This window comes from Pleurodeles waltl, chromosome 7, assembly GCF_031143425.1.
Source record: "Pleurodeles waltl isolate 20211129_DDA chromosome 7, aPleWal1.hap1.20221129, whole genome shotgun sequence".
Classification (NCBI taxonomy): domain Eukaryota; kingdom Metazoa; phylum Chordata; class Amphibia; order Caudata; family Salamandridae; genus Pleurodeles; species Pleurodeles waltl.
The window spans coordinates 667,289,379-667,361,467 of NC_090446.1; positions in this window are offsets into that span (position 1 = coordinate 667,289,379).

The window sequence follows — 72,089 nt, forward strand, 5'->3', positions numbered from 1 at the left end:
TATATCAGACCGGATAACAGAGAGACAGTTCCTCTGGGAGCGTATCCAATGAGTGACTTTATTAATTAGAGAGTCACTCGACTCTCTATTGCCCTGAGGTAGCTTTGGCACCCTAGTCAAATATATAATGGCGTCTTCCCTCCTCCTTCTTGACCTTCCCTTGAGGTCACGGGTCTGCAAGAGTGTCAAGTAATCAGGGTGAGAGGCTGAACTGGGACTAACACAACAACTTGCTGCAGAGGGCGTTCCTCCTAGGTTTAACCGAGAAGTTTTTGGGCGAGGATTACCTTTGTCCCCCCGTCCAGAGGTGGATCCACACTTGTTTGCACCTAATTTTGGAACTCGCTCATGGATGTAAGACATGGTCTGACAGGCAGACCTACCATGCCTTGGAGAGCTACCGTTACTTCCCCTAGCGATGTTATGTGTAGGAGAAGATGTCAATTTGTCACCTAAGGTAAGAAGACTAGGTTTTTTAGTTTCCATCAATGAATCAGAGGAGGGAACAGACTCATACGGCACAATGCAATTACAACCAGACTTTTGATCATAGAGTCCAGAGATTTTGTTTGTCAAAGATACCAACAGACACTTAACATCATCTAGTTTCTGAGAAATGATAGCCAACTGAGAAGCTTTGTTGTTGCCCATCTTTCCATCCAGAGAGTCTTTGTCAGTTCCTTCTACAAATAAGGTTTGTGAATGTCCAGAACTTACAGAATTAGAGGACAAAACCGAAAACCTATTTGAACAAGGAATGACAATAGGAGGCGGAGACGTGCACCTCAAGTAAGGTGCACCTTCTACAGGTAAACATCCATTTGTTTCCACCGAGGATGGTGAAATCTCCAAGAGAGAAGGAATTACACCCTGGGAGTGAGGAGGAGGGTGTAAATCAGCCTTAACCTCTACTCTATGCATCTGTGTTTTTTTCTTAAAGAGATCAGGAATCTTTTTGGAAGAAATGGTATCCGGTATAGAAGGGCCAGCAACAGAAGGACTCCTCTGTATAGCCTCAACCTCTTCAAACAATGAATCAATTGTTTTGAATTGCTGTAGGTTTGTAGTAGAACATCCCTCCACTTTCCCAACAGAACGTTTCTTGGGTTTTTTAACCCGAGAATGGGGTACTGATACATCGTCGGCCTTCCTCTTCCCCATATCGTCTATCCAGTGGCCCAGCTGGATAATTTCAAACACCTCTGAAAAAAAAGAATGTCCCAGCCCTGGTTCCTACTGTCAGGTACGAATGGTATCAGGGAGAAAAGAAGCCCCTAGAAGCAAGAGGTAATAGAGACTTACTCCACTGGCCCTTTTGATGCCGAATGAAGCTCGTGATCAAGTGAAACTAGACAGACTGAGCAAAGAAAATTCCTGAGACCTCTATACCAGGACCAAGTAACAGAAAAATAAAACTTTGGGGGGGGTGGCCCAGCCCAGTCTCCTCCTGGCGATGACGGGCGCAAGACGGGCCCGCCCTTGGCCCGGGCTTTGCCCGGGTCCCGCCCGCGCGCATCCCGCGCGGCGGGAGCGCTGATCTAAGTTTAAAGGGCTCCTGCCCTGGATGCTCCTCGCACGAGTGTCGCGCTTCCCGCGGCGGCGGGAGCGCTGATCTAAGTTTAAAGGGCTCCTGCCCTGGATGCTCCTCCCACGAGTGTCGCGCTTCCCGCGGCGGCGGGAGCGCTGATCTAAGTTTAAAGGGCTCCTGCCCTGGATGCTCCTCCCACGAGTGTCGCGCTTCAGAGAGTCATTGTCACAGATTGGAAATGTGTTGGTCCATTCATGCCTAACGAGTTTGTTCTTCAGAAGTCACAGAGGAGTGTTTTGTCTCATAGTGGCTCATCTCAGCTAGGTTGCTAGAACATGTCCCACATGATGTCAGTAAGCTTTCTTAGTCAGCTTAGTCATTGTAGGGCCTGAGCAAGGTGGTAGGTTGGTCTACAGATTGGGAAATGTATGTCTGTAGTAATGTCACTGTACTTATCAGCCTGTATGTGCCTCACTTGGGGAGTATTGACAGATAGGAAAGTTCAACCTTGATGTTACTGACATGTATGCGACTCAATCATTTGTGATGAGACTTGTGAACATGATCTCTTGATCTGTCTTTTGCATCCATGCAGGTCAACGGCCATCAAAAGAAAGGAATATGTAGAGCCATCACCAAGAAGGTGCGGACCCTGAGGGTCCACAGCCGGCGGTGCGCCCACTCCAGGAAAAGGTGGGAAGACCTGAGACACTGGGCCCTGAAGATCATGGAGGCCCAGGTGAGGCTGCCCCCCAATGTGGGCGGGGTGCCCGTCGGACCATGACCCCTCAATCACCCGTATCCTGGTGGTGGCCTAACCGGAGCTTGTTGGGCAGTTGAGGGCAGCATAGCAGCCACAAGGGGGTGAGTACATGGCATATTCCTGCTTGTCCCATTGCCAAGTGATTGAGAGAGGTTCTGACAGCTCCCCTTGACAATTAGGGGTGAGCCATGTGTCACACAATAGATGAGTGATTCTGTTGACATATCATGTCTTGCATACTGAAGTGTCTTGCCTATTGTTCCAGGGACTTAGGACACAACTGGGTGGAATCCACAAACCACTTTCTCTGCAAGGACCACATATGGCTGTATACATTGATCAATCATGTACTGTTCGATGTTGTAATGGGTGTAATTTCTATGCAACTGACCACTTATCCTAAATGTCCCAGTCCAAAGGTAAGTAGGTGAGGGGTCACTGTCCTCTGCCATGTGTCAGGGCAAATGTGGACTTACGCATCTGCCACCCAGAAGCTAATTGCCTTCAGCGTATGATGAGTGATGGTGCCTGATTGCAGTCTATAATGTAAAGATTTCCAACATACATGTGACAGGGATTACGTTGGTCTTTAGATGCAGCAATGGATTACTACTTTCCCTTGGTAAGTGGGGAATGCCTATTGACATGATTTATGTTCCATCATTGTTGCCAACATTCCTTATGCCTACATGTCAGCATGTGTCCCTTTCACTATATAAAAACTTTTGTCTACTTATTTTAATAGGATGATGTCTATATTCCTTCACGTACGTGTGCATGCCAATCTGTGTGTGGGGTACATTTCATGTGGTATCACAGACAGGAGTGTGTCACCATTGTTTATTGGCTGACACATACCATCAGCCATCATAGCATGCCAATTTGGCATATACAACTGTAGTAGCAATGAGAGAAATGACAGGGAAGCCACTGTGTCAATATCTATGCACTTGCTGTGGCTTCATGCGGAAAAGTGCACTGCATTTCTGTAATGTGTAAGGTATGTGCTTCATGGAGTGACCTGTAGCTATGTAGAAATCACATTTTTGGGTACTCATTCATTCACAGGTAGACATCTAAGTTTTCTTGAACAAATGTGGAGAGTGATGCTGCTTCCAATTAGTGAACATGTTCACGGCCTCTCCAAAATTCAAGGGACAAATGGCTTCTGCTGATGCACTCATAGTATGTCATGGTAAGGGGTGGCAGGCATAAGTGGTGATTACCATGGGGCTTGCTCATTCAATGTGTTGTGTATTTTGGGGACATCTCTCCCTGACATTTTGCACATGATGACTACAGTGTCCATTCCATGCCAAATGCGAAGCCTATCGGAGCAACATTAATACTACCTCCATGACTCTTTCGGAATAAATTTAACTTGGTTAAGTGTACATTGTTGATATGTTTCCATAGTAATCTGGGTATTTCCATATCACCTTTTCCACATTATTGCACTGTTGTCATCAATATGGCATGATTTTGTATCATCATTTCTCATTATTGAGTCATCATGTATGTGACAAAGAGGTGTATGCATGACCTTGAGAGGGTTCTGTGGAAATGTATTATGTATTGGCCTACATTGGCATGCCAACAGGTGATTGTGGGTAGGTCCATGGGCCATAGCTTCCAGGGTGTTGGTGTCTCCTAATGTTTGAGTGGCCATTGTGATTGCACAACTTCAGTCATGCAATAGTAATTGTGTGAGATACTGATTTTCCTGTGGGCAACTATTGCCATTTCAGTTGGCATACATGCATATGGTATGGCACATGTATGGGCCACTTAGGTGGAGTTTGTTGCTGGGGTCTACTTGACATTATGGTAGTGAGCTGTTGTTCAAGTATGATCATGGACATATGATGACCCTATTTCTCTTTGTATTTGCAGCATCGGCACCAGCAAACAAAGAAGACAGGGCACAGCCAAGTACGGAAGCATCTGGCCACAGGACCTTGGGTCAAGACACCACTGACACCAAGGAACTCAGTGGCCCAGAGGGTGAGGTGAGTGCCATCATCATCATCATCAGATTCTACCTCCAGTAGACACTCACTAGTGGTGGCAGACCCATCTGGGCATCACCCTGTACCATCCTTGACCTCCACCCTGATTCTATCACCGCCCTCCCTGTTGCTCCCCCACCAAGTTGGCTGTGCTCACTCACCCAAGAGGGTGGACGTCTCCCTCACCGCAGTCACCTCTGCCCCAGCATCTGTTACCCCTGCTGCCCTCAGTGAGGATGCTATTGACCCTCTGAAAAGTATCTCTATGGGTCAGACAGCCATTGTGAATGCCATCCAGGGATTGGCAAGTCAGCTACAATAGACTAATGCATTCATGCAATGTCTGGCCTACAGAGTTCTTTTCAGGCTCTGGCCTCCACATTGATGGCAGCCAGTCACCCCCCCACCTTCAGTCCCCCCTCCACCTCCCTCTTCACAATCCATATACCCCATTCCCCTAGCTACTCAAAGCACACATCCACATCAACACACAAGATGAACACACACAAACACAAGCACCACAAAACGCACCAGCATGCAAGTAAACAACAGCTACACACAGACAAAACAACAGTCACAACTTCCCTAGACACCCCTACCATCACAAACACCATATCCAGCATACCCACAGGCACCACACCAACAGTCAGTGACACACCCACCACAACGATCATACCTGAAGACATCACCCCAGCAGACATCAAGACATCCACCACAAGAACCACACCCACAGACACCACAACTACGGACACACAGACATCCAACACATCCAGGATACCCAAAGTCACCACCCCGGCAGCCAAACACACATCCACCAATCCATTCCCCAGCACCTTCAACTACCAGTCCCCCAAGACACACAAATGCACTCACTCATCCACACAACAGACAACACACACAAGCATACCTCCCAGAAGCACACAACCGCAACATGCACGTCAACATAGACATCCACCACAAGCACTACACCCACAGATACCACAACTACAGAAACACAGATATCCACCACATCCAGCATACCTGCAGTCACCACTCCAACAGCCACACACACATCCACCACTCCAACCCTAGAATCTCCACCTTCCAGTCCCCAAGACACCCAACATGAACACACCATACACAAATATACCTCCTAGAAGCATGCATAGAAGAATGCACCCATGACATCCACAACAAAACAGCCGATGGCTACTTCCTAGTCCTCCAAATCCCAACCCCCTTCTGCTGACCATCCCTGTGTCCCTAAGTTGGTTTTATTTTTTACCTGGACCTTTCCGCTTATCCCTCCACCCCCTGTCTCAAACCCAAGAGGCCCCACCCACCTCCCAGCCCCTCCCTTCTATCTCCCAGGCCTCCTCTTCCCCCCACAAGTACCCATCCCTTTGCCCTCCAAAAAAGAAGCCCACACTTCCCAAGCCAAAGCCAAAACACCCACTCCTAAATTCAACCCCCACCCAGATAATCCCTGCGGTGCCTGTTTGCTCCCTTCCTGTGGAGGTTACATGGCATTTGGGAGTTACGTGTAGGCACAACACTGTGATAATAATGAACTTTATATGGACTGCCTAATGGCCTTTACAACTTTTCAAGTTAATAAACCCAAACATGGGTATATATTTGTCCTGCAATTCCTTTTATACCTTAATGTTGTCCCTTAGTTACTTGTGTTGTCTGCCTACAGTTGTGCGTGTTTCAGCTTGTTTTCTGATTCATTTGTTGCAGTGTGTAGTATCTGAGTTTGTGGGCAGTGCTGGTGACCTCCAAGAGAAGGGTATGTGTTGACTGTATGGATATGTGGGTTTAAATGCAACTGTGGTGTCATGGTATTGTGTATTGTTTGTTATGGTAAGAATTTCAGGTTGTGTTGTCCAATGTAAGAATGTATGGTGTTAGACTGGTCCCCCTGATATGGCTTATAGACTCATCTAAAGTGTTTCAACATGAATTTTATTTGTGCATATATGTAGTGTGTTCAGTGGTGCTAGCATAGTTTGCATTTGACTCTGCATGTGTTCATTTAGCTGTGTTTATCCTGACGCTACTTCATGTAGAGGTATGTCCCATGCAGTTGGAGTTGTATGTGCTTTGTTGACTCGCACTTCCACATTTTGCAGATGGGCATGTCATTTGGGTCTAGTACTGTTTGCCCCCGTGACATATGTAGTGCCATTTCTTGTGTACATGTTCTTTAAGGGGCATGTGCAAAGTGTAATGTGTGTCAGTACAGCTTCCATCCCTGAGTATTCCTGATGCCCTGATCCCTATTGTACAGGTTTTGTTAGCATAATGCTCTTAGTTTATTTGTCTCCCTGTCTATTGTACATGCATTGTCAATCCATTGTGCTGTGATGTGTGTTTCCATTGCAGAAATGTTTACTGAGAGTGGTGTTTGTGTTCCATGCCACATCGATACATAAGTGTGTTGTATGTGACGACAGGCCATGGCCTGTGTGGAACGTCAGTGTGTGAGGTTTATTTGTAGATGTGTTGTTTGTGTGTTATTGGTGATGTGGGAGACAATGTTGTGCAGCCTTTACTATCAATGTGCCTGAGATGTTTGGATGAGTGTTTCTGTATAGTGTTGCCATGCAGTGTGAGTGACCTGCCCAAAGTGGGCGCATGGTGACTGTGAATGGGTCCACCTTTCTGCATGATTTGAGATGTGAACATGATGAGACGTGTACTTGGTGCCCATAGCATGACCCCCATTTGATGTGGAGGACGGCACTTTGATCTGTTGTTACAGGAAATTAGAAAAGGAGGTGTGAGTACTTACGGACAGTTGTGCCCATGACAGTGTGGATTTTATACTACACCGATGATCAATAATAGCAACGGGACGTGTGTGATGGGTTCAATGCTGGCATTAGACGTTTAAACCTGTCTGCTGGTTAGTGTCTACCTTTATACTGTCCGTTTCTGCCTTCTGAAACGTGGTGGTTGGACCGCCACCATCACATTGGCAGTGTGCAGCCTTCTAATGTGTCCGGCAGACACACTTTGTCCACCGGCTTGTTTGTGCTGCCTTTTGATCACCGCTGTCTGTGCTGCCTGATGGTGCCATTGGAACAGCAGCAGTCTTTGCTCCATAGGCCAGCATGGCTCGTATTATGGCGGTCTGACTGCCATCCTGATGGCAGTCATACCGCCACCACAACCATGGCGATCAACGGATTGCCGAGCTCGTGAGGAGGCCCTTAGTGCAGTGTGCTCAAGGTGTTAAATTACACAGTGCTGTTGACAGTAATGAGATGTGTGTCAAACACACATAACCAATAGGCACAGATTGTTGGTGTTCATTATTTCATTAGAACACAAGGGAGTTGATCTAATCACAGATTTGGTTTCTGCTATACACGTAAATTAGTTGATGAAGCTTCAACCCTATGAAATAGCAGGGTTGAAATCAAGAGACAAGGATTGTAACTACTCTAATCTAGATCTGAAACAATATAGGGAATTGTTCATATGCAGGACATAACCAGAGCTGTAGACTGGCAAATGGAAAATTGTAAAGCATTTACATTAAGAATCCTATAAAGCCCTTAGCTACTGAAAAGACGAAAAACATAGGAAGAAATTGCAAATGTCCTTTTAATAAACGGATGTAAGAGCTAAAAATGTTTATAAAGAGACCACTAAAGTATTTATCTTTATTGGTGGAAAACTTGATATTTATGGGAAGCGAAAGATACAAAGTTACTTAAAACTACATTTGATTAGACAACAGACTAATTTAGGAATAAACTAACAGCCTAAAGTGCTACAGGGCAGAGGGCCATTGAACAATTTCCAAAGACCAAGGGTTTCAATCTTATTCACCTTAAGATTATTAGCCGTCTTCACTGCATGTGAAGAGCCACTGCAAAACTGGCAGGCACACAGGCAGTAGCAAAGCCGGTATCATAGGCCCTAGTGCAAGGAAGGAAATGGGCCTCTGGCTGTTGTTTGGACTCTAAGACACATCATAATCATATAATCATCATTCAGTGGGCCCCCCAGGGCTCTGGCTCAGGTGACACTGCACCTGCTACACCAATGAAAAGCTACATCCCTGCACATGATTGTGGAAGTCTGGGTTAGATAATGGCCTTGTCTGAGACTGAAAGAAGACAATGACAGAAAAAAAAAAAAGGAAAAAAAAGAATATAGTAAAAAGAAGGAGGTCTTTCTCCTATAGGTACTAGAATAGGTATTAGGAGGCAGGGGACGTGTAAAATAAGGTTCAACAATGTGCAGCTTATTATTTGAAATAGTAGTCTTGCAGCATAGAAACCAGACATGTTTATCATAACATAAAGTCAGCATGGACAGGATAACAAGCCATCATACCTAAAAGTACAATTAAAATTGAAATACGTTGGTTTCAAACTTCAAATAAGTTAAGTCATTTACCAATGGAGTCACATCGTAATTAACACTTAAGGCCTCCTTTGGCAGTCTTTTGGGAAGACCGCTGTGGTGGCGGCCGTCAATAGACCACCATGTTGGTGGTAATCCGAATGCTATATTAAGACTCACAATGTGAAGTCTACCAAAAAAAGCCAAATTCCTGAACCCGCCAGGACATTGGAGGATGGAAAAGAGGTGATTCCACCACCAGCACCACCAGTGCAACACAATTCCACCCACCAAATTGCGATCCACAAATCACCACAGGGGTTCTTCCATGGCGAAAAACCATTGGCAGTCCAAAACACAGCGGTCACAATTCACTTCTTTCAGAACACATCACAACATAGGATAGTTTGAATCCCCCACACCTGACACACATCCACACACCCAACACAGTTACTCACAGCTCCATATAACACACCTCTACACAAACCACAATCCTTTGCATCCAGAACACTGTATGTATTCCTCAAGAAGTGTAAAAGAGAAGATTTCCTACTTGTACACTTTAGGCACACATACACATATCATTCAGCGCACACCCCACATCAGCACAACTATCAAAACGCACACATTACTAGCACAGACAAGCAATCCGCTACAACTGTCTCCAACTCACCGTGTTGCTCCCACATCACACCAATTATCCAACACTGCACCCTTACTCTCACAAGACCCCACACACCGTCTACACAACCACAACCATGTCCCCACAAAAACACCCATGTTTCACAGATGATGAGTTGAGGGTCATGGTGGATGAAATTGTTAGGGTAGAGCCACACCTGTTTGGAGAACAGGTCCAGCAAACATCTGTTGCCAGGAAAATGGAGATGTGGCAAAGGATAGTCGACAGGGTCAATTCAGTAGGCAGTCATCCTTGTACAAAGGAGGATATCAGGAAGAGGAGGAACGACCCACAGAGGAAGGTGAATCCATGGCTTCCAGGAACCAGATAGCCATACAGAAAACTGGCGGTTGGCCCCCACCTCCTCCCGCTACCTTTACATCATGGAAGGAGAATGTCTTGGACAATCTTCACCCAGAGGGCCTCCCAGGCATACTGGGGGGACTGGAGTCCGGTAAGTGCCTACAACATTTATGTCACACAATTGTCTTGTCCTGCATGCCCCCACACTACCCAATCCCACCCTATCTCATTTTCTAAGCAATTACACCTCTCACCAAATCACCTAATAACCCTCTCTGGCATGCCACCTCTCCACTGAGCCCAACTGCCCTTCCATGTCCTTGAAAATGGCAACTGAACTAAAGGCCAATGATATCACAACGACTCCCAGAATGCACTAACCCATCATTGTGAAAACCAGGAATATGCACAACACATCACATGTAATGCAAGTACAACTCAGTTACAAGCTATACCATGTATATTGTTCCATTGAGTCCCAGTACATGGCAATACCAGCAATGCAATGGCACACTCACAATAGCAAACAAAGTAAAACACAGTTACACCTGAATAATCATTCCTACTGGCCTCATATAACATTTCCAAAATCAAGAATAGACTGATCTGGTTTGGAGTGGAAGAAGGCTAAGTTGATGCACATGCACAACATCTACATACAGGACAATTTCCCTTGCATACCTACATATTATGTTCCCAATCTGAAACCTTTGTCCATTGTGCAGTTATGATGTGTGACATCTAACAAGCGTGACTATTCACCAGGTAACAGAGGTGAACAGTCATGTCAAAATTGAAATTAACATATTACATCTGCAGTGCAATATATACCATCCTAGTATAACAACTCAAAACATGGAGCATGGAAATCTAGTCATAGAGTTCTATGTAAACTGAAGGCATGCAATGCAGCAGCTGTTAATGTCCTTGCAGAAAATCATGTTAGACCACTGTCTGCATAACATACAAATGTAAGTAAATACATTATGAACTCAACTCTCTGTCTCACTCCCTCCAGACGTAACCTTGCCATTGCCACCATGGAGAGGATACCTGAGACTGCCAGTCCCCCTAAGGATGAGGGTGTCAGTGAGGACAGAAGCTTTGGATGTCTGGACACTGATGAACAACCTGGCCCACCCGGGACACCTGGTCAGTCGACAACTCTCTGCCTCATCCTGCCCACAGCAACTCCTACCAACCCTGTTGCATCAACATCACGGCCAACCATTCACCCCCCAAACCTGTGTTTCAAGGGCAGTATCTTCCATTGTATGCCCCCAGTACAGGTACCTGAGTCTCTTGTTGTGTTCCCAGACAATGAATGACCGGAAACCACTGGGAGTGGCCACACTGTGCAAGTTGCAAATGCATGTGAGGGCAGGGTGCATGGAAGAGATGCTACGGGCCAAAGGATAGGCCTTGTAGGGACACCAATGACCAGGAAACCATCTCCCAAGTCATGGGAGCATAACAAAGAACTCAGGACAGGATCATCACAATGTTGGTGCAAAATCAAAGGCTGAAGAGAGACCACCACCAGGAAATCATGCAGCAGTAGAAGTTTCAAATGCCAACATGGCTACCATTGCAGGGGTGCTGAGGTACATCAATACCACGCTGATTAGTTTCTCCAACCAACATCAGGCACCTTCCACTAGCAATGTAACTTCTGCCACTTCAACATCAGTGACTGCAAGTGGAATGGAGACCCTGCCGGGGGAACCTGATGCCTCAGACACCCCTCCCTCTGTAGCTGAAGAAACCCCCCTCCCACAAATGTGGATGTCCACCCAGACATCCAGCAGGAACAGATGCCAAGACCAAACCAGCTGCCAGGAAGTGAACCTCTCCTGATTAGACCCCCTTGTGTGCCACACCCTGTTGACTGTTCGGAAACCTAACTCTATTTTCCCAGGGTACAAGGACACTGGACTTGTGTTACCAACTGGTGTAGCAGCTACCCTGATAAAACGATCCACCAAGATTTCACCCATCACTGTTATGTACATATCTGTCAGTATTATGTTTACACTTTACTCTTTATATGCACAATAAAACACACTTAACCACAGATACTGTGTTTGTGTCCTTTATAATCCATTTAAAATAGTAATGCATGCCTATTTGTTTGTTGTAATAGCCACCTGTATCGAACAGACATTGTAATGGATATCAAATAGAGACACCTTCAGCAGGAAGCTCTTTACAACAGAAATGTCTCAGGACAGACGTTAAACAGTTTGAAATCCAGGTCAATATAAATGTACAGTCAATATTGCAATCAACACATACAGCATGACAGCGAGTGCCATCATGATGCATGCAATGGTGTCATAAAATGCATAGACATAGGATACAGAAATCAGGTTCAGGGTAATCTAACTACATAGCAGGGCCTAACTGAGAGGTCGTCTGACTCATCTGGTATAGGCTCTTCACAGATCCATACCATAGTTCCTAATTCACATCTCCCATGGAACATAAAAAGATCAGAACAGAGGAATCCAGTAGCAAAAGCATACATAAACATTGGTCCATTACCTGCAGGTTAGTCACTCACCTGTCAGTCTACAGTGACATGCACCTTGGACAACAAAGTCAGAACAATATGAAAACTATGTACAATGAGGATCACAATTTACTCCACCTCTAGTGAAGCGGAAGGCTATGATCCAACCTCAACACATGTGCCAGACACTCCTCCAGACACATGATACACCATTTGACATCCTGCTCTACCCCACAGGTGAAAGAAGAGGAGAAACCATTTATCACCCCAGTCTTATGATGGTTAAACCATTAACCTTACACCACACTTACAGTTAACCTATACCACAAGGTATCTGTCATGTACACCTCTCATGTCTGTCAGCAATCCCCAAAAACTACCCATGCCTTTCCAAAGCCTTAACCTAAGCACTGCCTCCCAAAAATAAACCCAAAGGTCCCCCTCCCAATCCTAAGCCCAAACCCCTCTACCCCCCAGTTCCTGGTGTGCCTGCCTGCTCCCTTGATGCCCCTACCCAGGAGGTTACATGGCAGCCAGGAGTGAAGTTGGGGGCACTAATATGTGCTTTTTGTGCATGTTGCACACACTATTGTTGGACTGGCCTCTGGCCTTGGACATAGATATTATTTAAATCATAATAATATACATTAAGGACCAAACTGCTGTTGGTTTCTACTTCGTATCTTTGTCCTGTATTTCTGAACTTTGGGCGGTTTTGGTATTGGCCGACATTGTTTGTGTGTGTGCATTTGTTTGCCTGTGGTAGTTGTGCTACCTTTTATGCTTGGGTGGTATGTGTGGTTGTGTAAATTGCATTTGTCCATCAGTGATGGCCATGTGTATGTTGTGGACATGTTGTAGTGCTGGTATTATGTTGTGTTTGTGTTGACATGTGTTAATAGCAGTGTTGTATTCCTTTGTGTGCTTGGACTATGTGCGTGAGTATGTGTGGAGAATGGTATGTCAGGTACATTGTGTAGTGTGTTTGTGGGATATGTTGTGTGCTGACATTTTTGGATGTGTAGTTGTATGTGTTTGTTCCCTGGTGGTGGTACTGGGTGTTGTATATATGATTTGGCTCGGGGTATTATCTATTGTGTGTCCTTGCCAATGTTTTGATGATGTAGTGATTGGGGTGTAGTTGTGTTGTTTGTTGGTGTTGTGTGTTGTTGTGTGAGACTGTGCCAGTGTTGTGTATCTGCGGGTTGGTGTGTGTTTTAGACGTGTGTGTATGAGATGGCCATGGGCTGTGTACTGTGTATGTGCGGGTGTTCATGTTGCTGTGTGTGAGTGTGCGTGTTGAAATGGGATTACATGTGAGTGTTGCCCTCGCCACCCATACCCGATTGTTATCTTGTGTGTGCGCGTATGTTCTTTGATAAATTACAACTGTGACAGGTAAGTGTGTGTACTCACGTTTCGGTCGTTGTTGCTGGTTCCGAAGTCTTTGGGTGACCAGGAGCAGCGGGAGGATATGTAGTTCTGGTTCCTTGGTAGCTCCAGACAAGTATTGCTTCCTGAAGTTGAGTGTCTCCTTTTATACAGTTGGTTTACGCCTGGGTTTCCGTGTTGGTGCCACCACGGCAGAAACCTTGCATGTGTGTGCAACCTCGCAATCTGTCCGGCAGAGAAATGGTCGCCGCCGGCCTGCAGGTGGCTACCATTATCCATAGTCAGCATGACCGCAGTGGCAGTGCCGGCGCTGGTTTGACTGTATTCTGTTGGAAGTACAGCCATAGTCATAATTTGGTGGTCCTCTCTACCAGCCGGTTGGCAGTTTGACCCCCACTGCCAACATGGCAGTCCTGCTACCGCCAAACTCATAATGACCCTCTTAATTTCATGTTTAGTAAGTGTAGCAAAAATATTTCAGAGAGGGAGGCAGTACTTCAATGACCTGCTCTTTAAGGTCATTCTCAGTGCTCATGAACTCAAACATGTGGAACAATGAGTGTCTCACTTCAGATCTAATGTTGGATAATGTTTACTTTCTGTGATGTCTTTGTTACTCTATGATGTAGACCACATTGACAGAAGTACAGTTAACAAAGTGGGTCAATGAAAGATTGACTTTATTGTGTTAAAAGGACCAAATGTATTGGTTACAAAATACTAGTCTCAATTTGCAACCAGTATCAAATTTACAAAACCTACCAAAGTAAATTAAAGAGTGGGTTGTAATCCCCCTACCACAAAAATTATAATGAGGTTGGTCTCACATTGTATCTCACTTTGTTTGTTAGCCATTACAGGGATGCTGGCCTAGTAAGCAAACCCTCATTCTGTAATGTATAAATAAAGTTACATTTTTTTAAAATGCAATCTGTTTTCCTTAAACAAAATGGTCGGTGTTTAAAAATACATATTTCATTTTTTTGAGAAGTTTGTTTTAGAGTTGGCAGTGGTCCCTTGGAACACTTCCTTCTTATTAACAGGTGTTTTTTAAACATGTGTTGCTTTTGTGAATAGTTTACCACCACAACTCTGGAGTCAGTAAATTTTCAATGTTTTGTGACTGGATGTTGGGAGTAAACATTGATACATATCATACTTATTTGATATTTAGAAGGAATGCCTACAACATGCTCCTTCCAAATACCGAATTGGTATGTGGTCATAATATTATTTTGGAGTCAATAAGTGTTTACTGACTCCTAAAGTGGTTTTAATATAGTAAAACAATATTTTTGCAGTTGTAAAGTCCAAATGGGAGTTTTTGCGGCTGTAAAAATGCTTTGTACAACTGGCCCCAGGTTCTTTATGTCAAAGTGGTCAAGCCGCCTACCAATGGGATTTCCCCATTTGAAATGCCCAATCAGGGTAGGGAGATCCCAAAGGATGGTCAGGGTGTTAGGTTTTCATTTCAGCCTCATGAACAAGGTGACCCATTGGGTTCTGAACCCTTTCGAAAGTAAACAATGGAATATAGGTATGGTCCACATCTTTAAAAAAAATTATAATGTTCATTGAATATTTTTTTTGTATTGTAAGTTATTTATTATTAAAATACAATCTCGTCGAAATACAGTTCAACACAAAAATATGTAATTAAATATATTATACCACAAGCTAGCCAATGCCAATAGCATGATGGATCCTGCCACATGTTAACAAAATTAAAATGCATCACATTGCTTTCTCATAAAAAATACAGACCAGGAATAGTAAAGTGCATCAACAGTAGTAGGTATTCAATGCAATTTCAATAAACTGTATTAGTGGTGGAAGATAATATAGCTAGTTATATTACTGTTAACACCCAACATGTGTCAGCATTGTTAAAATACACACCCTTGCTTTCAAATGGATTGAAAGAAGCAGGTATTCAAGGCACTTAGGATAAAGTGCATTGGTAATAAAAGATAAGGCATCAAATTATATTGATCCCTATATGTAAACATCTTTAAAATACACAATTTTGTTTTCACATAGAACTACGGACCAGAAAAAGTGCATCAACAAAAACAAGTATTCCAGGCAATGACAATAAAAATGCATTAGTAATAAGAAATATGATGACTAATTATATTACAAGCAACATAACGAGATGAAGATTAAGAAAATGTGTACTATGTTACCCAACTACTTCCTCTGTCAGCATCAACATTCATCAGATGAAAATTAAAAAATCTTAAAGAAACACAATTTATGTAAGTAAACTGTTTCTCTTATCAAAGGAGTTTGAAAGAGGACTATGGATGGACATGCAAACTGGTTCGTAATTGGATTATTTAGGTTTGGGCGGGAGACAGTCTCTCTGGGTTAACACATGCCCATTTAATAGTGTGACATATCAGATTTTGCAGGATACCATCTAGCTTTTGGGTTGCAATTTAAAATGTTAATTTTCTTCCAATAGTCATTACAATGTTTTGTAAAACAAAGGGAGATTACCCTTAAAAGCTCTTTTGTGATACGTTTTTAAAGAAAATAACATTGGGCCTAATTAGGTCTTTGGCAGTCTAACCATCAGACCACCAATATGGTGGTGGGGAGGCAGTAGCGAAGCCGGTAGCCACCCCACCACCATATTATGACTTCCCCCTGGTCTGATTGACACTGTCAGTCCAGTGGCATTGGCTCTCCCGGAGAGACGAGGCCAAAGCTGTCGCACTCTTGGTACCTGCAGACAGTGCGCATTCCGGATGTGCTGACAGACGGGGCCCTGCACTACCCATGACATGGTCATGGGCAGTTCAGGGCCCCCGTGGCTCCATTCTTGCCTTACCACCAGCCTTTTCATGGTGGTGACCCTGCATAAAAAGGCTGGGGGAAAGCCAAGTCATTATCAGCACAGCAGTGCCAACATTGGCACCACTCTGCTTGAGCATGACATTTGCACCCCTCCCAACCCTTTGGGATCCATGATCCTAGAGATGGTGGTGGTCTCCTGGCAGTCCAGCCACCAGGATCATAATCTGGTGATCAGACCAGCACCATGAGTACTTGTAATTAGGCCCTTAGTTTGTTCTACAGAGTACCTGTTTTGTATAGGGTCCTATCATTCACATTGACCCTGAAGCTGAAAAATAGATACACTAAGCGGGCCTCATGTAAGAGCAGCAGAGGCACACATTTCCTGCAATCATGCTTTTTGTGAGGTTCGGGCCTTATGAAGTCACAGGAACATGGACTTCTTCCCATATCACAATCAATTTTGGGAATTGACAGCTGATGTAAATTTTTGGATGGCAAACACAATTTATGACACTAGTTTGATTGAAGTTTGGTGCCATGTCTCTGTTGAGGATGGTAATTTGCTCCATATTCCATGAGAAGCTTGACTAATTATGTCCAGCTGGTATTCAAGGACATGGCATATGGAGGAAGAACATCAAAACAGACTACAGTGGTACTTTAATAGGCCATTGTCTCATTAGAGTCTTTCAATAAAGTGATATCTTCAAGGATGGTATAGGCCATTGTGTCATTAGAGTCTTTCAATAAAGTGATATCTTCAAGGATGGTGTCAGTCGTGCAGAGGTAGTCCTAATCAGCTGTAAAGGAAACCTTGCTCTGCCCTTACATTTTAGAGTCGGGATGGGGTACAGGGAGGAGACTGAAAAACATATAATGCTAGGTTCTAAGAGCAAAGAAAGTGTTACCATGATGTAAGGCTCTCTGGACCATCAAAATGGATATACAAAAGCTTGACGAAAAATAAAAAAGTTCCACAATGGTCAAAGACTGGATTCCAACTGACACCCTATTTCATAAACACCCTCAAAGATTCCAATGGCAGTGAATTGGAACCCCTCAGGACTTCACAAAGACTGATAAAATGAAAGGATATAAAAAGGACATGAGAGAAAACAAAACACACATCTCCCCCTTTAACAATATAATTTAATAGAACATGTGATAAACAACTGAATAACAAGCACTGTACCTCAAAAAAGAAAACTTATTAGATTGCATAATCCTTTAATAACCAGGTGATCTTACCACTCTACTTGTCCTTTGGAAGCAGTAATTGCAACAAAATCTACTATTATATGTTTGTCTGATTCTACTCTCCATATGATTGACATCAGAAACAGAATGAGAAAACTGTGGAGATGAATCAACAGATTCATCAGACATCTTCAAATTCTAGAGATATCCAAAGCAATCATCAGGCAGATTTTCATAAAAGGTTTGACCCTGGTGTACGTTGCCATGAATATTTTGATCCTGATTTGATAGTGGATAGCTTAACTCGTCATGGACAGTTGCACAAACATAATTAAAATCCTGCTTGTTTAGGGCATTCTTACAATATCCATATTCATATGATAAAACCAGAAAACCACTCTTCATAGAATTTCAGTTTTCCACAGGCCTCAAACTAGTTCTACACATGGCCACACTCTTCTTAATCCACCATGATCCATTTTGAATCTGCATAGAAGTCTTGTTTATTTTAATAACACAGGTTTTTGGGAAACACTTAAATTGTGTTTTATTGACACAAAGAGGTTTGCAGACCCTGATTGTATCATGTCAACTATAAGGTCAGTTTTCACAATGATTCCTGTCACAATTCCCCATACTCTTCCTGTGCAAATCATGCACTCTATAATAAACAACTTGTACATCAACAATATTTCTGTTTCTCACTCTTCTTGCACATTTAGGGCCATATTTATATTCCGTTTGCGCCGAAATTGCGTCGTTTTTTTTGACGCAATTTCGACGCAAAACTAACGCCAACTAACGCCATATTTATACTATGGCGTTAGAGGCGAATAGCGCCAAAGTTCCCGGAATGTGCGTCATTTTTTAGCGTGAACCCCTTCCTTGCGTTAATGATATGCAAGGGAGGCGTTCCCGTCTAAAAAATGACTCCCAGGCCTTTACGTGGTATTTATACTCCCGGGCAAAAGAGACGCCCGGGAGTTGGCGTGGCTAAAAACGGCGCATTTGCGCCACTTTTTAACGCCTGCTCAGGGCAGGCGTTAAGGGGCCTGTGGGCTCAAAATGAGCCCACAGGTGCCCTCCCATGCCCCCAGGGACCCCCCCTGCCACCCTTGCCCACCCCAGGAGGACCCCCAAGGATGGAGGGACCCACCCCAGGGACATTCAGGTAAGTTCAGGTAAGTATAATTTTTTATTTTTTATATTTGTTTTTGGTGGCATAGGGGGGCCTTATTTGTGCCCCCCTACATGCCACTATGCCCAATGACCATGCCCAGGGGACAGAAGTCCCCTGGGCATGGCCATTGGGCAAGGGGGCATGACTCCTATCTTTACAATGATAGGAGTCATGTTGATGGGGGATGGGCGTCGTTAAAAAATGGCGCAAGTCGGGTTAAGACGATTTTTTCGACGTAACCTGACTTGCCCCATTTTAAGACGCCCATGCGCCATTTTCCCCCTACGCCGGCGCTGTCTGGTCTACGTGGTTTTTTCCCACGCAAACCAGGCAGCGCCGGTCTGATTGCGCCGTCTAACGCCATTCCATAAATACGGCGCCCGCTTGGCGCTTCAGAATGGCGTTAGACGGCGCAAAACTTTTTGACGCTAAACTGCGTTAGCGCAGTTTAGCGTCAAAAAGTATAAATATGGGCCTTAATTTTAAAAGAAGATCCTTAATGTGCAATAACTTGAACAGACACACACCAGTAGCACAGTTCAGAGTAAGATAAATGTTCCAAAATCGTGTCCCTCAGTGCCACTTCAACAACAACCCTTACCTTACAGGCCAATTGAATCATATCATTTACAGTTCTATTTTCTCTCTTCATAAGCCATTGCATTGCAGACTATACAAAGCCATGTAATTTGTATGACAGCAATGTGAGCTGCATAGTCTTTCATGGCATGAAAAAATTGCATCTTGGTATCGTAAACTAAATACTTGGGATAACTTTCAACTAAGAATATGATTTCAAATAAATGAATGAGAGAACTTGTTAGGTTCACTGATAAAAGAATGATAAGCCAATTTTGAATGATAATCAATGTGTAATAATGCTTTCTTTGCTCTAGGAAGACCATGGATGACCAACAAAATTAATAGCAGTTTTTTCTGAAACTCTTCCTAGAAACTCAAAGGTTATGAGTGGAGTTTTAGTTGTGAAATACATTTGTATGCTGGGGGAGCAAAAGGGTACACCAAAACCAAGACAACCCAAAGTTTATCGGAATCAGATCTTCCAAAATGTACTCGATCCAAGACCATTGTAAACTTCAGTTTCATGAGGCAATTTGTCCCTGCATTAAGGCTCCTGCCAAAATATCAAAATCAAGCAAAAAACAATTTGGTAGTAACCCCTTTGCAGCCAAGGACGTAAATGTTACGTCCTTGGCTGGGGCGCTGAGGTGCAAAGGACGTCACCGTAACGTCCCTGGACTGGCTCAGGGGGGGAGCGCTAGGACTCCCCCCATGAGCCCCGCATCAGCACCCCCACTACAGGGATGGAAGGGGAATTGCTTCCCCTTCCACCCCAACCCACCCTGCCCCTGTGGCGTCTGATGACATCAGCACGCGAGCGCCTGCTGACCTCATCAGAGGCCTGCCCCTCCGCAGCACTGATCGGAGGAGAAATGCTTCTGCATTTCTCCTCTGATCATGTGGAGGGGCCAAGAAAGGCATCAAAGGAAAGGAAAGGCCTTTCCTTTCCTTTGATGTCTTTCTCAGCATTTCTGATGCCCGATCGTTGTATTTTGTAAGTTTGCGCCGCTTTTGCGTCACAAAACGGTGCAAATGCACTGATAAAAAGGTATAAATACGGGCCAAAACATCTGGGTGAGTCCAGGGTGGTGTGCTTCACATGCACCCCTCACAAGTTTTCTTACCCTGCAAACCTCCAACTTTGCTGGAAATCACTCATTTTTTCCCCATTTTTGTGATGGAACCTTCCAGAATCTGCAGGAATCCACAAAATTCCTACAACTCAGCATTGTCTCATCTATAGAGATAAAAATTCTGCCCCATTTGTCAGCCTAAAAATATGTTTTTTTCCAACTGCCCTTTTGGACCCGCTTTGGTTCCCCCTCAGTTTTGACATGTTTTGGGCTCTTCCCTGTCACAGGCACTTGGCCCAGCTACACAAGTGACGTGTCATTTTTACCGGGAGACTGACGGGAACGTTGGGTGGTAGGATATTTGACCCAGGGCGGTGATCCCACACAGAAATGTGTGAAAAATGAAATAATTTTTTTAGCTAATTTGAGCTTTGCTGAGGATTCTGTGTAACAAAGCACAGGGGTATCCACGCAAGTCACACCTTCCTGGACTCCCTCGGGTGTCTAGTTTTCAGAAATGTCTGGGTTTTTGGGTTTCCCTGTATGGATGCTGAGCCTAGGACCAAAAACGCAGGTGCCCCCCCCAGCAAAAAAAGTTAGTTTTGTATTTGATAATTTTGATATGTGAAGATAGTGTTTTGGGTCATTTCCTTTCACGAGCGCTAGGCCTACCCACACGTGAGGTACCATTTTTATCAGGAGACTTAACAGAACGCTGGGTGGAAGGAAATTTGTGGCTCCTCTCATATTCCCGAACTTTCTGCCACCGAAATATGAGGAAAAAGTGTTTTTTTTTGGCTGGCCAAATCTTGAGGTTTGCAAAGGATTCTGGGTAACAGAACCTGGTGAGAGCCCCACAAGTCATCCCATCCTGTATTCCCATAGGTGTCTAGTTTAAAAAAATGAACAGGTTTGGTAGGTTTCCGTAGGTGCCGGCTGAGCTAGAGGCCAAAATCCACAGCTAGGGAGTTTGCAAAAAAAACACATCAGATTTCAATGTAAAAATGTGATGTGTCCATGTTGTATTTCCTGTCGCGAACATTAGGCCTACCCCCGCAAGTGAGGTACCATTTTTATCGGGAGACTTAGGGGAACACAGAATAGCATAACAAGCGTTATTGCCCCTTGTCTTTCTCCACATTTGTTCCTTCCAAATGTAAGACAGTGTGTAAAAAAGATGTCTATTTGAGAAATGCCCTGTAGTTCACATGCTAGTATGGGAACCACGGAATTCAGAGATGTGCAAATAACCACTGCTTCTCAACACCTTATCTTGTGCCCATTTTGGAAATACAAAGGTTTTCTTGATACCTATTTTTCACTCTTTATATTTCAGCAAAAGAATTGCTGTATACCCGGTAAAGAATGAAAACCCATTGCAAGGTGCAACTCATTTATTGGTTCTTGATGAACCTACAAGCCCTATATATCTCCTCAACCAGAAGAGTCCAGCAGACGTAACGGTATATTGCTTTAAGAAATCTGACATCACAGGAAAATGTTATAGAGTAAAACGTGGAGGAAAACGGCTGGTTTTTTTTACCTCAATTTCAATATTTTTTAAATTAATCTGTTATTTTCTGTAGGGAACCCTTGTAGGATCTACACAACTTACCCTTTACCGAATTCAGAATTTTGTCTACTTTTCAGAAACGGTTATCTCTCTGGGATCCAGCATTGTTTTCACCCCCATTTCTGTCACTAACTGGAGGGAGGCTGAAAGCACAAAAAATAGCAAAAATGGGGGATGTCCAAGTAAAATGGCAACATTTTGTTGAAAAATTGGGTTTTCTGATTTAGGTCTGCCTGTTCCGGAAAGCTGGGATGATGGTGATTTTAGAAACATGAACCCTTTGTTGATACCATTCTCAGGGGGAAAACCACTTGCAAATGTGGTGAGATTAGCCTGCCCCAGGCACGATTTCCCATGGATCCTTCCACTGCCATTTTGTAACGCTGGTAGTTGCGAGCAGTCGGGTCTTCTTATCGAGTAGATTATCTACTTTAGAAGCAGCTAAATCAATTTGAAAATACCTTTTTGAGTAAATATTCCACTTGAATGGATGGTTCGGTAGTTTTTTAGTGTGAAAAGCATTTTTTATTTGACTTTTTTTTAACAGGAAGGATGTGAGAAGAAGACTCTAACTTCCTTTTTCTATTCAGAAGGCTCTTCCCAGTGCTTTGGCCATTTCCTGATTGCATTTCATTTGGATTTTGAAATGAAGGGGTTACTCTCTTTGTCTGCAATTCCTGCTGCCACTTAATTTTAGGAGTTGGTTTTTGTGACATCAACAAGTAGGTTAGAAACATTTGCATAAGGCTGTTGTTTGGTAGAGGACATGCGCACGTATATATTTGTGTATTTGATTCAATTTTTTAATTTGATTCTGGTTGTGGTGGGTGGCCACGAATTGCAGTAGCAGTCTATTTTTTGCTTTCAATGTTTGAGCTGTTATAAGGGAAAAAGGTTGCACAGACAAGTATATTTTCTCCATGTTTGTGAAATTTACAATAGTAATCTATTTTACTCTGCGGTCTAGTCTGCCCACATACCATGCAGCCAAAACTAGGTATTGGGTACAAGAAACAACTGTATCTGTCATTTTAAAACATCTGTGATTTAGGCCTGGGGTGGCATTGAATTAAGGACAAAATGTATATCTTTGGTATTTTACGTTTTTTGTTCAAAAAGTGTATTTTGGGTGGGGGGCAATAATGTGTTAATGCTTTGGGAGGATGTGTGTTGTTTTTTATCTTACTTCATTTTCTTTTATGACACTGCTGAATTACGGTAGTGTTTTTTTTCAATGCTTACTATGCCTCCTTTGTCTGGCCAGTGTGTGTGTGTGTGTGTGTTTGAGTGTGTGTGTGTGTGTGTGAGTGTGTGTGGGTGTGAATGGGTGTGTATGTGTGTTTGCCGTAGGCCTTCATTTTGCCTTTGTTCTCCATGGTGACCATTTTGTGTAGTCAGTGTCCATAGGCTTACATATGTTCTTTTTTGTCCATGCTCCTTGATTGTTTTTCTTTGAACATGTGGCCAGCAGCCATTTTTGGTAGTAGTTGGTGTGCTTTTACCATGAGCCTGAAACTGTTTTTTGTTGTCCATGCTTTCTTGCTTGCTTGTGTGTTTCTGCCATAGGTATGCATGTGTTAGTCAACACCTTCTTGCTTGTTGTTTTTGAACATTTGGACAGTGGCCATTTTGTGTAGTCACCAGTGTGATTTTGCCATAGGCCCACATCTGTTCTTTTTTGTCTATTCTTCCTTATTTGTTGTTGTTTGAACATGTGCCTGGTGGACATTTTAGGTAGTAATCAGTGTGCTTTTGCTATAGGCCTGCATGTGTATTTTATTGTCCATGCCTTCTTGTTGGTTGTTATTTGAACATTTGGTTGAAGGCCCTTTTGAGTAATCAGCCAGTGTGATTTTTCGATAAGCCTCTATGTGTTCTTTGTGGTCCCTGCTTTCTTGCTTGTTGTTGTTTGAACATGTGCCTGGTAGCCATTTTAGGTAGTAGTCAATGGGCCAGATGTAACAAAAAAGGCATTTGCCATTTGGAAATAACGATTTTTAAGAAATCGCTATTTCTGCTACGCAAAATGCAATGTATCAAATTTGCGATTTGGTAATAACGATTTCTTAAAAATCGCAAATGCTATTACCGAATTGCAAATTGCGGTATCAGCCCCATTCGCACCTATGGGCCTGGAGGCCCATATTTGCGAATATTTTGCATTTCCCAAATTCCTAACTGGAATTCGCAAATTTGGCAAATGAAAACCCCAGGGTGCTGGGGGCCTAAGGCCCCCTCTGCTGCACCCCAACAAAGAACACATGCAGGCCTATGGCAAAACATATTGGGCCAGATGTATCACCTGCAAAAGAATCTGCACTCATTTCAGACATTTTTTAAAAGCCAGGAAGCAGATGAAGATCATTCAGAATGTTGACAGAGTACTGGTTAAAGCCTTCCTACAGAAGGTGGCAACACCTAGGAACTCAATTTTCTAAATGTTGCAACATCTGTTTCAGCAGTACAAACCGATCACCGACTATGTCCTTCAAATAGGAGAGGATGCAACTGGAAAAAGAATGACCACAAAGATGGACAAATGTGGGCTAGCCAAATACCTGACACAAATGCACCTTCCTTTTGAGAGTTTCACACAGGAAGGCAGCAAGGAGGACAGTACCAGGCGCCAAGCAATCCAATGGTTGCATCTGCTACAGGACTAGTTAAAAACGGTGTTCCTAAGTTTTGCTGTTGTGAACAAAAAAGTGTTTGAGTTGGTTCAGAGCTTAATCCTTTGCTTAGCTGTGAATACAAGGCTGCAAAGAAAGATCATGTCCTCCAAAGTGTACAGCTGTACCACAATATTTGATCCACTGTACAAAATAATAATGGCCACTTTCCTACTATTTTCAAAAGGGGATGTTTCACAACACAAGACGTGCATTGTTGAGCATGTAAGAAACCTGGTAGAGGAACGGCTGGAAGTTAGACTCCCAGGCAAAACTTTTGTAGGGGTGTAGCTCGAAGAGGGGTGTTTTGGGAGTTACTTTCCCTTAAAAATGTATTCTGTAGTAAATAGATGGGTATAAGTGCCTTAAATGCGGCAATGTGAAGTGTCTGTCGGATTTCACCAGAGATTTGTACATGCTTACACTGACAAAAATACATGCACTCTCTTTCATCTATGTTTTCAAGGCCTCGAAGAGTGTTGATTAGTTTGAAAGATATTGAGTTTTGCATACCCCTAACAATCTGCACACCTCTCTCTTTTTCGCTGCCCTTTAAGCCCCCTCTCATGTCCTGCTTATCGTAATATGTTTTTTATAAAATGTCAACGTGTGATTGTGAGGCAATCTGAAGCTCACACTCCCTGAATCATAATGACCAAGCTATGCCCCTTAAGTTATGGTGTGCAGACTTCAACCTCCAGCGAGGGCAGTTCGGTTGTCTCACTGCAGCCAAGACCAGCAAAAGCACAGGCAACAATATCATCAACAGAAGAATCAGAATCAACCTCTGCTGTGGCTTGGTTTCAAGTGGCAGGGACTAAGTCAAGTGTAGATGCAAAGGCAACAGAGGACAAGCCAGCGCTAGCACCAATGACCATTCAGAGGATGGCCCAAGACTATCTGGATGACCCAAATGAGGTCTACCTTGATCAAAACAAATTGGGCTATTGGTTTTGGAAGATGCACCAATGGCCAGAGCTCGGCAGGCTGGCAATAAAGTATCTGGCTTGTCCAGTAGCCAGTGTGTCTACTGAGCATGCGTTCATTGTATCTTGTGCAGTTGTCACAGTCAGAATGTCTAGTTGCTCACCTCAACATGTTGAAAGATTGACCATGATTAAACCAACACTTCATACTACAAGATTACAATGTTCCTGAAACAGCACAGGAGGAGGATGTGGGCAATTGGTCAGACTCAAGTGCACTACCTGAGCAACGTCTGGGTAAACCCCTGAGCTTTAGGACAAACTCTACTTCCCTGACTGAGTAGGTCACATTATTGTTAGTGTGCTTTGCAAAAGAAATGGCTATAGAGGAATATTTAAATATTTGGAATTATACTTATACTTTTGTTGCACCGCATTTGCGTCATTTTTTTACAAAGAAAGTGGCACAAACTTACAAAATATGATTGTATTTTGTAAGTTTGGGCCGCTTTTCCATCAAAAAGTGACGCAAATGCAGTGCAAAAAAAGTATAAATATTGACCTTATTGTCTGATTTATGCAGCCCCCATTTATTCACATGTATGGGCTCGACTGGAGTTGAAGTATTATGCATAGAAGAAGACTCCCACTCACGTAAAGGACATGAAAGCAATTCTTCCAATCCCTATACTTATTTTCATTACTTAGCTTAGTTGGCACAGTAAAGATCATTAATTTACAAGACTGCCATTGTTTGTTGCTTCCATGGGAAAACAGGAGACACTAGGGGTATGCAGAATAATTTTGCTGGGGAAATTAAATCAGCACTGTAATTGAACTTAAACAGGGCTGAGAGGGATCAGTTCCTCTACTTTGAAAAAAACACTGCAGATTAAACTTAAATGTACAGTGATTTTTAAACATAGAGGGGCTACTCCCTCTTTCAGCCCTGTTGAAGTATCACTGCAATGAAGGGCAAACCCCTTGGTGCCCTTGCATACTTATGAAATGGCATTAAGTGGTATGCACTGCACTGTAGTGCACTACACACCCTTCCTATCCCCTTACGTAAGTATATAAAGGCATTGAGGGGTATGCATTGCAATGTAGTACACTATGTAACCCTTGGTGTCCTTAAATTCTGATATAAGGACACTGAGGGGTATATACTGCACTGTAGTGCATTGTATAGCACTCAGTCCCCTTACAAACGTATGAAAGGGCACTGAGGGGTATGCTCTGTATCTTGTAGTGCCCACTCTGCCCCTTGGTGGAATTCAGTTGACTGTTGACAAATTTAAATGTAATTCAAAGGGATTCCACAGAATGAAACTCCACCAGTTCCTCCCACTCCTAGGAGATACAATAGAAAAATAGGTACCACCATGCTTGGAGCAGGTAACGATTGCACAAATGAGTGATATATCTTTAGTGAGCATGAGTAATGATGATTCATGTGGTGGCAGACAGTGAGGGTGTTGGTCACCTAATTTGTAAACCTTCAAAGATTTGCAGTGTTAGGGGGGCCTCATGGATGATTCTGCCTGAAAGTGATTGCCCCTTTCACTCTTACCTAGATTTACTTGCATGGTCCACTTGTTGCCGTACTTTTTTCAGGTTCTTTAGAGACCAGACCAGTCAGTTTAGTTAATAAATCTACACAAAATGCTCAAACTATTTTCCTCTTCTTCTTCATTAACAGCAGTGCACTACAGATCTATCTTTCTCAATCTCATTTGGAACAGGACAAAATCAGAATTCAGAGTTAGGACTCAGCTTAACAGCCACAGGAAGAAAGATGTGAACAATCTACTTCAAAGAGAAACCAACATAACTCAAAGAGCCCTACTCAGGCCTGTGCACTGAAGAGAGGTACATTGATTTTGGAAATGCTGAGTGGTGTGCTGGCTCAAATGCCAATCTCCTCTAATTCAGTGGTTCTGGTGGATGGGACTGTAACAGGAGACATATCACATGATGGATGCACTCAGTTAAATGTTACATGCAGCTACTTGCCTGGGATTGGTTGTAAAAGTATTCGCACTTCTCAGTTAATTGCACATGAGTCATGATTGCAGGAGCCTTTGCTCTTTCTTTGCCTCTTCGTACTCAGGAAGTTTATCTTCTCCTTGACTCTACAATATCGAAATTTACTGTTTTGAAGTCCACAGGCTGTCTCTTCTCTTCTTCTGCATGAAACCTCAATAACACCCCTGATTACCTTACCCGACTGGTTCAGCCATGCACCCAAGATGGTCATTCAGAGAAGAAGACAGCAGATACACCGCCGGCTGGGGAACTTATATACAATATCATTTACCTTTTATCAATCATCATTTTTAGAACTGTGTGGATTCACTCCTCCCTAATTTATATTTTTTCAAACAAAGGTGACAGAACAATTTGAATATAACTTGGGCCTCTAGGGCTGAAGGAGAGTGTAGTGTATTTATTAACTGAACTATGCTATTCCTTCATTTCCTCCTACAACAGATTTGATGATGATGACGTGCTGCTCATCGACCTGATGTATATTGTTGTTGAGCTAGTTTTTGTCACAACTTTCCCCAGCTTCCTTTTCCTATCCATTCATCAAACCTCTAAACATCTTTTCAAAGGCTGTGTAATATACTGAGGTGTGACTTACGAATTTATGCCATAAGTGGATCATACATTTGGATGAGGCCGATGCGGTGATAAACAACAACAAAAAAACAACATCAACAATAGCCCACTCTAGCCCTTCTTACCCACCTAGCTAAGTGTTAAAGGGGCAATCTTATTCTAATTCACGTCCCAAACATTGAAAATTGTTGAAATCAAGTATACAAATTTAGTGACCATTGTAGCATCCTCTCCAGCCTGAGAACATGCAAAGAACAAGCCATATTTGGTGCTTTCTATTAATATAAAATCGCAACAGTTTAAGATCATTTGCATGTTATATTCACATCTGAGAGAATAGCCAAATATGGTGGAAATTTCGGCACAAATAAAATTACCTGCCATAATTGTGGTTGCTTTGCAGCTGGTATTCTTCACATGTTCATTACTAGCCCAGCCCCTGGGGGTGAGGAGACCGGTGTACTTACCTCATGCCTTGGGGATGTTCAATTCTTTACCCCTAAGGAGATAATGACAGGATGGTGAATGGGATACAACTAGGGGAAGGAAAAGTTGCTGACTAAAATCATTGTCTTGGCCAGGCTCTGTTTTTCCAGAATATGGGTGTCTCCAGCTCCGCCGCAAGTCATTGAATGGTGGGGGGGCATACAACAACTCTATGAGTCTCAAACTGCTTTGGTTAAAGTCAGGGGTGCCCCTTCAATAAGAAACTAGACAGGATCAGGGAGGGATTTACTTGGGAATTGCAGAATAATGTTTTGTCACTGTTGCCAATTCATAGCCCATGGGTTGAAACTTGCTATGGTTGTCCGCAGCTTGGGTACTGTGATCTCTGCTGAGTGTTCTTTTTTTATTGCTGTTCATATTTGCATTTATATTCATGCTGGCATATAGGGTTTTTTCCCAGAACTGTTTTTGAACAGTGATTCTATGTATGTTGACACTTACTGATAATTTCTTTGAAAAAATACCTTTATCATATCAGTGTGTGTGTTTGTGTATTTTAAATTTTTTCCTTTTTCTGTGACTCGTCCTTTTTTGTTTTCACTTTACTTCCTTATTTCTACCCTTCTATTCCATCCATTTCCTATTTATTTTTTTTCTCACCCAGTGCCACGTCAGTGCAGGAGGTGCTAACCGGATACCTTGCAGTCGTCAGCGCGCCAAAGAATCAGCCCTGCATCATTTTCTCTGATGTGGAGGTGGATGTAATATATTTTTCTGTAGCATCATCTCCTCTCAATGCTGACAGCAGGCTCCAGGCCCAAGAGTGGGTACAGCCAGCACGAGTGTCAGCTGCTGTGAGGGAAGGTGTGCTGGTGTGTAAGGAGGCGTACTGGAGTTGGGCACACCCAGCAGCAGTTGACATAACACTGAGCTGGACAATCTGGGTGTCTAGGTCACAGGGCTTGGTGACATTTAGGTATTTTTTGTGCCCTACAATGCTAATTTTTTCAAATAGCATGCTGCTTACACTCTTAGGTAAGTTAAGCTTGCATAATTTTTATGAATATTATGTGATCTGATTTGAGCAAGCAAGGTGCCCGGTGCTACCTCATTGTACTTGTCACTGAATGCGCTCACTTGGGCTGAATATTTAAGAAATCATGCAGACACCCATGTCCTGTCACTAAGATGAGAAATATTTTGATAGTGTACCACTTATTTAAATATATCATGAAAGTCCAGTGAACATATGACGTCACTTTGTTGTCTTCTTTTTATTCAACTTTTTCTTGGAACATATTCATAAAAACATCAGCCAACGCGTTTCGTCCTCAACATAGGACTTCTTCAGGGCTGTAATACAATAAGAATAATGTCCTCAATATAATAAAAAGTATGTTAAATAAATACTGAAAGAAAAAGGTGTTCTTTTTCTAAAAATGTAAAGAAAAAAACATCCTTAACAGTGCAAAAAACAACATAAATCAACATAATCCACAATAACAGAAAAAAGGAGAAAGAGAAAGCAAGAGACACATCACATTCAATATTAAACACCAGAACAAACATATGTACAAACTAAATCTATGGCAAGGGAAAAAGCAATTGTTACTTCCCCTCACATCGAATTATAAATATATACATAAATATGTACCCAAAAATAAAGAAAATATAAACACAAAACACACTAACCATGCCAAAAACATAAAATATATATGCATACATATGACATCAAACATATAAAATGCATTATAAACTAACTGCATGATAGACAATAAAAAAGTTAATTTCAAAATTGTCAATAATTAAATATGAAAATAACACCAATATTTATTCCCATAACAGTCTGTTCCATCCATAATAATACTAGTTGCATAATATTAGGTGAACCCACCAACATGTGTGTAAGTCCATGCTGATGACTTATAAATATATTGACACTCAAATTGGCATGGATAAGAATACCCTAACTAAAGACATAGAAAATTCATACCTTGTATATGTATAACTTTCATGCTTGTCACCAAAATGAATGTCAGGGTCAACATTGTTCATACAATATGGCCTAAGTGTGGGCCAACGTGCCAAAAGGGTAATAAAAAAAGAGATAACAACTAGTACCAAGGCCAAGCGCTGGAAAAATAATAGTAACAGAAATAACTCATAGTAACCAAACCACCCGCACAATAATCACCGCCATTAAACACCAACGGTGTATATGGTTTCTATATTTTGACCACTAGGGGCAACAACATAGGAGTAACAAGTCATTTTGCCCATATTTGTTAGTGTTAATAACCTCACCACAAATGCCATATTTCACCTGCTTACCTCTACAGGTTCTATTGTATCTGCACAAGAGCACAACCGTAGAGTTCCACACCGTAAAGATAGAGCGAAGGTGCCAGCCAGACCTAACAAAACAACAAAGCAAAAAAATAACACCACAACCAAATGCACAAAACCTAATGACAAATAATATATCACAAAAGTTCCTAATACTGTAGAAAAACGCGGAGCGAACACCGTCATCGCACACCTTAGGTATATGTGGTTTCTGTATTACAAGCACTACGGGCAACAGAGCACAATTTACTGGTCCTTTTGCCCATGTGTCTGTATCGATAATCTCACCCCAAATGTCCATTAGCAACTGCTTACCTCAGCACCTCTACGTCTGCAGGTAGGCACGACCATAGTGTTCCATGCTGTAACGGCAAGTGAAACTGAGCAGACCTCAATGCTACGGTTATAAGCAGAGTCTGGCTCCCCGATAGGTCCAGCGTATATGCATGTTACCATAGCAACCAAAATACCTACAGACGCGCGAACAAAGAAACAACAAAGTGGCGGCAATTTTGTAATGGCAAATAATAACCGCTTAACTAATGTGACTAGAGTACAGGGATAGCGCTTCCCATTAAAACTTAATGAAGTATAGCGCTACTTATTATTATATGTCAATAAACCCATGAATTTAAGAGCTAAAATACAAGAAAAAACTAGAAAAAAAGCAAATATAATAAAGAGAAAAAATCAAAAAAGTCCACTAATCCTATACTCAAAATCAAAAAAAGATGTACCTACTGTGCCAAAAGGATAAATATTATACACATAACAACAAAATATACCAACAGCCAAATATATGTTTTGGAAACCTTAAATACCTTTAAAACCAAAAACTACAAGTACGATCATGTCAACACACAAGAACCAGTGTATACAGATATCCACCATATCAATATGGAATCACCAAGGAAAAGACCACCATAGTTCCCAAACCCCAAACAATTGTTTTACCATCAACTACAGAAAATAATGGAATTTCTCATCAGTATTATGACCCATATCCACGGCCTTTAGGTGGCAAATACATGCCGCCTCTGAGCCGTAGGGCCAATTCTCTATCACCCCCTCTCAAATTGGGTGGTGCCTGGTCCACCCCATGAAACCAGATTGTGCAATTAGCAGGGTGTAATTCCATCATGTGAAGTGCCAATGGATATCTAATATCCTTGTTTTTTATAGGCTGAATATGCTCCTGTATCCGAAGTTTGAGGGGCCTGATTGTACTGCCCACATAGATTTTGCCACAATTGCAGCCAACAATATAGACAGAATACTTTGTTTTGCTATTAATAAAATATCTAGTGTCATACCTTTTGCCAGTATTATAACAAAGGTTTTTTAGCTTGTCCAAAACTACAGATGTTGCATTCATGACATACAAAAAATCCCTTCGGACCTGTTGGTAGCCAAGTCAGTATTCTGCTTGTGGTGATATAACTGGGACACAGATTATCTCTGAGCGTATGACCTCTCCGGTAAGTAATCCTTTGTTCCCTGGTCAAAAACTTGCCAATACTAGGGACTTCCATCAACAAGTGCCAGTGCCTATAAAGAATCTTATAAATCTCATTGCTCAATGTGAAGTATTGAGTGACAAATGACAAATGCCTAGGCTTGTCATTCCTCTGTCCTGTCACTAAGATGTTGGAAAGTGGATTATTGGTAAGGGCAGGAAGGTACCTACACTAAGCAATAGGCCACAAATCCCTACTAGGTCCAGTCAAAGTCTCAGTAAATTAATCCTTGCTCACCTCTTAGTAGCTTAGCCACAAGCAGTTAGGCTTAACATAGGAGAAAGATGCGTAAAGCATTTAATGTGAACAAAGCTGTAAATAAGTAAAACACAAAACATCATAAAAATCCAACACCAATTTATAAAATCAGATTATATTTTTAACCTTTAAATGATAACAAGATGACAAAAATCCAATGTAGGGAAACGGAGATGTGAATTTTTAAAGATTAAGGAACTCATTTTGACCTTGGTGGTAAAAACTGCCTACCGCCGCGGCGACGGTCGCCAAAAGACCATCGCCGCAGCTACCAGACATCCGCCGGATTATGACAACAGCAGGATTTCTGCCAAAAGGATGGCAGAAATCCAGCTGTGGCCATGCCGGTGGATGGCGGTAAGGTGGAGCTACTGCCAGCAGCAGCACCACGGCAGTAGATGGCCCCCAGCCGTATTATGAGAATAATACGGCCTGGCTGTGTTCTGCTGGTGGATGCTGCTGCTGGCAACAGCACCCCGTCCTGTCTCCTGCCGGAGGACCACCTTGACACAGGTAAGTGGGTGCTCCAAAAGGGGCAGGGGTGTGGAAGACCCCCATCAGTGACAGGGAAGGGGTTTACTGTCACTGATAATGCCTACCGCCATGGTTTTCGTGGCAGTAAGGAAGCCACGAAAACCTTGGTGGTAGGCGGGGTCATGATCCTGCAGGCAGTACAGTCGCCAGGCTGGAGATTGACATCCTCCTTTCCTCCATAATACTGCCGACCGCCATGGTCATAATGACCCCCTAAATGTTTTCTAGTGCCTAAAAGCAAAAAGCGCCACTCTGTACATCTGGCCTCGGTTAAAGTTTTACTGTTAGATCTGGCATCCTTGGCATGGTCTCCTCTATCTTTTTGCCTGTTTCCTATGTTTTGACTGTGTGCTGGACTCTGTTTTTGCTGGTTTTGGTAATCCGGGCACTTTACCACTCCTGACCGGAGCTAAAGTGCAAGTGTTCCCTGTGTACATTGCAAGTGTATTTGGCTTTTCCATGATTGCCATATTTGATTTACTGGTAAGACCTTAGTAAAGTGTGCTGGAGGTGCCCAGCGCCTGTGAATCAAATGCTACTAGTGGACCTGCAGCACTGGTTGAGCCACCCACATGAGTGGCCCTGTAACATGGCTCAAACCTGCCACTGCAGTGTCTGTGTCTGCAGTTTTAAATGGCCAATTCGACCTGGAACGTGTACCCACTTGTCGGGCCCATATTATTCCTTGTGTACATGTAAGTCATCCTTTAGGTAGGCCCTAGGTAGTCCCATGGGCAGGGTGCAGTGTATGTTAAAGGTGGAATTTGTAGTTATGTGTGTTACATGTATTAACAGTGAAATACTGCCAAATTCAGTTTTCACTGTTGCAAGGCCTGTCTCTCTCATAGGTTAACATGGGGGCTGCCTTTAAATATTTTTTAAGTGCAGTTTCTCTTTGGGGCGATAGAGATTCGGAGTTTGGTGTCTCTGAACTCATAATATAAAAATACAACCTTTGGTAAAGTTGCTTTTTAAATTATCAGTTTCAAAACACCACTTTTATAAAGTGGGCATTTCCTTGTTTAAGCCATTCTGTGACTCTTCCTGCTTGTGTATTCCCTGTCTGGGTCAGATTGACGGTTGGGCTGTTTGTGAATCTCCACTAGACAGTGACACAAAGGGAGCTGGGCTGTAGCCTGCATATCTTGATGGGCCATCTGGGCTGGAGGGAGGAGTGGTCACTTACACCTGAAAGGGCTGTGCCTGCCCTCACACAATGCAGTCGACAACCTCCTGTTGTGACTCTGGAGCCAGGCCTGGGTAAGGCAGGATCTTGTGAACAACAGAGACTTTCCTCAGAAATTTACCTACTTCAAAGGCAGAAAAGGGTATAAGTAGTGGACCCAAAACTACAGATTTTTTTATTACTTCTGGATTCAAGAGGAACTTATGCCAAGGAGAAGAACTGAAGCTGGAGGGGGAGTACTGCCCCTTTGCCTGTGACTCTGCTTTGCTGAGTTGGCCTGCAGTTGCTGCTTCTGCCAGAAAGAGGACAAAGACTGGACTTTGTAGTATATTCCTGCTTGTGAAGTGTCTCCATGGGCTTGGACTAAGCTTGCCTCCTGTTTTTTTTGTTGTTTTTTTTTTTGTTAAATCTGTTTTATTGGTATTTTAATTTGGATAAAACACATAGTAAAACATCTCTGTATAAGTGATCTGTTACATATCGTTATCGGGCTGTTATACAATCACGCACAACAAACAAAGATTACAATTATGGAGAAGGAAAACATATCTATACCAGCCGGGCATCACCCATTATCAATAATAGGGCATAAGTAGGGCGGTGCATCGTGCGTGAATCAAATGTTGAGAGATATTGTATTACATTCATACAGAATAGAGAAAGTCAGAAATACATGAGCTAATAATTGAGTATACACAATTCTATAAAATAGAGACATTATGGTGCATAATGTAATCCAAGACAGTAAAAATATAGTAAGCTACAGGAACCAATAAGGTCTAAAAAACAGTGAAAACAACAATAAAGAGCTACCTGGTGAAGAGGAGGTGCATCGACGAACGATTTGGATAGGCACATCATCGAGGGGGGGCGCAATAGTTTGATGTGAAATAATTACGATCGGAGAGGGTGAGTGGGGGAGAGGGAAGCAATAAGTGATGCGACACAGTAATTGTAAAGTCGGGGTGTAACGATGTGAGGAGGCAGGGAGTTCAGAGCGCGAGAGCTGCTGGTGGGTCGATACCATGGAGCTGACACATACGATTAGTTTAGCTAGGGTTGGATGAGGTGTCCGCACAAGGTGAAGCGATAGGGGCAGGAGCGGCCAATTTATCTTTTACTTTTACTTTCACTAGATACGTGTCCCATAATGTAATCCCACCTTCACCCCCACGCTTGCGGCTGTCATATTCAAGTGCTTGTGCTTCAATCGTAGCCCAGTGTAGCACCCCTCGAAGCCATTGCGATATATCAGGAGGTTTCGGGGCCTTCCAGTTCATATCAATCAGGTGTTTAAAGAGGATAAGAGCGAGATCCACAAACTTTAAATAATACTTGGACAATTTAGATCTGCGAGTTATCCCCAAGAGGCATAGCAGTGGGTCTAATAGGATGGGAATGTCTACAATATCGGAAATATGTTGCACAACGTGTGCCCAGGTGAGGGATATGTCAGCGCATTCCCATGTCATATGTAGGAACGTGGCATTGTTTTAGCCGCATCTTGGGCATACCGAGAGAGCTCCCGGAAATATTCGATGCAGTCTATGAGGGGACAGGTAAGTTTGATGAATGTAATGGAAGTGTGTAAATTTCAGTCTGGCATTCCGCGATACGTATTTGACTTGTTGTAAGGCCATCGTCCACTCGGGGTCTGTGAGGGTCACTCCAAGGCCCTGGTCCCATCTGTATCTACTCTGGGAGTGGGGAACTACAGTTGTGTCTCTCAATAGGGCATATAAATTAGTAATTGCTTTCCTTTCCCATGTCCTGGTCAATAAGTGGTGAAGTATGTCATGGACTGGAGGTTCCAAGGAAACAAGGCACCATATTTGTTGAACTACAGCCTGTAGAGCAGCATGGGCTAGGAATTGTCTGGGATCTAGATGATAGAGGGTACTGAGTGTCTGGAAAGTATGCAGTTTCCCATCTTGAAACAACTTACCGACACGGGACAACCCTCCCTCGCGCCACATGTAAAAATCATATCGTCGCTGGAGGTCGTGAACCTGGGGTAGTTCCCAGATTGGGAGCTCCGGGGAATAGGGAAATCGCTGTCGAGGTCTGTGAATAAACTTAACCCAAGTGGCTTTCGCCGTGCGAAGGAGCAGGCCCACGCGTTTGCCGGTCAAAGAGACAATGCAATACCCCCTCACCACCTGTCATCTGGCGAATCATGGTCCCCTCTGTGGAAGGGGTCTCTGATAGCCACGTCATAAGCCAGTGGAGTTGAGCCGTAGCATAATAACGGCACAAATCCGGAATCACCATACCACCATCCTGAGTTGGGTGGTGTAATATATCGAGGGAGACCCGTTTGCCGCCCGAGCCCCAGATGAGAGAGGTCAATAAAGTGCGTGCAGCTGCGAAAAAAGGTCACCCCGGAAAGAATGGAAGGGCCATGAAGAGATATAAGAACCGGGGAAGTATTAGCATTTTGGCAATAGCCACTCTACCCATCGTGGAGAGGCAAACGCAGCCAAAAGGGCATGGACCCATGAGTGGAAGAGAGCACTCTATTATAATTGCCTTCCACAAAATCTGTGGTAGTGTGATATACATCTACACCGAGATAGCGGAAGCTGTCGTCCACCCATGGAAGTCAGTCCTGAGGAGACGTCCAGGATGCAGCGTTGCCATCTCTGCAGAGGGGGAACATACAGGACTTACTCCAGTTCACTCGGAGGGTGGACAACTCGCCGAACTGGTCTAACAGGGGGAATAAATCGGCCAGGGCAGTAGTCCTATCGCGTAGATAAATTAGTACGTCATCAGCATATCAAGAGGTAATGTGCCAGTTACCATCGGCCCACAAGCCCCACGCAGTTTCCTCCTGCCGTAATCGTATAGCAAGAGTTTCCATCGCTAGGGCGAAGAGTATCGGTGATAGGGAGCATCCCTGCCGGGTCCCCCTTTGAATGGGGAAGGAATCAGATACGCAGTGTCCATTACGAACCCTAGCACGAGGGGCTGTGTAGAGAAGTTTTATCCATCGCAACATTTGGGGACCAACACCAAAGCGCCCCAAAACCCACAATAAATATGGCCATCCCAGAGTATCAAACGCCTCCTCAAAGTCTAAAGACACTGCCACCGGACAGCCGCCTCCCTCGCTGACAGTGTATCAATGAGGTGGCAGAGACGTTGAACGTTACCATAAGTAGTTCTATGAGGAACAAAACCATTTTGGTTGGGATGAATCAAGGAAGGAAGTAGGGGGAGCAACCTGTTGGCCAATAGTTTACTAAGGATCTTATAATCAATATTGAGCATGGAGAGGGGACGATAGGAGCCCACTTCGAGGGGAAGGAAGGACCACAATGAGTGCTTCGTTCAATGTAGAGGGGAGTGCGCCCCGTTGGTACGATGTCTCGTACAAAGTCAATAATTTGGGTGAGAGAGTGGTCCCATAAGAGGCATAGAACTCTACGGGGAGACCGTCTGGACCTGGAGTCTTCCCTCTAGTCATCTGTTGTATTACGAGGTTCACCTCATCTATTTGCAGTGGGTGGTCTAGGTCCTGTCTCTGTTGTTGTGTAAGGGAGGGCACCAGAAGATCCTTTAATAACGGGTGAAGATCAAACGTAGGGGGGGGTCGGTCGTGCTGTATACAGAGTTTTATAATAATGAGCGAAGGTTGCGTTAATTGCTTCCTGTGTATTGACCACTGTACCATGTTCGTTACGGATTGCACCTAGTACTGTTTGTGGAACCTCAGAACGCAGTAACCACGCTAATATACGTCCTGGTTTGTCACCCTCTCTGTGTTGTTGCAGAGAGTATGTTTTACAGCCTAATTTACCGAGTCTGTGGGAGTCCTCCCGGTGTTGGCGGTGCCGCGCGGATCGATGTTGACGGACGGAAGGGTCAGTGACAGTTGCAACTTCCAATTGTCGTATTTCGTGTTCAAGCTTCCCTATACTATGGGTAAGGGCCGATCTTGCTCCCCAGGAGGAGGCCATGCAATGGCCTTGAATCACAACCTTCACAGCATCCCACTCTGTTCTAGGGTCCCCAACAGAGCCTTCATTATGTTTAAAATACTCCGTAACGGTGATACCGAGTTGAGTTTTAAACGGCGTGTCTTGGAGAGCTGCCACTTGCAGCCTCCATAATGGGATTCGCGGTCTGGTTGGCCCCCATTGGAATGACACTCTGAGGGGATTATGGTCCGACCAAGTTCTACCCAGATATTCAGAGCTACGAATGTGTGGCCACAGAAGGGAATTACAAAAAATATAATCTAGTCTAGTGTGTATATGGTAGCTAGGAGCATAGTACGAATATTCCCTATCGTCTGGGTGATGTAAACGCCATATGTCGGATAGGTGCATAGCGTGTGACCAGCGTTGAAAATGTTTAGTGGATAGGAGACCAGGGGTGTTTGGCATGGGAGGAGTCCAGCGATCCATTGCAGTGTGTTGAATACAGTTAAAATCACCACCCCATAGACTAGGGGTATTGGGATCTAACAATAGGGTAGGAGTTAAATCATCGAAAAAGGTGCCTTGTAGGGTGTTAGGCGCATACACAGAAGTCAAGAGAATAGGGCGCCCATTTAGAAGGTCGTCCAATATGACATACCGACCCTCCCGATCAACATGAGATCTAGTTTTAGTAAATGGTACTTCAGGGCACCTCTGGCATACGCGGAATAGCCGGTGCCAAAAACTTGACCCTTCCAGCGCCCCTGCAGTTTAAGTAATTCACCATGAGTCAAGTATGTTTCTTGCAGGCAGGTGATATGGATATGGCGCCATCAGAGGTAAGTGTATAGTCTATATCTTTTTATGGGATTACCCAATCAACGGATATTCCAGGTTAGTATATTATAGTCCGTAGTCATAGGCAGTAGGAGTGCAAAAGCATAGCAATACTCCCTCCCTCCTCCCCCCGAATCCCCAAAAGGAAGCGATCTCCCTCATGTCTAACACCAAGCAGGCTCTAACTACAAAAAACATTAGAACAACTCCCAGAACCCAGGCCTGTATTGTAACAGATAGCACGCCACAACCCCATAAAAAAGGAACAAAAGCACGTAACACTTTATAGGAAACAGTTCTGACTAAGAGATAGTATACACGCAGTATCCCCTGTGGTCGGGGGGGGGTTATGTATCATGAAGTATAATAAAGAGCATCCCAGGGACCCCGGAATAGCTTCATACAATTGCGCCCTGGGGCCACGAGAGAGATGGGAGGCGCCACTAACATGGAGACACAGGACAAACATCACCAATATTTAGGAGCCATAGATTGTGGTGTGTCAAAGATCATCAGCCAGTCTTGGAGTTATCAGGTGGGCACGTTCATCACCAGAGGTCTTGGAAGGTGACGTGGCCCCAGTATCTGAATCGGAAGGGAACTGGAACTTGTCAGATAAGGCCAAAAAGGAGTTGTGAGAGAAGTGCACTACTTCCTGTATCGCTCTCTCTTGTTCAGTGATGGCTTGAGCGCGAGAGGGGCCAACTTTACTTGATTTCCGCTTGCGTCGTTTGGAGTGTGGGGTCAACCAAGTGGTGTCCTCCAGAGTATCTGAAGCTGAGTGCACCAATCCCTTCGCATGCAACCAGGTCGAAGCATCCTCCGGGGATTGAAAAAGTCTAGTGGCCTCACCGTCAATCACCCGTAATTTAGCTGGGAATAAGAGTCCATATTTATAATTTAGTTCCCGGAGGCGTTGTTTTACTTTGGTGAAGGAGTTATGCTTCGCCTGTACTTCGGCTGTAAAGTCAGGATATGCTGATATTGCAGCATTTTCATACTGCCACGGGCAGTGGGAGTGAGAACGCTGTAAAATTAAGTCTCTATCGTGGAAGTTCAATAACCGGGCGATAATAGGTTGTGGCGGTGCTCCTGGGCGGGGGGACCTGCCGGGGACTCTGTGTGCTCTCTCTACAGAGAACAATTTAGGAGGCTTGACGTCTACCATGTGGTCAATCGGCCATTGTTCCACAAAGAGTTCAGTATTGGGTGCTTCAACCAGCTCAGGAAACCCCACAAGTCTAATGTTATTCCTACGAGACCTGCCCTCGGCGTCCTCTGCGCGGTTATGTAGGGTAGTCAGATCCAATTGCATTTGTTTCAGTTGGGAATGCAGGTCTTGCACCGTGAGACAGAGAGCTGCCAATGAGGATTCCGTTTCTTCCACACAATCAGCCAATTTACGATGGCCGGCCCCGAAGTAGGGTAACATCTGTGGCGATTGTGGCGATTCTGGTTTCCAAGGACGTTTTGGTGTCGAGAATAGCCTGAAGAACTTTATCGAATTGGGCAGAATGGGATTTGAGTGTAGATGTCTAGTTGTGCCAGGGTCTCCAAGACTCCCCCTTCCTTTGAGGTGAGATCAAGCTCAGGCCCCGGAGCCCTAGGTGCCTTAGGTTTGCCCATCATTGCCGCCCGAGGAAGGATATAACGGAGCAATGGAGAAGAACACCGGGGGAAGCAAGCAATGAGCAGAGGCAGCTCAGTGAAATCGAGGAGCAACAACAAGAGCAGGCAGCGTCGGAGCGAAGGGAAGTCACCAGGTACCCTCGAGGCCCAGAGGAGTCGCAAAAGTTTCTAGGTAGGTAATAGTTGAGGCAGTACTTTCTCGCACCTATGATGCAACCAGCTCGAGGTGGACCACTCCCTACCAATATCAGATGGTCCAGTAATCGCCAGCATTAGGGTGCTTTTAACAGTTCTGCTCACCTCTGCGTAGTAGTCCGTCGCCTTGCTGGATGCACCCGCAGATGAAAATCCCTCTCGGTGTCTGCAGAATGTGCGCTGTAAGTACTATATGTAGGGACACCAGTAAGAGGAAGGGTCGGCTGCCGTATTGGAGCAGCTCGTTGCGGGTAGCCAGCGGTCACCAGTGTCTCAGAGTCTCCAGAGATGTGTCCCAAAAGCTCCGGGACCCCCGGGCAGGGGCCAACTAGCAATTCCAGTGTACAGCGTAAGTATGTGGGGCATAGGAAGCCCAGCCGGGTAGATCGTGCGGGCCGCCGTCACCAGTGGGGGAGACCCCTGGGCGGTGGGGGTACGGCACGAGCACCCACAAGAACGATGGCGAGACATGCAGCGCACGCGGCCCTCCAACGGGTCAGGAGGCCCCGCGGATCTGGAGGTGAGGCACACCCACAGCGAAGGCCCAGCGCTCGCCCATATCCACCCAGGCAGTATCGGGTCTGGTTGGGGTATCACGGTTAGGGTCCTCCACGCTGCCCCACTCAGCGCTCACTTGGTTGGTGCTGGCGCGCTAAAGTGTGCCATCCGGGAGGGTCCCCCCTCGGCTGGTGCCGCCTCAGCGCAGCGTCAGGCCACGCCGTCAAGGCCCCGGCCATGGTGGTGCGTACGGGGCAGCGGGGCACCTCGCCACCCCAAAAACACCACCAGCTGTCTCCGGAGCCACCAGGCCATCTCCAGACAACGCTCCCTCGGGCCCCAGGGCAGCAATACCGCTGTGCCAGGAGAAATGTTACGGGGCCGGTGCGGAGCTCTGAACTACGCGTCTGCTCCAGCCACCATCTTGGCTCCGCCCCCAGCTTGCCTCCTGTTTTGAACTCACAGGGCCATCAAAGACTTCCTCTGCTAGCACCTGGACTCTCTACTGAGACTCATGCCCTGCCAAGTGGTGCCCTATCGAGCCCCTGTGCCCTTGAAACTTGAAGCTAGTAGAACCAAGGTGAAAAATCCATGCACAGGAAACATGTGGGTAAAATTTAAAAGCACCGCCTGCAACATGGCTGTAATAATGACGCGCCACCCACCTCACGGCTGAAATCGATATTCCACCTGCATCACGGCTGGGAAATAAATGCATCACATGAATTGCGGCTGGAGAAATGATGCAACACAGGCTTGTGTCTACTAAAAATTAAATCAAACCCCACACAGTATGATATTCCATCACCATGTGGGCGGATATCATCCCTGGGTGTCAATATCAATGTGAACCTGCGTGGATCCGATTGTGCCCCATCCAGAAATCAATGCATCGCTCTCTTGCGGGAGAGAATAATTACGCATTGCCTACCCAAAGGGAGAGGAAATGACACACAACCTCACGTGAGAGTAGGGAATCTATGTATCACTCACTTTTTCGATGCACACTTGCCCATGCAGCTTTATGTTTTCCATTGTTTTCTATTAAGTAAGATTCTATAATTTTTTTCATTTAGAACTTTACTTGTGTATGTTGGATTTTTGTTGTTTTGGTCTTTTTTTGATGTAGATAAATATTGGCTATTTTTTAAATTGGAGTGGTGTCCATTTTGTAGTGTTGTCACTGTACTACCGTGTGTGTTGGTACAACTACTTTACACATTGTTTTTAGATACGCCTGCCTGCTTTTGCCAAGCTATCAAGAGGGTGAGCAGCGGTTATCTTAAGTGAGTATCTCCCTTGCCCTGACTAAAGTGAGGGTCCCTGCTTGGATAGAGTGACAACTGACTGCCAACCAGAGACCCCATTTCTAACATGTACCTTCACACTTCTTAATAGTTTTTCCCTGACCAGGACAAAGTCGAAAGTTGAGGCCGTCCATGATGGAGCCTTCTTCAGGTGTACTATGCGGGGGGCCTCGGTCATACTTTTACCTTCTGACTTTTCTGGAGCCTTTTTTCTCCTACACGGGCGGTCCTCCTCAACAAGCCAATTTCAAAGCAATGTTGTTGGATTGCCTTTCTGCGAGCCCCAGGTCAAATCCTGGAAGTCTTGTCCTCCAGAGCTTTTCAGTGGGACAAACCTGCAAGTCAGGCAGGATAACGGTTGACATTGTCCTGCTTGACCCTCAAAGTCGGGTCAGTCCACTTATGGAGCTTTTTTTCCAAAGTTGCTCTAAAGTTCTCCAATGTCTGATTCTTCTTCCTGAAGTACTTTTTGGGTCCTCAGAGTGTCCACCAACTTACTCCAAGTTTCTAGAAGCTCTGAGTTGCTCCTGGGGGGTTGGGGCTGCAATTCCCAGAATGAACCTGGTCAAACTCCTAAAATGGCCACTGGACACTGGTCAGCTGGGCTATTCTTGCAGGACTTGATGCAGGGGAACTCTGGTCAGTTCCTTTGTACCTGTAGCTTACTTGGAGTCCATTCCTAGAGTTGTAAAAGTAAGGCAAAGTCCTTTTCTTGGTGAAGCACAAAGTGTACAGCTGGTGCAGTCCTTAGTCCGCGGTACAGGTGCAGGCCAGGGGTCCAGCAGGGCAGTTCTTCTTCTTCTTGTCTTTTTCCAGCAGGGATCTGAAGTTTGGAGCAGCTCTGCCATACTTATCTTTGCTCCTAGGGTGAAAAGCAGGGAGGTGCTCTTGTACAATCATGTGCAGGCCACCACCCTCTTGAGTGACCACTTCCTGGGAAGTGTGGTAAAAATCAATCCCAGGGAGCAATATTCCTCCAAAATCCAGGATGGCAAAAATTCAATTTTAGAGTTTAGATCTGGCTGAGTCCACCCACTGGTGTGGTTAAGTTTCTCTTAACACATCCCTTTCCAGCCCTCACTTAATTTAATCAGGGGGCACCTGGTTGTCTGGGGCTGCCAGAAATGGGAGAGGCCCAGTTGCTTTCCCATATGATCTTCCCCCCCTTTGAATTCCAGTTTGGATGCTCTCCCCCCATCCTGTTCTACCATCTGCTGAGGCAGTTCCCCTCCCACCAGATGCTTCCTTTGTTTCAGCCCAGGACACTTCACACCTCATCAAAGCAGCCTGGCTCAGGCTGTCAGAGGCTGACCAATCAGATAAGGCACTGCAGGGCTGGTAACTTGCTGGCAAGAGTTCTAAAATTCTTTCCCTGTTGAAGTTATTTTAAATTCAACAGTGGCAAGTTGTTGGATTTATTAGAACTTTTAATTTGATGCCAAAGTTGCTATATTTAGCTCCTTTCTGTGGAAAATAAGACTTTGATATTTTAAAATAATGTATCTTCATGTTAGCCTACAGAGCCCATTCACTACAAAGGGGAAAAACTAATTTGGCTAGTTTTCCCTCACCAGGGTTTAAAAAACATATTTTATGAAGTCCCTGGTTATAGTTAAACTGCACCAAACCCTCAGAGCACTTCAGGCATACATTAGGGATGACGTATATGTAAAAGTAAGGTAACTTATGTTTTTGGAAGTACTTTTAATTCCAAAGTCGAATGTGGGCTTAACTTTAACTTAAAAGCAGGCAGCAAGGCAAGCCTGCTTTTAAAATGACACAGGGCACCACAGCATTGCATCTATGGGGGTACTATCTATACCAGGGCCCCTAAACCTACATGCCTTACCATATACTAGGGACTTATAAGTAGGTTGGTACAGCCAATTATAATTAGGCTAATTTGCAGAACCCATTTTTCACAGATCACTGGCTGTGGGACTGGTTAGCAGTGTGCAGGGCACAGTCAGAATCAGTAACTACCAATATAGGTCAAAATGTTTGGGTGTGACAAGGGCAAAAAGGAGGACTTACCAACATAGGATAGTGGTACTATGGTAGTAGTGATATCAGTAAGCGCTCTCTGTGTCTTTTTTATGTAGCTTGTAAAGTCCCAAGCAATCTCCCAGTGGTGTGTATTGTGCTTCGATGCATTGTAAAGGGAAACTGAATGAGTTGGCCCATCAAAGTGGGTTGTGAAGCCAAGATAATTTATTGCAATGCACTACAGTTCCAAACCTAGCATAGGACATTTGAAGTAGGGCTTAGGCAAGGTTTAGGAAATTAGGAATAGGTGTACTCAATCCTAATAATGTAGGCGACCTGAAATTTGACATTTGCTAGCAGTGCAGCACCTCTCTCCATTCCTTAGGGCTAAGTACTAGGCCTCAGAGTCTTCATCATCATGGTTTCCTTTGAAGTTTATATTTTCCTTCTGTCTATTGAGGTGGTCTCACCCTGAGTCCATACATCCTCCTCCGAGTAGTTTTGTTCCAATGCCGACCTGAGTGAGATAGATCGTGTAGTGCACTGCTGTTGAAGAACAACTAGAGAAACAGAATTTGAGTATTTTGTATAGATTTGTGTTTTATTAACTAAAGTGAATGGTCTGGTCGCTGAGGAGCAAGAAAAAAGGAGCACATCATGCAAGTAAATGTTTGCTAAGTTTGAAAGGGCCAATCGCCCTCAGGAAAAATGATTGATCACCCATCAGGCCCCAAACATTATAAATAATCAAAAACAAGTCTACTAATTAGTTGACCACCCGTCCTCACTGTCTGCCACCCCGTAAATCATCAGTCATCAATCACAATCACTCAATAATATATCATCACTCATTGGTGCAATAGTTAGTAGTTACCTCTTCCAATCCAAGCATGGAGGTAGGTACATAATTGTATCTCCTCTTTGATGTAAACAACACATTGAAATTTTGCATTTGCAGTCTTGTAAATAAATGACCTTCTGGGGCATCCCTGCTAGGTGAAACAAAAAAGGCATGGGCATGCGAGGCAAGCAAAGCATGTTCCCTAAAGTCCTGAAGAATGGGGAGGCTTCTTCATTGCACACCGGTCTGGACTACAATCTGACAAGACATTTGACTGAAAATATTGGGGGAGCATAAATCAGACACAAGCATAATGTTCTATTATCTCTATATCAATCTATCTATCTATCTATCTAGCTATCTAGCTATCTTGCTATAGTTTTTAAGTGAATTTCTATGTTTAGCACCACTGCTTTGCACAGTTTCTTTAATCAAAAGTTTTACTGCAAATATTACATTGATATTATCAATGATGTTATCAAAGGTGTCACAAGTGCCATATTTTTTTGGGTTAATTAGCAGTGCAGAATATTACTTTTGTTTTTTTAAGTGAATTTCTATGTTTTTTTTAAATTCTATTTTCTAACTATAACATCCCGGGACGCATTGTTTTTTTCAATGAATTTCAATTTTTTTTTTATACGTATAGTCATTTTCATGATTATTCCTTAATCCAACCACCGCTCAGCATGGCCTTCAGCCATGTGTGAGCAACAACATTTTGCCACTGAGGCCACCCCCCTATAAGTACCTAACCTTGCACTGTGCTTGGCCTTCACCCATGCACAGCAAATGTTGTCCGCAAGACCTTGACTGCAGCCAGACCCTGTGCCAACACCCCTAACCATGGAACCCCATGTTGTGCACAGGAGTAGGCCACTGACTCTCTGGGTGCGGGAATAGGGGTCAAAGGGTGTATCTGGGGGTGAGAGTGTCTGCCTGGGTGTGAGAGTGCCTACATCAGGGTTTTAGTGGGTGCATCACTGTGTGTGCGGGTCTGTGAGTGGGTGCATTAGGTTATCAGTGTGTCTGTGAATGGGTGTAAGAGAATCTGAGTGGCCCTGTGAGTGGGTTTGTAACTATCTGAGTGGGTCTGTAAGTGGGTGCATGAGGGTCTGACTGGGGTTGTGAGTGGATGTACGAGGGTCTGAGTGGGTCTGTGAGTGGGTGTGTGAGTGTCTGAGTGGGTCTGAGAGTGGGCGCATAAGTGTCTGAGTGGGTGTGTAAGTGGGAGAAAGACTGAAAGAGAGAGAGAGAGAAAGAGAGTGAGAGGGAGAGATATAGAGTTTTTTACAGTTTTATATATGATATACTTAAAATAGGATATTTCTGGGCCAATTGAAAAGAAAAATGTATTTGTCACTTCAAATGAGTAAGATCACCTTTCAGTATAAGCCTTAAACAAGAAGGGAACAGCTTCTGTTGGATTCAGACACTGAACCCTCAGTGTGAAGGTCTGTGATCTTCACGCCGAGTTAACCATTTTTTTTAGCCCTTTACAGGCTATCTGGGACCATGGGGGAAGCCTCAAGGCCTCCCGACCGTCCCATTTTTTCAGCAACCAATGATCTGCTTTAAGTAGCAGCTACATGGTTGCTAAAGCAAACCTTTAATCTCTGTTCACTGCAAGCATACCTGTGTGCATGGACCAGAGGTGAAAGCTCCAGTTTTTGACAGTGTGACCTGTTTGGCAGGTCCTGCTGTCAAAAAATTGAGTGTTTGCTGTGAATTGACTATGTCCCAAGGGTGGGCAACCCAGGACATAGCAAGAGCCGGCCCTGGGAGTGGCGTTCCCAAGGGTCATCACTGGCTCCTCAAGGGGAGCCAAGTGGTTTCCCTCAAGTATAGGAGTAGCCCAGGTGAGGTGGTGGTCCCCAGGACTAATGGTGGTCCGACACAGACCCCTTTACATTATTTAGTATGTGCCTCACAAAACTGATGATCCCCAGGGCTGCGGAGGGGCCCAGGCACCCCACCCCTAATTCATTATAGCCCCAGGGAGGTGGTGGTCCTGGAACAGTGGGGGGGGCATCAGGCTTCCCCACATATTAAAAGCATTTTTGCCACAGGGATGGTGGTCCCCAGCGTACGGGGGCTATGCCGCCTCCCTCATAATTCATTATAGCCCTGGGGAGGTGGCAGTTCCTGGGGTTATGAGGGAGGCCACTCAACTTTCCCCACATATGAAAAGCAATTTTGCCCCTGGGGGTGGCAGTCCCCGGGGCACAGAGGGGCCTTACATCTCCCTTCACTCATAACTTATTATAGCCCAGGGGAGATGGTTGTCCCCGGGCTGTGGGGGAGTCCATTGTGCCACCCCCACATATTAAAAGCATTTTTGCCCTTGAGTGGTGGTCCCCAGGATGCAGGGCACCCCTGATTCATGTTTCATTATTAGTCCCAGGGAGGTGGTAGGTCTTCAAGGCTGTGGGGGGCGGGGGTAAAAGGTCCCCTTATTAAAAAGAAAAGAGTGCCTCTGGGACCTGGTCCACATGGGGACCTATTTAAAAACGAGCGCTTGTTTTAAAAAATATTTTTTACAGTGTATTTGGGACCCCGCCACGAAGTCACAATATTTTTTTTTTTAATGCTTTTTAGCCCTTGGGGAATCCCTTTGGGACCCCAGCACCAGAGCTAAGGGATCAGGGTATTTGTACACTGGTTCCCTTTTTTATTTTTTATTCATTTCTCCAGTGACTCAGCTTCAACGGAGTCCCAAGATGGCTGCCAACACTTCAACGGCTTCCTTGTTGAAGTGTTGGCAGACAGTCATATCTCAGCACGAGATCAGGAGGGGTTGCACATCCTTCACATCCCTATGTATACACAGTTGTATTTTCTTTAATTTCTCTAAAACTACTGGATGGATTTACACCAAAACAAAACAATGGTTGCCTTCTGGACCAGGACCTACCTTTCTGCCAAATTTGGTGCAATTCTCTCCAGTGGTTTTGGTACTATCGCTGTTTAAATTGAATGGTGAAAAGGGGTTTTGGGGCCCTCCTTTTTCTCAGGCCCTGCTTGAAGGATCACCACAAACTTTCTCGACAGAGAGCCATGCTGTGAATATGTTTTCCAACTACTCTATGACCTTGTCATGGGTGGTCGAAAACATCTCCTCCACTAGTGAAAAGTGTGAGTACGCATCAATGACTACCATGATATGATGTCCATTCCCTAAGGGCCCAAAGAAATAAATGGAAACTCTTTCCCTAGTCTGTGTAGTAAGGTCAGACATTGTAAATGGGCATTGAGTCACTTTAGAGCAAAGTCAGTTGTAGAGATGGTACTCCTTTAACACCCTCTCAACTTACCAGTTTAGTCGCTGGAATCTCAGTCTGTCTCTTAAGGCTCTTTTGGTGGGTACAATTCCACAATCTCAGGTATGAGATTCTCGAGCCTCTCAGTGCAATACCTTCCTTGGTTACAGATAGTTCATCCTGTCCACTCTTAAACATTTGAAATTCAAGGTCATCCTCCAGCGGTTAATTACTCTTCTTCCACAACTGAGTTGAAATGATGTCCTTAAGAATGAGCATGTTCTTGTCTGCATTAGTAGCAGCAAAACCCTGTTCAATAGATAAAGCTGCCAATGTGGTGGACCTAACAATGATTTAATGTACTTTTCAGCTGTTTTTGGATGTCAAACTATGTCTAGATAGAGGAACTCATGAAAAATAATCAACAAGGTTCGGATCTTTATGTATCTTGTACTCAATCATATAGTCATACTCTTTCAGTTGCAACCCCCACGTCTCAATCCAAGGGGGCACCTTGGCTTTTGAGCTCCCAAAGATTGTGAGTAGCACTTGGTGGTTTTCAATGATGGTGAAACCTTTTCCATATCAGAAAACATGAAAATATTTGCAGGCCCGGGAAAGAACCAGACTCTCCTTCTTCAACTGAAAAGAGGCATGTTCTGCATCAGACAGGCTGAGGCTGGCATAGGCCACAATGTGTCTCTGAGCATTAGGATGACCATTATGTTGAGCAAAGATTAAGCCCAGCCCGACCGGGCACATATCTACAGTAACGTCCATGTGTATCTTGGGGTCGAAATAGACCATTGCATTCTCAATCACATGTTTTCTTTTTTTGAAGCTCTGGTCACATTCAACAGACCACTAAAAAGGAACATCTCATTTTGTCAATTCTCTCAATGAGACATTCACAGTAGGAAAGTCACCAGTGTACCTCGAACAGTAACTGGCCATGCCCAAGAAGGATCGCAGCATGGTGACACCTTGTGGGGGCAAGTGTCTGACAGAGCTTGCACTTTATCTGAATCAGGAGTCATTCTCCCACCAGAGAATATGTGCCCAAAAAACTTTAAGTTTGGTGTTGTGGAACTCACACTTTGCTGTGTTCAAAGTGAGACCAGCATCAGCAAGTAATTATACAGTTGTGTAAAAGCTCTGTAATATTTCTCCTGTGTTGCTCCAAATTTCCAGAAGGTCATCACTATAGTTAAAAGCATGCATGACAGGTTGAAGTATTCGATGTATAACATCCAAAAGGTTTCTCCAGTTGATGACACTTCAAAGCTCAATCTTTTATATCTGAACAAACCAACATTAGTCAAAAAGTAGTCATGTACCTGCAGTTGTGTGCTAGTTCAATTTTCTGGTATACTTTGTTCAGGTCAAGGCTACGTCATCGATCAGCTACATGACCATGTCTACTATGGGTGGGCCAGAATTTCTTTCCCTCTCAATTGCTTTGCTGGCTTAGGGCATATTAACACAGATGCACACAGAGCCTCCACTGTCTTTTTTCTGCACCACCACTAAGGGTGAAACCCACAGTGTAGATCCGGTTGAGTGCTTGATGATGTTATGCTTCAACTACATTTTCAGCTATTTCTCAACAGCTTTCTTGCAAATGCAAGGCAATTTTGTGGTGCCCCTGAGCAACAGGGTGAATGTCTTTATTAATGTGAAACAGCACTTTAATTGTTTTGAGTCTTCCTAGGCCATGGAATAACAACAGAAACTGACTTACAATTTTAGAATGAGTGTGTAGGTTGTAATTGAGAGATATAAGTCCTATGTCAGCGGCAGTAACAAAGCTGAGTAGGCATGCACTGGACAAAGTACCTGGAAGTACATGAATTAGCGCGTCCAGAGACACTTCCTTGTATTTCATGGGTGCCGTGAATGATCCTTGACTTCACAATGGTTTAGAAGCAGCCCACTGTATGCCCTCATGAGCGACAGGTGAAGTCATGGCACAGGAGACAGGTTATTAAACTTCTCAATTGGCATGATGTTAATTGATGCACCACTGTTTATGATAAAGGTCATGGGACCTGTAATCTTGTGGCAGTGTCTAAATGACCTTGGTTGTTCCGTTTGATGATTTATCTTTGAAATTTGTTCTTCTGTGCACACAGCCAACCTAACATGTGCCTGGCGTTCTTTGGTCAACATTAGTCTTCCTCACTGACACTTGGCAATGACATCAAAGAGCCTTTGCAGGACGAGCTTGACGATGATCGACTTTGTCTGGTTTCTACTTGTGATAACTGATGTTGCTTTTTGGCCTTGTGGACATGACAAGAATGCGTCTGGAGCTTTCTGACGTCCATTATCTCTACTCTCTGTGATGCACTTGTTTTCTCTTTCACCTTGCAGATTGGTATGAAGTGGTTTCCTTGCAAGTCTGCCTCATGGCTGGACATTTGCTCTTATGGGGCTATGAAAATCCACATCAGAATCACACTTTCCTTTCTTTGAAGATGACAATCTGTGTACATCTGCTTGGTGCTTATACTTGCTTTTCATAACCAGCACAGTTTCATTTTTCACTGTTTCAGCAGTTTGTCATTTTGCTCTTTCAACTTCCTTTGCAGCCATAAATATATTGTCTGGACTGAGCATTTCTCTCAACATGCATCTTCTGAAAGAGTCCACTAGACATCCATCAATGGCTCTAAGGCTTTTAGGGCCAGATGTATCAAAGCTTTTTGCATTCACAAATGGTGCGAATGCCCGTTTGCGAATGCAAAAAGCTATTTCAGAATGTATCAAAGGCATCCTGAATGCAGTTTTAAGGAATCGCTAAAATAGCGATTCCTTAAAATTGCGACCCTATTTAGAGAGTCACAAATTGCGACTCTCTAAATAAGAAATCGCAAATAAGGAGTCCTTATTTGCGATTTCTAAAGCACATGTAACAAGCAATTCCTTAATGCAAATTGGGTATTAGGGAATCGCTAATTACCACCAAGTTGAACTTGGTGGTAACCATGTGCAAATTTTAAAAATGCATTTAAAATGCATTTTTAAAATTTACATGTAAAACACACATGCCATTTTGGCATGTGTGCACCTTACATGTTGTAAAAAAATATTTTGGGGTGCAGCAGAGGGGGCCTAAGGCCCCCAGCACCCTGGACTTTGCATTTCCATAAATTGCGAATTCCAGTTAGGAATTCGGAATTTTGGAAATGCAAAAAATTCACAAATATGGGCCTGCAGGCCCATAGGTGCGAATGGGGGCCGGTATTGCAATTTGCGATTCAGTAATAGCATTTGCGATTTTTAAGAAATCGCTATTACCGAATCGCAAATGTGGTACATTGCATTTTGCAAATCAGAAATAGCGATTTCTTAAAAATTCATACATGTGGCCCATGGCTTCCTCATTGTTAAATTCACTGAACTTATAGTTTTTGATGAGTACATCAAGTCTTTCAACAAACTCATCCATCCTTTCACCAGCTTTCTGCCTTGCCTGATTCAAAATATACCTTTCATAGTCAACATTGAGCATTGGATTTAACTTGGTATTTAAGGCTTCTTTGATCTGAGGGTACAATAGTGCATCAGCCTGTGAGATTTTCTTCAATACTTCCTTCATTCCATCACCAGCAAGGTTCTTTAAATACTTAATGATTTTCATATTGTCTACTTCATCTAAGGCATCTATGAAATCATCAAACGTCTCAAACCACGCGGCCCACCAGGTGTCAATACTTTTATTAGCAGTGTTGAATGGAGGTGTTTTCAGAAACACAGCTTCATCGTACTTTTCTCCCCTTTGTACAGCTGTTGAGCGTATATGCTGCTCAGGAGGCGAAATCTGCTCACCTGTGGTAACTACAATTTCTGCAAGCACAGGTCACATGCTTGTGCTTGGGTCGTCCTATCTGAGCAGAGTTCGAAAGTTGGTACCCTCTTTCTTGACAGAAAGCAGTGATTCTGTTTCTTGCACTTGATCACTGTTGCATTTAGATTTTTGTATCATACCTGGTTGTCATTGCCTTTAGCGTTTCAATTGTATTGACTATGGCTGTGTGTTATAGTGCACCACAGACTTTCTTCTTTCAGCCTCACCACTGGATTTTGGTGGGTCTTTTGAACGCGCTCCTCCGCACGGCCTTCCACTCCCTCAATGACTGTATAAGGGCTGGAGCAGGGCTTCGATTCCACATACACCAACTATTAACTGCTTCTGATTGAGTTGAGTGCATGTGGAACACATGAGCAGTCTGCTGAGCCGTTGCAAACACTCATAGAGAGCAATCATATTGTTTGGGGTACATATCCCATTTCGCCAGTTGTAGCTTCCTCCTTAGCCTGAGAGTATGCAAAGAACATGCCAGACATGGAACTCCTGATTAGACATCTTTATTCCTCCTCATATTATCACACCCTAAATCACTGATTACATCATAACCATAAATCACCACACTTTAACACCTCCCAGAAGATTATGCAATCTCTCTCCTAGGTCTGCCCAGTACTACAAAGGACCTAGCACACCTAGTCTCACAAATCTACAACCAGCACCCACAGTGTCTGCCACTACATAAATCATCATCTTTCACACTTACTCAATATTTAGCATTTATTGGTGCAATAGTTGCCTGTTTCAAGCACGTGGTACACACTTGTCTATTTTATCTCGTGAGAGTCAGCAGAATTGGTGGATTTTCATTCCATGGAATTCTATAGAAATACATTAAATGTGCATACAATGTGCAGGGCAAAGCCTTTGGTGCCATTCCATACTTATGTAAGGACACTGAGGTGTATTCATTGCACTGTAGTGGACTGCATACCCCTTGTATCATTATAAATTTATGTGAGGGCACTGAGGGCTATGCATTGCACCCAGGCATGAAAGGGATACCATCATCATAGTGCAGAGTCAGACCAACACTTTTTTCTTGCCAATTAGGCACATCCAAATCTGAACAGTGGGAGGGGTGGCTGGGGTCCTTCCGGGAACCCACTTTTCTCTCTCACACTGTCAACACAAGTGGTGTTTCTTGGCAGAGATGGTGGTTCAAATGTGGGCTTTCATCTATAGGACCAACAACAACTAAATACGGCGGGTGGACCGTTGCATCGACGGACAGGTTTTCAGTCAAAAAGTCCATGGCAGGACGGCCACTGACAAGATCTAAATCAGGCCCCTAGTATCAAAGTTGTCATTTGGAAGGGGAGATACTGTTACCTTTTTCTGTAAGTTGTTGGCAGACCTCATTAGTGGTCAATAATATTTACAGAGGACAGAACGAAGGCAGTAATTCCACTAACTTGTATAGTATAAAGTATAATTAATGGGTGGCTGGGTGCTGCAAACCGCATCAAGTGAAACAGATTTAAATAGTTTTCTTTTCCCAGATAGGTCAACTCTGGTGACAGGGTATAATTAATTACTGGACTGCAGGAACATGTCAGTAACCCACTGAAGACTACAGAAATGGCATGGGACTTCAGGTAGGAAAAGTGTAGGAAATGTATAGGAGAAAAGTGGATGCAAAATTTAAGACAATTTTAATGGGCAGCTTCTTGTTGTGCTCTTGTGTCAATACCACAATGCTGTAGTCTGCCAACTAGCAATGGAAAGACAGATAATAACAAAAAAGTAAAACCCATTTATTTTTTACATTTTGCAAATTAACCCTCTCCACCCATACTAGACCCAACCCACTCCCTAGGCAATAAAGTCCCTTCCAATCTTTCCCCAACTTACCTCCCTTCCCACCCTGTCCACCCACAATGCACCTACTCCCACCAAAATAAAAAAATTAACAAAAAAGAGTTTTTGAGGACATCCAGTTAGGTGAAGAGCTGGCAAACTCTGGGGCCAAGTTCTGCTGTTCGCATGAGAGCAGTGCCTTCTCATGCCTCTGATGTGCCAGTTATATAGGATGGGGTGGAGAAGGTGTGAGCTCGACGAGGAGGGGAGGCTGGTGGTATGGGGGGCAGTGGACCCTGGCTGCAGTCAGTGGTAGTGGGGGTGTGGCCAGGTTGGAGGTGAACCTGGCTGGTGACCAGAAGAAATTGAGGCATGTTCTCCTCCTCACTTTATGAGACCTGTGCTCCTCCTCATTTTCCTTCAGGGCCACCAGCTGGTGATATTCCATAGCCACGACCTCCAGCTTATGCTGCTGCAGCCAGGCAGGTATCTCCTGTTGTGATGCTATGGTTGTTGCTTATAACCAGCCCAAGCAGCAGGAGTAGCTATATCAGTAAAGTAAGGAGAACAAAAACACAAATTGTGATGCTCAGCTCAAACACTTGTTTGTGCTGTCTATTGTGCCCTATACCAGAGAAGATCTCTATTTCGAAATTGAAGTACAAAGAGGAACTGACTCTCCTCAATTCAGTGATTGTATACCATTCTGCATCTGATGGTATTTAAAACAGGAAATTATAATGGAAAACACACATTCCCATGGAATTTAAAACAGGATTGCTGCTGGATTTGATACCTTTGGACAACATAGCTTCACAATTATATTAATGCTTCTTCAACACACCACAATTCTCCATTTGCAAGGGCTGACAATCACTTCCAGATGAATTCCCTGCTCAATTGTCTTTTCTATAACAAGTTTCATTCCTTCTTCTGCTTCTTTAGAAGGTTTGTACTGTTTAGCTTTGAGCTTTACATTGATCATCATTGGCTTGGAATGTTTTATTAATCCTTTCTCTTTAACAGAGAATTCTCACACTGCTTCTTTGACAGAATATCTCAAATCCAGAAGTAAATAATTTTTATTTTAAACTGGAAACAACTGAGATCCAGAAAATAGCGATTTCATTTTAAACACTAAATCTCATCTTGTGTTTCAGTTGCAACACCATCCAGTTTGCAGTAAATTGCCCCATTTATCTCTCTCACTTACGGCTTCTAGGTGACCACCAGTTTAAATTATGCTTGTAAAACCCTGTGTCGTTTAAACCCAAATATGCCAGTTTATGATTAAAACACCATGGTAATGTAAAGTTACCATGATCAGACTTAAATGGAGAAATTACCAAGTCAGAGCATCCAGTCAGAGCATGTTTGTCTTTTATCTTCAGACAGGAATTAATGTACTTGTTTAGATAAAAAATGGGTAGAACATTTCCTGCAATATCATGACTGTTAATTATGGGTAAGTGCTTCTGGCTATTCAACAGCAAACGTACAAGCATTGAAAATGAAAACTGCCACAGCGCCAAATGGTAATACTACACTGTGTACCCTCATATTTGTGGATCCTGGAAGGCCCAAGTTTCTTGAAAACCCAGAATCTCATTTTTAAAATACATATCACTAACACCTGTGTCCTCTAAACATCTGTTCATGAGCAAAGTCCCATGAGCAAAACAACAACTTCCATAAACAAATGAATGATTTAATACATGGTGATGTTTTCCCTTCAGAGAAGACAAATGGGCCAGCCTTAAAGCAGCTATATTTTGTTTCTAAGTGTAGTGCATTTGCTTGTGTAGTGTCTGTGGACCTTATTTAGAGTTTGACGGATGGGGTAACTCTGACATGAAAGTGACGGAGAACACGTCCACCCTATTATGATCACATTATATCCTATGGGACTCATAATATGGTGGACAAGATTTCCATCACATTTGTGATGGAGTAACCCATCGCCACACTTTAAATCAGACCCTGTGCTTTCTTAGGTTGTGATTTTGTTTTAAGGTATTGACAGAGTTGAGGAAGTGTCTTTTTGTTGTGTCCAGCGAAGAATCAATACTCTTGTGACTTCCTCATGCTACAGCTAATGAAACCGTTTACCTTAAAAATAATTTGGAGTACAGATTTACTGTGCAATCAGCGAAAGTGGTTATTGACATAGAAACAACCATTGTAGTTACAGTATTATCATAGATCAACAATGGAGATTCAATTTGTCCTTCACCTCTAAGAAGTCTCAGAACAGCAATCTCCTACAGAGATTCAGAAATAAAAATATTGTCACAAACTATATCATATGTCACATGTCATGTTGGGGCTATTGATTTATAACGTAAACGGTGAATTAGTTTAATAGCAATTGCTCATTTTAGAAAGCAATACTTCTGCAGGTTGAGTCCAGCTGTAAGAACAGGTAGAGTGAAGATATCCAGCATTTCTAATTCCCACTATTATTCCGCTTCCCTTCTCCAGATGTACTGCTGACCAGCATGGTACATCTTGCATGTCCATCAGTCGATTTTGAAAAAAGAAGGGACTAACATCTCTTTTGACGGATTTGGACTGCCAGATTAGTGCAGATCTGAAAAGGAGTCCAACTACCCAATAAGAAGAACATTTAAACTGCCTGGTGGATTGGTATGCCATTCCTTTTCAGAGTCTCGTTAATGAATATAACCCTTTAGGAACACTTCAAAGAAAGATGAATTTAAACCTTTGGCGCTTAGAAGAATTAAAATCCATGTAGGGACCAGTTGGTTTTAAAAGTTTTGTTGAACATTCAAAATACCATCTTACATATCTCATCACAGGTAGCCTGATCTTACTCATGCTTCTGGACTTGTTTTCAGTATTTAATACAATAGATAATACCCACCCTTGAAGAGGGTTAAAAGGTTTGTTGGAATGGCTGAGTTGGACAGGATGTGTAGAAATATAGAGTGGTGTTTGGATCAGTGGCAGAAACCAAGCATGTTGAGCACAATGCTTCACAGGAGAGCTCCTGTTTGCCTCAGCCCTTACCTTTGAGTCTATATGTTATGCCATTATATCATATTGCAGTAGTTAGTGTGGTATTTGACAAGACCACATTTTAAACCAGCGGAAGGTGAACACAGTTTTTGGCAAAAAAAGAAAACTGGAAGAGGCAGTTTGGGCGTTTTAAGGCTCATCATTCCAGCCAGAACTTGAGATGCTGTGCAGCATACATACGTGTTACATAGAGGAAAAATTACAGATGAATTTGGAAACCATACTTAGATATTTATGATTTAACTATAAAGATATAAAAGGGAATATGGGTATTATTTTCAGTTTCAGCACACAAGTAAGTAACAAATTGTGTACAAGTGCATTTACCTGATTTTAAAAGGATCGTTAATAGCAAGCAGAAGGTGATGGAAATGAGGGTTACATTTACTCTGGATGAGAGAAATGGACTACTTCAATACATTTAAAAGCATTGTTATAGTAAAAACCTCTTAAGTATTGGCAGCATATTACACCTCAAGAGCTTTGGAGAAAGTATCACCAATGATTACAGTATGTAACGGTACAATAAATAAAAGAGACACTGTATTTACAAATATACATTTGCTGACCTTTAAGGAAATATTCTGAATATCTGGCTCAATATTTGAAAACTATAATTTGACTATTATGGCACCTGCAGTGTCTAGGTTACCAGAAAATGCACTTTTGCAGTACATGGCGTTACCATTTTTTAGCACATGTATTCTGAAATATGACTTTGTTTGATATTTAAATGTTGCTTTACATATGATAAATAAAAGAGTAAGGCCCAGATGTTCAAAGCATTTTTCCAGTCTCAAATGGCCCGATTTGCATAATCGGGCCGTTGGTGACTGGAAAAATGCTTTTTCAAAAGTACAAAATGTAAAATGTGATTCAGTGACTTTTTATCGAATTGCATTTAGCATTTGCGATTCGGTATATTGAAGGGGATTGTTTAGGGCATCCCTTCAAAATACTGAATAAATATGGTACGTATTACTCCTATTGCAAACAAATTCTGGTTGCAAAACAGTAATAATTTACCATCAGTTTAAAACTGGTGGTAACCCATTTACAAAGGGTAAGGGCTTCCCAGGGGACCGCTTCCCCTTTGAGAATGTAAATAATAATATTGTTTAGGGGCAGACTCTAAAAAAATTAAATTTCAAGGTTTCATTTTTTCAAAAATGCATCCCAGTTTCCTTTTAGGAAAACAAACAGCATTAAAAAAAAAAAAGATTGCTTTCTTAAAAAGCAATCATAGACACAGTGGTCAGCTGACCTCAGCAGGCCACAATCCCTATGATGGCTGTAATTCCTAATGGGTTGCACACTGAGACCTACTTCGTTATTAATCATGAGGTAAGTCGACTTGCGACCCACAAGGAATCCCTAAATGAAACTCAATGAGTTTCATACCTTAAGAATTCTAATTTATTAATTGTGATTCAGAGACAACTGCAATTAGGAAATTGTTGTGCCCAATGTTTGAACATCTGGCCCTAAGTCTTTACCTGCTGAAAAACATATTTAAAAAAAGATTGTTTTTGATATATAGGAAGAGACATGTAATGAACTTAAAATAAAATATGATATATTCATTCTTGAAAGATATTTTTAATGCAAATTTTTAATTAAAGAATGTATTATGAGTTATTGAACAGAGACTTATTTGTAATCACTAATTGGAGAATGTAATTTGAACATTTCTTGGTAAAACATGGTGGTATTGTGCCTCCAAGTTACAGATTGGCAATAATAGCTGTTTTAAAAAATATATGTATTTTATAATCCCCTTGTCAGCCAGATACTTGAAGTCTGGTTCATTCTCAGTGGCGGTCGCTGCACATCTCAAGGGGAGGGTGGGGGCACATGTGAATAAAATAATAATTTCAATTAAAAAAGCATATCTGTTTCTTCTGCTGCCGTCACCACCCGCCTCAATCGTCATCCCTCAATGTGGTGTCCCAGCATTCCCTGGGGCACCAGCACAGGCTCCCCAGCAATCCTGGCACTGCTTTCATGCTATACCTGTGCAGCACAGCTGGGTTGGAGAAACCTAAGTGTGCAAGTCAGTTTGGCCGGCCTAGGGAGGCCGGACAAACTGACATGCGCACTTAATGCACTGACTTCACTCCCCCCTCCTCCCCATTCCCGTGGACCAGACCCACCCCTCCCTGCACCTGCCAGCTGAGACTGCAGCTGAAAAATAAAAGTATATTAAAATATTCTTTTATTTCTCAGCTGCTGGATCAGCCAGTGGGACTACACTCCTAGCCGATTGCGAAGGAGCTGCCCCAGCTCATACTTACACTGAAATTAAATTACTAAATTGCTTTCTGATGACTTTGCTACCAAGTAACGTGAATGCCTTTACAGAGGGATGAATAAATAAAATTCCCCAAAAACAAGACCAGCATGACATAGGACAAGCAAACATTCATTTGGGCACATTATGTCACTGCATGAGAATCAGTATAATCCAAAAGAAAGTCTGAGCACAAACCTCAAGATCAATGGTTCTTAATCGTTTGACATATTTGAGCCATTATTTAAGCAGTATTGGAAGCCCAGGAACCCACACTTAGTAATTATTAGAATCTAAGGTCCCCCTCCGAGTAATTACTGGCAGCTGGTGATTGTAAAATAAAGATTTTTTGAAGTTTGGAAACGCAAAACAAAACACAAAAAATACAGAAACAAGCATTCATCAAACAAATACCTAAATGAGGAAAAATGTTACTAAATTCATAAATAAATATATATACAAAAATATGATGTTCATTTTAATGTGAAAATGTGAGCTTTTCTAAATGCAATTCATGCCACCAATCTTCCATACTATTTTTTGTTTGATGCACTTAGGCCCATATTTATACTTTTTGGCACAAACCTGCGCTAGCGCAGGTTTGCGTCAAAAAGTTTAACGCGGGCTACCGCCATTCCAATGCGCCAGCTGGGTGCCTTATTTACGGAATGACAGTAGCCTGCACTGCGGCCTGGTTAGCGTAAAAAAAAATTATGGTAACCGGGCAGCGGAGGCGAAGGGAAGCCTGGGGTTGTGAGCCAAAGAATGGTGCAAGTCAGGTTAGAGTAAAAAATATTGGCTCTAACATGACTAGCGTCATTTTTTGATGCACAACCCCCATGGAAATGACTCCTGTCTTAGCAAAGACAGGAGTCATGCCCCCCCTGCCCAATGGCCATGCCCAGGGGACTTGTGTCTCATGGGCATGGCCATTGGGCACAGTGGCATATAGGGGGGGCCCAAGTCAGATCCCCCTATGCCACTTCTACGTAAATAAAATAATACTTGCGTCTACTTACCATAGATGGTACCCCCCATCCATGGGTGTTCTCCAGTGGTTGGTGAGGGTGGCAGGGGGTGTCCCTGGGGGCAGGGAAGGGCACCTGTGGACTGCTTCCATGGTCTTCATATGTACAGAATGTATTAAAAATATAAATTTTAGATTTTGTTTCTTTATTTAGAAACACTTATGGCCTCATTTACGAGGCCCTAGCCCCATACTGAGGGGGTTATTCTAACTTTGGAGGAGGTGTTAATCCGTCCCAAAAGTGACGGAAAAGTGACGGATTTACCACCAGCCGTATTACGAGTCCATTATATCCTATGGAACTCGTAATACGGCTGGTGGTATATCCGTCACTTTACCGTCACTTTTGGGACGGATTAACACTCGTCCAAAGTTAGAATAACCCCCTGAGTCTCCGGAACATAGGTTTTTTTTTTACGCTCCCTTGGAACAGTGTGCCAGCCCATATTTACAAGGCTAAGCAAAGCAACCTGGTTAGCTTTTCATGGCCTTGTAAATATGGACCCATTTCACGCATAGCACTCCATGTGCTGCATTCTGCAACACACATAGAAAGAGGAAAACACCTCTTGTGATTGTTTTTGGGCGGGAAGGTGTCCCTTCCTGCACAAAATCAATCATCCCCACAACACAGGCACCCCTGCACCCTGGTGCAAGTATGCCTGCATTGGTTCATGGCAGCAATTTGTGCACCAGCGCAGGAGGAGGGGACAGAAATTCACTGTATATTGTAGATACAACACATTTCTACCCTTTCCCGGTGTCACAGGGCAGTGCAGCAAGGTACTCTCTACACCATCCTGTGCCATGGGCCTTGTAAACGAGGCCCTGAATCTGTTAATACTATTTAGTTCTATAAGAATTGATGGATGCCCTGAGTAGGCTTTGCAGATCTTCATGGGTTTCCACAACACAGGTTAAGAACCACTGTTATAGATCATTAACTTATCTTCTTTGCAGAGTGTAGACTGTCATTCTCCATCATGGAAAATTTGCACAGGAAATGTAATTTAGAAATATTTATTACTTTATCATGCAAGTTCCCCAAAGCACTCAATTTATCAAAGTTACTGCATTGCCCAGAGTAGGCAACCAGCATGACCATCATACAGGACAACAGAATGCTGCCACTTATGAAAAAACCTTGTTTCTCCAGCCCAATAAGTTTAACTTTTCAGCTAAATAGGAATTTGAGGATGGGTTAAGAGTATACATCTATCCATGCTCTCTCACCAACAAAAACACTCAGGGTCTGGGAAGGGATGCACCCCTCTTTGTATTCTGTATTGCTATCATAATAGGATGAAAGTCCATAACTGTTAGTACCAGATGACTACTCTCCTGTAGTTTTCTCTGTGTCTGAATATCCCTCTTGTTTTTATTTTGGTTATATTTCAGTGGCTCATTACATCAAGGACAACAAACTACACTTCTAGTGCTCCCCATGGGCACCCCTTAGTGACCCATGGATTGTGAAAAGCGGGAACCTACCATAACCCATTAACATAGGTCTTGCCAAGTGGCACCTTACCTTTGGTCTTAGGAGAACTGTAGCTGTACTAAAGAAATAACCAATAAACCTCTCCTTCACTCTGTATAAATTAAGTCCATTGATAACCTTGACTAGAAATCAATTTGTTAGATGTTTTAATGTATTACATTGTACATTATTATTACTGAGATTACAATTATAAACACGGAGTGTGAATTGGGGAATCAATATTATGTTATTTGTGAAGAGCACTGACATCTGCGAAGGTATCCTGGTGCTGAGCAGGTGTGTGTGCATTGCCCTGCCTATGGTATCTTGGTTAAATGAAGAGCAAGCTTCTTGCAGAATTCAAGCAGAGAGGAGGAGTCTCTGATGTGCAGTGGTAGACTATCCCATGCCTTCGGAGAGATCTAAGAGAACACTTATCCTCCTGATCTGGTTCTGTGTATCTGTGATGTATGTGAAGAGGAGTCCTGTTTAACAATTGTTCAGGTAGGTGGGGCCCAAGCTATGTTGTGCCTTGAATGTGTGTGTGAGGAGTTTGAAATGAGTGCATTTGTGTTTTGGGTGCCTTCAGGACTTTTCTTCCCAACACCAGTATTGTAAACATTAAATACAAAGAAAGCCTATTATTCTATGACAGTGGAGTTGTAAATGCCTTATGAGCATGGGCCCCTGCACCAAATCCTCTTTTTCATCATTTCTGTGACAACCTACTTTCCAAAGCACTTTTATTAAATCGCTACAGGCTCATTACCACACTCTAAGCATGGGGAACGAAAAAAATGTCTCCATCCCTATGTTACTGTACCATGACTCGTCTCACCACAGAAACAAAACCTTATCCCAAATGTCTTGGTTGTTAATCAGAGTCAGAGCCCACAGCTTACATATGTACGTAACAAAGAATGTATTGCGAGGCCTTCTGTAAGCCTGCTGTCATCTCCAATTTTACCAAAGAGAGTCAGAGCCTAAACAGACTCCCATGATTAGCACAATATGTCCCTGCTGGAACTGTTGACCCTATTTTTCTTGGACTTTGGGGTTAGCAGATATCTGAATATGAAGTGCAAAGAATAATATAACTCCAAACCAAAATAACGTTTAAATGTTACTGATGATAATTGTATGTAAACTATAACACACACTGAGAACTGAAATACAAATGATTCCAGATGTGCCACGGGTTGCCTCCGTTATGTGGTTGCTGGTGTATTTTTATTAGTAATTAAAATCAGATCACAAATACTGCAACTCCGCACATCAGTTTTGGTTGGTCACTTGCTCACAGTGCGGTAGGATTCAAGCAGAACTTCAGTGATGTTGTCCATCAAATCCAGAAGGAGGCTGGAGTGTCTGTGTTTGCATCAGGAGAAGACCTGACATCTAATCTCTGGGAATGGAGTTGCTACATGCACTTCCAACACTTTGGAAGCCCGCAGGAGATTTTCTTTGCAGTGCAGTTGACTGAATTGGTAGCGTTTGTGGTGGAACCGAGAGAAGAGAATGAGTTTCAAACAGCAATGGCAGAGGTTTGCCATTTGGTAATCAAATGAATTGAATGTTTGGATTGTTTTAGTTCTAAAAATCAAATGCTCAATAATGTAAGTGCACTAGGCTGATGCAAAAGTGGGAGTAGGAACCTTGGAGTATTTATTAGATATGCTATGGCCTCTTCACCATTTTTCACTAATTTATACTTTAAATACCCTGCTTAATCTCCTTCAAGGAAACATCCTACCTCAAGTTGAAGAATAATGAAGTGATCTCTGCATGCTGTGTCAAAGACTTCTTGGCTGCCTGTCTGGGTATTGGGAAGTTGCTCCAACTCATTATTTAAATTCTGAAATGTGACTTCTTGAACAAAACTACAAAACTGGAACTGTCAGTTTTCCTGCTTTGGTGCCCACAGGGACATTTCAACCCATCTTCTGAGAAGAGCTTGTACACTGGAAGACTGTTGTTCAAAGAACCTGGGTGCTATGGAGCAGAAAAGAGCCTTTCGTTTTTTTTAGACTGATGCCTTGCCTGGGGGTACTTTGGATTGGGCAGACAGAGGCCCTCATTCTGACCCTGGCGGTCAAAGACCGCCAGGGCGGAGGGCCGCGGGAGCACCGCCGACAGGCCGGCGGTGCTCCAATGGGGATTCCGACCGCGGCGGTAAAGCCGCGGTCGGACCGGCACCACTGGCGGGCTCCCGCCAGTGTACCGCCGCCCCATAGAATCCTCCAAGGCGGCGCAGCTTGCTGCGCCGCCGAGGGGATTCCGACCCCCCCTACCGCCATCCAGATCCCGGCGGTCCGACCGCCGGGATCCGGATGGCGGTAGGGGGGGTCGCGGGGCCCCTGGGGGCCCCTGCAGTGCCCATGCCACTGGCATGGGCATTGCAGGGGCCCCCGTAAGAGGGCCCCTAAATGTATTTCACTGTCTGCTGCGCAGACAGTGAAATACGCGACGGGTGCAACTGCACCCGTCGCACAGCTTCCACTCCGCCGGCTCGATTCCGAGCCGGCTTCATCGTGGAAGCCTCTTTCCCGCTGGGCTGGCGGGCGGTCTGAAGGTGACCGCCCGCCAGCCCAGCGGGAAAGTCAGAATTACCGCCGCGGTCTTTCGACCGCGGAACGGTAACCTGACGGCGGGACTTTGGCGGGCGGCCTCCGCCGCCCGCCAAGGTCAGAATGAGGGCCAGAGTGTTGAGGGGACTTTCAAGAGGGAGCTGCTCAGACAGTCTGCTGTAGAGACTGAGTTAATCTCACTGAAGTTATCCTTAACTTTACTGTGAAGTTCTGAATCTTTCACCCGTTTCCAAGAATTGAACCACCAATACTCTTCGTGTTTAAACTGGTAACTAAGTCAATTCTCATCCCTCAGGTCAGTATAGCTTTACAAATATAGGCGGTACTGCTACTTAGTCAAAGACACTCTACACCATTAGATGAGAACACTGAGGGCATCATTTACAATGTTTTGGCTCAGGCCAGTGCCACAAGCCTCCTTGCTGAGCTGCCCTGCATCAAAACAAGGGGGCAGGAATGTGCCAATTCTACAATATACAGCGCATTCCTGTCCTTTTCCCCTGCTCAGGTGCAATAATTGCTGCCATGCCTAATGTAGGCACCCTTGCATGAGGGTGCAAGGGTGTCTGCATTGCAGAGATTATTGTTTTTGCTCAGGAAGGGACACCTTCATGCACAAAAGCAATCATGAGAGGCGTTTTCCTCCTTCTATGTGTACTGCAAAATGCAGCCCACATAGAAAGAGGAAAAAAACGGGGAGAAATAAAGATATTTCTTCCTGTTGCATAAGCTTTTGATACATTCCCAGGTTTACAAAACCCTGTAGATATAGGAATGTGTCAAAATCCATGTTTGTTGCGTGGGAACACCCACCGCAACACCCATGGAAAGCCTCTTTGACTCAAAGTAAGGCGATACAGAGACTTGCGCTGCCTTACTCCATATCTAGAAGGCCATGAAAAGCCATGCAAAGTGGCTTTGCATGGCCTTGTAGATATGGGCCTGCAGTCAGCACTGCAAGTGCATGACAAAAAGCGTCTTTTAAATAAGTCCCCTGGGATTTTAAAACCACTAAGCTTGATCCTACTTTGCCTAAATACTCCATCATGTTTTAACCCACATTCAACATCGAATTTCCCCGAGACTCAACAGTTGTGACAAGGGGGCTTGAGAATCATACATTACCTTTGTCTCCATGTTTCACTCAAAGCTACTCATCTTTTAAATCGTCCTTCATCCAGCAGAAGTTTCAAGGTGACCTCGTGCATGTTCGCTGTTGTCTATGTGCAGGAAGGGACACCTTCCTGCACATAAACAACCACTAATGGTGATCTGTTACATCTATGGGTGCTGCAGAATGCAGCACACATAGAAGATGCAAATCATCATTATTTAATGATTGTTAATATGCAGGAAGGGACACCTTCCTGCACATAAACAATGATTGAAAGCATTTAGCTCTTTCTATGTGAGTTGGTTACCAAAACTTGTTAGAGGGTGACCACACAAATTACACATTGGAAGCATTTGCCCTCATAAGTCACTGTTTGCATGGTATGGGCACACATCTGTGATACCAATCCTGCCAGGATGGCTGATATCCATAGTGAACAGGCATCATCTAGTTCCTATGCTACAGTTACACACCAGTAAGCAACACAGTAACAAGGTGAGAGTGTGTACTAACCCCCTTGTGGCTGTGGTACTGCACTCAAGCACCCATCTCCCTCAGGGTTGGCCACCACGAAAATGTGGGCCATTAGAGGGGTCAGTGTCCGATGGGCACCCATTCCTCATTGGGAGGACGTGCCCAGCTGGGCCTCCGCTGTCTTCCGAGCACAGCATCTCAGTTCCTCCCACTTCTTCATACAGTGGGTGCTCCACCGGGCATGGACCCCCAGGGTCTGCGCTTGCTTGGTAATGGCCCACCAATTCCTCCTTCTTGTGACAGGCGCTGACCTGCATGAGTGACACAGACATAAGGAGAAAGTCATGTAGAGTGGCATCACACCTGAAGCATTGTACTTCACTCATCTCTCACATCTCATGCCAACACTCACATGTCTTCATGCCACCTACGGTCAGACTCCTCACCCATCTCCATGCATCCACACTACCTGCTGCATTCCAAAGCCATTCATCCCCATACACATCACTATCAGTCAGGACAGTGACTTTTGACTCACCTGCTGCTCTGGTGCCCCATACAACTGTCCCTACAGCGGTAGGACCCCATTCACTATCTCCTCCTTGGTGAAGGCTGGGGCCCTATCCCCGCAGATCACAGCATCTTGACTCCCAGAGTCAGAACGCTGCAGCACACGCAGTGGAGGTCCTGTGTGCAGGAGTGTCAGGAGTCAAGTGAGCAGTGCCCCAAGAAATGGCAGTCACGGCTGCCGTGGACATCAACGTCACTGCCGGCGCAGATCACCATTGGCTCCAGTCTCCCAAAGACAACCATGTTAACCAATGAGGATTTGCACAGCTGTTGCTACCGCCTACCGCCATGACATCTGATGCCGGAAGTATGAGGTCACTTCCATCTGTCCTGTGCATACAGGACAGGTGTCTGCCATTTTACAAGTATCTAGTGAATAGTGGCAGAATGTTAGGTATGTCATGGGTGACATAATGTGACTATTGCACAACTGTACTGTGTCCACACTGTTAATGCAGCTTCTTGTGAATTCTCCCTCTCCTATTCCCAGATATGGCACAATGTTGAGGATGAGACATGCTCCTGTGTACTGGCTGCTAGTCGACCTTGCCACCTTCGAAGAGCAACACATCATTTAGACGTATCATCTGAATCATCAGACCATCTTGGATCTGGTGACCCAGTTGGAGTCTGATCGAATGTCTGCCACACGCCATCCCAATGCCATCCCTCCCACAGTACAGGTGTTGTCAGTCCTCCACTTTCTTGCCACAGGCTCGTTCCAAACTACAGTGGGCTTGGCAGCAGTTCAGTAACATCTTGAGGGATTTACTATGTGCCCTGCTAAGACACCTCTCCTGCTATATCAGGTTCCCGCAACATGCAGATTTTGCCACTGCAAAGCTGCCTTCTACGATTTGACATATGTCCCTCATGTGATCGGGCCATAGATGGCACACACATTGCCTTGGTGCCACCCAGGATGAATGAGCAAGTGTTCAGGAACCGAAAAAACTTTTCTTCTGTCAATGTGCAGGTGGTGTGTCTCTCTGACCAATGTATGTCCCAAGTAACGGCCAAGTTCCCTGGTTCTGAGCATGACTCCTTCATTCTATGGAATAGCAATGTCCCACACATGATGGCACAACTACAGAGGGCCTGGCTTATCGGTTTGTATCTATGCGTATGTGTGCCCCGTACACTCAACTCTCTTCACATTCTCCCCTATCTCCCTCCCGGTCTTAACATGGGTCCTACCTCATTGCACACAGATGGCTCTGGCTAGCCCAACCTTCCCTGGCTACTGACACCTGTGAGACATCCGACTACAGATGCTGAAAACAGTTTCAATGTGGCCCATGGTAGGACAAAGCATGTGATCGAGAGAACCTTTGGGCTACTGAAGGCCAGATTCCGGTGTCTACACATCTCCAGAGGTAAACTACTCTACTAACCACTGATAGTGTGGCAGTTCCTTGTTGCCTGCTGCATGCTACACAATCTGGCCCTGAGAAGTCACATCCTATTGCACGATGCAGAGGTGGTGGCTGCTGGACCAGTGGCTAATGATGGGGACATAGAGAGTGATGAGAAGGAAGATGCCGAGAATGCAGCTGACTCCAGAGCAGAGTTGATACAACAATACTTCAACTGATCTACAGGTATGTGTCAGATATTTCGTATGTGAGCTGTACTCCTGGCTGCCTTGTGACATCGATCCTCCTGGTGTCTGTTAGCACTGGTGGTATTGGGTGCAGCTCTGCCTCTGGGTGCATTTGGGGGTCACATTTGCCCATCACTATAGTAGTTAATATGCACATTTCAGTGTACTACTCACCCTGCTCTAGTGTTGCTTCACTTGTGACATGTTTGTGTATTTTCTTAGTTTCCTGTACTGCCATGGCATCTGCATTATGTGTGCTGAACATAGTAGTGTCAACAGTATGTCTACCTATCCTAAGAGTCCACATTGAGAGGCAGTGCAAAATTATTGTTTCTGACTGTGGAACATGCCTTAGGTTTTGCAGTGTATGCTGTGACGGTGGGACCATTGGGGTTGGTTGTCTTGGCCATGTGAGTCTGACATCGGCCTATGGTTATGGCTGACGCTTGCCATCTCACCCTAGGGACTTTGTCATTGTAGTGCATGTGTGTTGTGCTGGCATATTTGACACCCATAGTGATCTTTTCCCTGTCTTGTTCTACTTGCACGGCATTTGTGTGATGCACACTAGTCCCTGCATCTGCTGTTGCCTCCCATGAACCATATCTCCAGCCTCTGCCTGCTCCACCTTCACCCTTGCTGCATATTGCTCCCCCTTCTGTCAATTTCACAAACTTTTGCAGGACAATGGGTTGACAGTTAAACATGTGATGCCACAGTAAAGGGTAATTCTTACAACAAAACACATAGACAGTAGCTGTACTCTGATATGTTTATTTGTGACTGACATGTACAAGGAGTGATGAGTGGGGTCATGGTGGGTGAAATCATCAGGCTACTAGAGCCAGCTGTGGGGCAGTTTAGGGAGTCATTGGAGAATGGAGAGATGACAGTGAAAAGTCAATAGTGTGTCTCAGTGGCAAACAAGGGAGAATGTTCAGGGGAGTGTCACTTCCTGGTGGTGGTAGTGGTGTTGGTCTTGGCATCAGTTCCTGCAGGATGTCTGCTTGGACGTCCTCACTTGTGTGGGGGTCTCTCAGCAATAGGGGGAGGAGTGCCATTAGCCTGAAGGCCCTCTGGCAGGGTCTCCTTTCCACTAACTGCTGCTGAAGTGGCGGGCTCAGTTGGGATGTGGCCAGTGGTAGCGGCCAGCTCATGGGTGGAGAACTCATGCAGTATGCTGGTAAATTCCCTCAGCACCCCTGCAATGGAGGTCATGGTGACATTGAGGGTCTGCCATTGCTGCATGGCCTCCTGGTGGTATTCCCCCTGCAGCCTCTGGTTATCCTGCAAGATCGTGAGTATCTGGGCCATTGTGACTTGGGATTGGTTGTATGCACCCAGGAATTTGGTAGAGGGCCACCTGAGCAGTCGTTTGTTGTGGGTGCCCCATCCCTTGTACCACAGGTCCACTCCCACTACCCCGGCCCCCTGTGTCCTTGGCACAGTGTGCCCACTCCCAGTAGCAGCACAAGCTTCATTGTCTTGGGTCTGTGCCCTTGACTCTGGGCCCTGTACTATGGGGCACACGTCTGATTGATCTGGACCTAGGGCACTGGTTTGGGGATGAGTGGCTGGCTGAGGTGTAGTTTCTACATGGTAGGGGAAGTCTGATGTGTCCAGGGTGGACTGCTGGGTGTGTCCCAGATGGGCAAGCATGTTGTCACTGTCCAAACATCCACTGGGGCATTCTTCCTGGGGAGGGCTATCTGACTCTGGCATCCACTGTAGGTTGACAGTGGCAGCGGGACCTGTGGATGGAAAGTGAGAGAGTTCCATTTTGGAGATGCACTTGTTGGCTATATGGTGTAATGCATGGTGGTGCCTCACTTGCTTCCCAGTGATGGCAATGATAGATGAAGTAATGCAGACAATGTTTGCGGGATGCAGATTGTGCCATTGTTACCATGTGCCATTGAGGGTTGAGGATAGTAGATAGGATTACTGTCATTGCTATGTTTTGGGACGCAGTCAAGGCCACCAATTGGTATGGCATGTGGTGTGGTTTACAATGGAGGTGTTCCACTGTGAAGTGGGACTGTGATACTCTGATGTGTAGAGAGTGATGCATTGTGGGAGTTGAGGTGTTTGGCATTGTGCTTGGTATCTGTGCATTTTGGGGTGGCTGTGTGGGGATGGTGGCAGTGGGGTGGTGTGGCATAGAGGGAGGGGTGTGGGGTGCCTGCAGGGGTGTAGGAGTATGGAATGAGGTGTATTGCATTGTGATGGGTGGTGGAGACGCATGCTGGGCAGGAGTGGTTGGTGCCTGGGGGGTGTTGTTGACTTACCAGAGTCAATCCCTCTGATGATTCCAGTAAGGCCCTCCAAATGAATGATGTGGCATCCCAAAAGAGGCTTTCACCGTTCATTTTTCCATAGGAAAATTGTACAGCGATAATGCAAAACCTGCTGAAAGAAATTGCACCAAATTTGGCAGAAAGCTTGGTTCAGAAAGTGTGCTTTTGTTGTTTTGGTATAAGTAGGCTCAGTTTTTTTGTTTAATGATGTTTAAAATGCTTTATTCATTTCACACCAAAGAGGATCTGTGAAGCCAACACATTTTCAAATAAGATCTGGCTGCCACCACATCAGAATTGATGTGTCAACAGTGTCGTAGGACTCAGTTAATCAGTCCCTCAGAAAAGAAAAAAACATACGGGGGCATGGTAGGGGTGCCACCATAGATTTTACATGTCATCAGGAATGTCATATGTAATGTTGTACCCAGTGCATCTTAGCTGTGCAAGTTATACCTAAGTCATGTACGCATAACTGGTGAATTTCAGATCAAGTTTTATATTAGAAGAACTGCACTATAACCTTTGGGTTTGTCAGGGAATTTGTAAGATTTTTTTTAACAAAGAATAAAATCTCACTACCAAACTTTCATTTAATCTACCATAGTGAAATGGGTTCAGCCTATTTAGTCCACCGAGATTTTTTGCTTTTTAATCACTCAGTTTTTGAGCGTTTACAATGGACAAAGCTGAGTAGTTGAGTTTCAGTCACGGTAATTACATGCTTATTGGACTGTGTTTGGTTACCACCAGTGTCTGCCTTTTAATCTAAAGCTGCTGAAATACAGCTAGGTTAACGACCACTGGGCTGTTTACACGTGGACATGTGTGCAAACGTGTGTGTATATATTTGGGCTGTGTGTGTCAGACTACAGTCATGTACAGTCCAGGAATGTCACATGGGTAGTCTGGTACAGATGGGGGACTGGTACTGACTTGCTGTAGATCCTATTAGTGAGCATTCATAAAAAGGTCAGTAGGGTTCACTGGATTATGCCTAGGGTGACTC